This window comes from Homarus americanus, unplaced genomic scaffold (assembly GCF_018991925.1).
Source record: "Homarus americanus isolate GMGI-L3 unplaced genomic scaffold, GMGI_Hamer_2.0 scaffold52806, whole genome shotgun sequence".
NCBI lineage: Eukaryota > Metazoa > Arthropoda > Malacostraca > Decapoda > Nephropidae > Homarus > Homarus americanus.
In genome coordinates this window covers 4002367-4074455 of record NW_024720773.1, presented here as the reverse complement: position 1 = coordinate 4074455, position 72089 = coordinate 4002367, and the positions used below count along the sequence as shown (strand labels likewise).

The window sequence follows — 72089 nt, the reverse complement described above, 5'->3', positions numbered from 1 at the left end:
CCTCTTTCTGGTATTTGCTGAAAGTGTCTACGCGTCTGACCCATACATCAGTCCTTGCCATATAAAGCCTTTCAGCAGCCCTTTTCTTAAATTGATGTTAATTGTCCATTTTCATTAGGTCTTTAAGACTATTAAATGCTGTTTTGCTTGTCCTATCCTGCTTTGAGTTCTTTCGTACATTTACCATCACAACTAATGTTGCTTCCCAAATACTGTACACTAAATTTTCCACCTGTGTTATTTCCATGTTGCCGACCATAATTTTTGTTTTAGGGTTTATTTCCAATTTGGAAACAACCATTACTTTAGTGTCTTCAGCAGCAACTCTTAACCTATATTCTTCACCTTTTTCCACTTGTCTGTTTATGAGTTTTCGCAATGCTTCTTCACTCTGTGTTAAGAGCAGTATCATCTTCATAGCGTCAATTTGATATTACTTTACCATTATCTTTTTCCCTTCATTGTCACTTTAAGAATTCTGAATACATATTATACAATGTTGAAGAAAGAGATCACAGTCTTGTCTTATTTCGTCTAACTCTGAACCATGGAATTAGTAGTGCATTATTTACTAACATTTCAGCCTCCTGTTGTCAGTAAAGATGTTTTTATTTATTTTTTATTTTAAGATCTCCTTTATTAATGCCAAATTTATTGTGTTTTACCTCATCAAAAGCTTATTCAAACTCAACAAAACAAATACACAAATTTTGGGGGACCTCTAAAGCCCTTTCACTCAAAATTCACAAAACAAATATAGCTTCTCTAGTTCCTTCACCATAGTAACACACAAACCTACTCCACTTTAGTAGGAGATACAGGTGGATGTGACAACACTATATCCCCCGTCTAACCTAAAAATTGTATAAAAAATGTCTCGTCGTGAACAGCAATATTCTTGGGATAAGAATATTGACACTATCTTATTCGCAAGGAAAAATAAATATCATATTCATTATATTCTTAGATCCTTTGACAGTGGTGCAAATTCCTTCTCCTTGTCGGATTATTGGTGATGATTTGCCAGCAAGCCATTGAAAGTTCAATTAGTCAACAGAGATGAACCCTGCAGAAAAATATTTACAATTCACCAACGACGTGACCATTAGAGGAGATAGTCTACTAGCACCTTGTGTACGGGGATAGTCTTCTTAGCACCCTATGTACGGGGATAGTCTACTAGCACCTTGTGTACGGGGATAGTCTTCTTAGCACCCTATGTACGGGGATAGTCTAATAGCACCTTGTGTACGGGGATAGTCTTCTTAGCACCCTATGTACGGGGATAGTCTACTAGCACCCTATGTACGGGGATAGTCTACTAGCACCTTGTGTACGGGGATAGTCTACTAGCACCTTGTGTACGGGGATAGTCTTCTTAGCACCCTATGTACGGGGATAGTCTACTAGGTGTACGGGGATAGTCTACTAGCACCCTATGTACGGGGGATAGTCTACTAGCACCTATGTACGGGGATAGTCTACTAGCACCTTGTGTACGGGGATAGTCTACTACCTACACCCTATGTAGTCTACTAGGTGGGTCTAGCACCTTGTGTACGGGGATAGTCTACTAGCACCTTGTGTACGGGGTCTCCTTTGAGCTGAATATAATCGTCTGGCGTGAATCAAATAACATGTTAAGCGTGGTCTCGTAGTGTTGGAGTTAACTAGTGTGTTTAAATCATCTACACTGTTGATTGCTAATACAGGTTAGAGGAAGGTAGAATTGCTTAATTTGTCCTTCATTATCTTTGACACATCAAGTTGTTGTGTATTGTTAACCTTTAGAATTAGAACCCAGTACTTCTCATTTATCGTCTTAGTTGTTTAATATACCTGTCTAGATTACGACAAAAGGAATATTGTGTTCGTAAGTCATTGATAACTTGACCCATATGGACTGTTGACACCGATACGTTGATTACATATAAACAGTTAACCAACACCTTAATGTTTACCAGCGTTGACTTAAACAGAGATCTTCACAAACATATCAACAACCTCCGTGTGTTTATCTTGGCAACATGACTGTGACAAGTGCTGTGGTCATCGGCAGGTGGGAGTTGCAGCAGACGTCGCCGGAATTAGGGTGGCGAGAAAACTACCAGGCTATCCGCTGGACTCCGCTTAGGTCTGGCATGATGGCCGACCTCTACCAGAACTCTCCTCTCTCCATGCAGTGCAACAAGTAAGTCTCTTCCATCTTCTTTATTACAATTAAAGCCAGAGAGTGTGTGAGAGTAGAGGTTTGACTGAGTGTGTGAGAGTAGAGGTTTGACTGAGTGTGTGAGAGTAGAGGTTTGACTGAGTGTGTGAGAGCAGAGGTTTGACTGAGTGTGTGAGAGTAGAGGTTTGACTGTGTGTGTGAGAGTAGAGGTTTGTCTGAGTGTGTGAGAGTAGAGGTTTGACTGTGTGTGTGAGAGTAGAGGTTTGACTGAGTGTGTGTGAGTAGAGGTTTGACTGAGTGTGTGAGAGTAGAGGTTTGACTGAGTGTGTGAGAGTAGAGGTTTGACTGTGTGTGTGAGAGTAGAGGTTTGTCTGAGTGTGTGAGAGTAGAGGTTTGACTGAGTGTGTGAGAGTAGAGGTTTGACTGAGTGTGGAGAGTAGAGGTTTGACTGAGTGTGAGAGTAGAGGTTTGACTGAATGTGTGTGAGTAGAGGCTTTGACTGAGTGTGTGAGAGCTGAGGAGTAGAGGCTTTGACTGAGTGTGTGAGAGTAGAGGTGTGTGACTGTGTGTGTGAGAGCAGAGGTTTGACTGAGTGTGTGAGAGCACAGGTTTGACAGTGTGTGAGAGTAGAGGTTTGTCTGAGTGTGTGAGAGCGGAGGTTTGTCTGAGTGTGTGAGAGCAGAGGTTTGTCTGAGTGTGTGAGAGCAGAGGTTTGACTGAGTGTGTGAGAGTAGAGGTTTGTCTGAGTGTGTGAGAGCAGAGGTTTGTCTGAGTGTGTGAGAGGTAGAGGTTTGTCTGAGTGGGGTTTGGTGTGTGTGAGAGTAGAGGTTTGAGTGTGTGTGAGAGTAGAGGTTTGACTGTGTGTGGAGAGCAGAGGTTTGACTGAGTGTGTGAGAGTAGAGGTTTGACTGGTGTGCAGAAGGTAGAGGTTTGACTGAGTGTGTGTGAGAGCAGAGGTTTGACTGAGTGTGTGTGAGAGTAGAGGTTTGACTGAGTGTGTGAGAGTAGAGGTTGACTGAGTGTGTGAGGTAGGGGTTTGACTGGTGTGTTGTCTGAGTGTGTGAGAGACTGAGTGTGTGAGGCCCAGAGGTTTGACTGAGTGTGTGAGAGTAGAGGTTGACTGAGTGTGTGTGAGAGTAGAGGTTTGACTGAGTGTGTGAGTAGAGGTTTGACTGAGTGTGTGAGTAGAGGTTTGACTGAGTGTGTGAGAGCAGAGGTTTGACTGTGTGTGAGAGCAGAGGCTGAGTGTGAGAGCAGAGTGAGAGTAGAGGTTTGAGGGTGTGAGAGTAGAGGTTTGACTGTGTGTGAGAGTAGAGGTTTGACTGAGTGTGTGAGAGTGGTTTGACTGAGTGTGAGAGTAGAGGTTTGACTGAGTGTGTGAGAGTAGAGGTTTGTCTGAGTGTGTGAGCTTTGAGTGTGTGTGAGAGTTTGACTGAGTGTGTGAGAGTAGAGGTTTGACTGAGTGTGTGAGAGTAGAGGTTTGACTGAGTGTGTGAGAGTAGAGGTTTGACTGAGTGTGTGAGAGTAGAGGTTTGACTGAGTGTGTGAGAGCAGAGGTTTGACTGAGTGTGTGAGAGTAGAGGTTTGACTGTGTGTGTGAGAGTAGAGGTTTGTCTGAGTGTGTGAGAGTAGAGGTTTGACTGTGTGTGTGAGAGTAGAGGTTTGACTGAGTGTGTGTGAGTAGAGGTTTGACTGAGTGTGTGAGAGTAGAGGTTTGACTGAGTGTGTGAGAGTAGAGGTTTGACTGTGTGTGTGAGAGTAGAGGTTTGTCTGAGTGTGTGAGAGTAGAGGTTTGACTGAGTGTGTGAGAGTAGAGGTTTGTCTTGTGAGTAGAGGTTTGACTGAGTGTGTGAGAGCAGAGGTTTGAGGTGTGTGTGAGAGCAGAGGTTTGACTGAGTGTGTGAGAGTAGAGGTTTGACTGTGTGTGAGAGTAGAGGTTTGACTGAGTGTGAGTTTGGAGAGAGTAAAGGTTTGACTGTGTATGTGAGTAGAGGTTTGACTGAGTGTGTGAGAGTAGAGGTTTGACTGTGTGTGAGAGTAGAGGTTTGACTGAGTGTGTGAGAGTAGAGGTTTGACTGAGTGTGTGAGAGTAAAGGTTTGACTGTGTGTGTGAGTAGAGGTTTGACTGAGTGTGTGAGAGTAGAGGTTTGACTGTGTGTGTGAGAGCAGAGGTTTGTCTGAGTGTGTGAGAGCAGAGGTTTGTCTGAGTGTGTGAGAGGGAAATGAGAGATCTTCATAGTCATCCAGACAGCATCCCGAGCACATGGTTTCATCATAGGAGATTTTAATTACTTGAGCTCATTCCTCACGTGAGGGGAGACGACCTTCACTTTTGATGACTGAGGAGCAATGGTAGACGAGGTCAATGTTGGGGAAAAAAACGAATTCTGGCCAGCGACCGCTACGTGCTATCGTGGGATACATTCTTTGATAGTCGGGAGAGAATGGTGGAGAAGGAATACTGTGACTGCAGCCGTGGGGATTAACAGCTGATGATGGACAAACTAAAGAGAATTAACTGGGGGGATATTGTTAAAGAGGACATAGACAATCATTGCAAGACTTCATGGAGATTCATAAAATAACAGTAGTGGGATGCATACCCCTTAAAATAAATTCAAGAAAGCCTAAAAAAAAAAAAAGCACCAGCTGTGGAAGAAATGCCAGAGTACAAGACATTATGCTGACTATTTAGTACAGAATACAAAAAAAAAACCCTGAATATGGCCAATCATGAAATTAGAGATGAAATTTACCCTAAATATTAAGAAAGATCACGTGTTTATATGGCCATCTAAACGACGAAAACAACGTGGTTCTGGAAGATAACCAGACAGCAAATTCTCTAAATCAAGGGCGTGTAAACTTTTTGCGTAGAGAGCCACAATAAAAAAAAATTGGTTGATGATGGGTCATACACTCAATATACTGGTTTTCAAATTCAAAATTAATGATAAATTTTATGCGAAATAGACAAAATACTTACTGTGTTTGTTAACTAAAATGAGTTGCTAATGGGATGGGTGACTTTGTATTTGCTGAACTATGTCTACAATATCTGGCTGGATGGATGACGTAACAACACGAAGGATGTTTAGTAGGTGCACATCAGTAATATAAGAGCTTAATTCATTTTTGAATAAAGTTGTTCAAATAAGTATCTACTTCCAAACACTGACAATTTTTTGTGCGTGAGCAGAAAGTTGTGGATAATCTGCACTTGGTAAATAATTCTTATAAAATTCCTGGTAACATATCATATTTCTTATTTAGTTCATTGTTGCATTGGAGGTCGATCACTTCCATATGGTACATCTCTGGAACAGTTTCTACAGCCACAGTGAAAGGTGCGGCAAATAATTCTATTGCTAGTCTAGTGCACGGCGTCTGATATCCTGTAATCTGTGTGAGTATTCATCCTGCAAGGCTGTCAACTTATCCGCAAACTTTGAAAACTGCTCGTCCTTAACTTCATACTTGCCGAGAGTTGGGAAATGAACTGTATTATCCTTTCTGATTTACGACTCCCAGAGACGTAATTTTGTCTGAAATCCTTTGATTAACGAGAAAAGGTCACTTATGAGTTTATCTTTTCCCTGGAGTTTCACATTCAAACTGTTCAGATGTTGAGTAATGTCCACCAGAAATGCTAGATCACAGATCCATTCCTTATCAGTCAGTTCTGGGACACTGTTATCTTTATATTTAAAAAGAAAACAATTTCTCCCAAAAGATCATAAGCTCTTTTCAGCATTCCTGCTCTACTTGGCCACCGAACCTCACAAAAGTATTTCACTTCACCAAACTCTGCTTCAATGTCTACCAACAACTGTTGAAACGGACGGTGATTCAAACCTTTTGACTTGATAAAGTTGATTGCTTTTACAAGGACACTCGTCACATGGCGAAATTTCAGTGTTTTTGAACACAAAGTTTCTTGATGTATGATACAATGACATACAATTAGTGAAGAAAAATCAATATTCTAAGATTCCATTTTACCCTTAAACCTACCATTGCCGGAGCTCCATCAGCTGTAAGACTAGCCAGTTTCTTGTAATCAAGGTCGAACTTGCTCAGTACCTTGTCCAATTCGTCAAATACATCCTGACCAATAATTGTTGCCTTGATGGTGTGAAGAGAAGCCAATTTCTCTGTGATATGAAATGCGGCAGAGTTGGTCATGCTGGCCGATATATTATTAAGCCCTGGATGTGGGGGGCCGCAGGCTGGGTTCATGGTAATTTCAGAAGTGGGCTGCATGAAAGGCTTCGAAGACCGCACAGCCCTGCCTAAATGATTACTCTGCATCAATGTTGACAATAAGAGACGGAGCTAGCGAGTCAAGACGATGGCATTTTTTTTTTGCCATTTCATATAATATATGGAATTTATATTAATTCTTCTTGCCACATAAATATTTTTATTTATTTTTTGCCTTGCAGGTCATCAGGTGCACGGTTCCCCGGCTACTGGGAGAATATTGCCATCCCTCATGTCCGTCACCCTCTTCCTCTACCTCAGAGAAAATGTGACCAGAACAAAGATGTGGTTAGAGAAAACGACAGTATGGAGGGGGACACTCTTTTAAAATAGATCGGCTTCTTAGGGCTTTTGGTGCCGTCGCACAAACGGTTACTCTTAAGTTAATGGTTGTGACGGGAACTCTTTTTAAGTCCAAACTAGAAAAGCCTCGGCGCATGTTCAGGTATTTTTAAGATCTTAAATATGCCAAGTGAACGGCCGTCCGAGGGGCTACTAAGATGACACGCTCAAATTAGTGAAGAACTTCAAGGTCACATTTTATATACGATTAAATGACGTATACTTTAACAGTTGTTGTTCATGTACTTGAAGAATAAAGAATTTGAAGACTACCATAGTTAAGCTTATGTATGTTGTATGTTATTAAAAATATAAGATGGATTATAAGGAAAGGATTCCCTAAAACAGTTTATTACAACATTTAGTAGAACACGTACACTCCCAGCTTGAGTATGGGTAGAACACGTACACTCCCAGCTTGAGTATGGGTAGAACACGGACACTCCCAGCTTGAGTATGGGTAGAACACGGACACTCCCAGCTTGAGTATAGGTAGAACACTGACACTCACAGCTTGGGGTTTATTAACTGTATATCCTTGGGTGTGTCAGTAATTGGGTAATTCTATAATAAGGTGAATGGACTTTGGATGATAGAAAAAATAAAACGATAATTAAAAAAAAAGTGTTTTTTCTCCTTATGACGGTAAGATGTATGAACATTATTAGATGGATATTTATTAAAAAAAATATATATTTTACATCGGTTCAAATTGTAGCCTAAGGATCAAATTTTTTGCCTCGTATTCCAAAGCACACGCCCGTAAGGAGGACAAAGAACTGCTCTACCGATTTTCACGAAACTTGGTGGCAACACCCTGTGGGATCCCTGAATGTTTGTAACCACTTTTTTCATATCTGGTAACCCAAACTTTAAACAATAAAGGATTAACGGCAATGTGGCACTGGACACTCATAATGCCAACGAAATAACCCCACCCCTTTGGGGGGTGCAGGGTATAAAGATGCCAAATGCACAAATCACATCCTGTTATTAATGTTATTTTTGTAGACCTAAAACCAATGATTTCCATACCTCCACCCTCCACCCCAACCCAACTTTATTCAGTACCCTGGTAATATATTTCACGGGGAGCTGTCCCGGTGTGCTACAGACAGACAAGGGACAGGCATTCAGAACCTTAAAAACTGTAACCAGAAAAGAACTTACTGATGAAATTGAAGCCAGTAGACAAGTGCAAATAGGCACTAGCCAATCCATTGTTTACCATGATGAGATGTATCAAATAAAACATGTATATGGAGCAAGTAACAAGATCATTAGGTGTTGTAACCGCTAGACTAAGGTTAGGATATAAGTACATGTGGCAGTATGCCCCTCAGGCAGATGTGAACAAGACATATGGCCACACACTCCAACACTACGTCTTAGATTGTGAAAAAATAGAACCTTATAGGGACAGATCCAAGCACACTGTGTATGCAATGGCACAGTACTTTATCTCTGATGACAAGATAGCTGATATACTAAGGCTGTATCCACACTTGGCATCTAGTACCTAATCAAAATTCTATGTACCGACTTAAACAAACAATGTACTGGAAATATTCTATAACATTCATTGCCATAATATCAAAATCACTGGGCTCTGATAAACACCCTTTGTGACCTCTACTCTGTAATTCTTTTTGCGCTACCGTTCATAGGATATGTATGGGATACACAATAAACTAGCTGCTGTCCGCGGCAAAATTAAAAAAAAGAATCAATTCCTCTACTGGAATACATTCTTCCATACTATGGTGTCTTGTTTGTGATGTTCACTTTGGCATTCACCGAAACCACTAACTGAACCACAGGTGAACTTGACTTATTCGTTAACCTTAACTAAGAACTGAAGCAAATGTGTTGGGTGGGCACTCGTACAACTGTTACATGTCCTCTACTTTTTACAATCTATAGACATATGGCCACTAAGCAGACGACCAAAACATAGACCGTTCCTAATAATGAAACCTTTATATTCCTCATCTGACTTTTACACTAAGATATCACACACCTCCAAAGAAAGTGTCTTACTACAAAACATGCATTTCATTGGAGGTTTTGCAGTATCTTCTTTGGAGGTAAATAAAATACTACAATTTATTCTTGCTCTCAAGCGGTCCCTGTGGTTCTAAATAATGCACAAGACATCACACAGCTTCCTTCTCATTAAATCCCACCAAGTCAGAGAACTTTACAGGTCAATGTTCTTATCCTGTAACATTAACCACTTGTGTACAGGAACTCGTATGTGCTGAATAAAATCGTCTGTCGTTAACCAAATAAAACATTAATAATGGCGCCCTGTAGTGAAGGGATGAGAGGAGATAGTCTGCTACCTGCCAACTCCGCCATATATCTTGAATGGACAAAGGTAACTTCTCTAGAACCTATCTCACCATCTTTGGATGCTTCATTTCCCTCACTCCTATTGTGACACCCACCAGACTGTTTACAACTCACGAGCATTACAGATAATCCGTCTAATCCTCTACATCATCAACTTCTGGGCCTCGCCAGCTAAAAATCTTCTCAACATATGCCGTGACATCTGTGACATCTGTTCTTCATTACCATATCTTGTATCAAAAAAGTTTCCTCACCTCAAGGTATCCTGTACCTTGTGTCATGTGTACTGCTCTAAATAATATAGCCTTAGTTTATCATCAGCAAGCCTTTTATTTATTATGCTGTTAAAGGCTCTTATAAATAATCGATACTGTAACTTGGGTATTATACTCATGTTTCTATTAAATTAGTTTGTTGCTTTGTATTATCTTAACTGTTAACGTATGGCAGGGAGCTGAGCGAAAATGTATTTATAATCTGGTAATGAATCTTTCCCTCTCTGTGTAGATGGTTGGATGTTACGAGCGCCATCTACGTTAAAGGATTGCAATTATGTTTAGTTTCATTGGTTTTCATGACGCATTGAACATTAATGGATGACTGTGGCTGGAGAGTAACAGAGCCTGCATTAAAATTGGAATGATGAAGCACAGAACAACCTCTAGATCCCCCGCTTCACTCTTGTTCCCTATCAAAACTACCTAACGATTGTCCCCCAGCCTCAGCCTTCACAATATCAGCCTCTGAAAACCTGCGCTATTTTTATTTTATTTTTTTTATTTAATTATTATTATATTTTTTTTACAGGGACTAGCCCAGCTAGGGGCAGGTCACTGACCCACATCAGGGCCGAGGGAGGGGGGGGGAGGGGGGAGGGGCGAAGATGTAATAATAATAATAATAATAATAATAATAATAAATAAAAAAAACAATAAAAAATACTAAATTAAGAATAAAAGTAAATTAATATTGATGATAATAATAATAATAATAATAATAATAATAATAATAATAATAATAATAATAATAATAATAATAATAATAATAATAATAATAATAATAATAATAATAATAATAATAAAGAAATACAAAAATGAAAAAAATCAAGAGTGATAAACAATATATGTATATTGTGTTGTCAAAGTAAGAGAAACAATTGAGACCCTACAATTGTGTGTAAATGAGGCAGAAAGTCAGATCATGAACCTGGGACTTGGTCACATATGGCAGCAGGGTCTACCATTAGGCCACACATTATGCTTCCAATATCTTCCCAGGCGGTAGTACCTCCCTAGTCCTAATAACTGATTAAACTTCTACTCAAGTGCGAAGAAACTTTAGAAACTAGTAATTTACGTGATGGATGCACCAACTAGCTGAGATACACTATCGTTAAGATCAACAGAAGAATCAACGATCAGAGGTATTGGAGCCGACATTGACTCTTACTGTAAACAGCCTAGTAGCACAGCTTTAGCTCCACTGGTATCAATACAAGGGGTCTCTTATCAACTCAGCCTTAGGTCCAGGATAAAGTTCACTCAATATTAACCTTCAAGAAAACTAAACCTCTAGAAACTATGGAAGTGATAGAAGAAAAACAATAATATCCATCATCCTATACAAATTGATTTATACAATACCAAAACAGTTTTAAGTTTAATATCACCAACCTTGAAGTGTTTTACTTGGATGTCTTGACTCAGAGCCTTTCAAAGATGACAACTCGCATCTTGATATTTTGAGTCTTGAAAAAATGCAGTTCCGGTGTGACGTGCCGAGACTGGACAGTACCCTGCTGAAAATGTTTTGGGCCTGCGACTGCACAGTTCGATCAAACATTATTGAAAGCTTGAGGCGTGCTGAGATTACCCCTCGGAATAAAAGGTTAGATTACGTTTGATTAGGTTAAATTTGGTTTGAATTGGCTTGGCTAAGTTTGATTTGGCTTGGTTAGGTTTGGTTAGATATTGATCGAACTGCGCAAGCCCAGAACATATTCAGTATAGTACTTAATATCAGTCCTCAGACATTATGAGCACAAGCCACACTATAGGGCTTCGAGATATGATCCCATCCACAGTACAATACAGTACAGTACAGTACAATCCGTATTACGCACTACGCTCTGGTCAGGCACACACCCGTCAAGTACGAAACAAAGATGTCCAGGCCAGCATTATCGCACCGGACGAAGGGTAGGTAGTGACTAATGTCTCTAATGAGCTTTGCCACCAAGAAAGGCAGAGTAAGGAAGCTCGACTCCTCTATACAGCTGCGTGCCGCCAAAAAATAGCATCAAATCACTAACTGAGCACTTGGTAGTTGGGTCGGTCACCGATAGATAGCGCTACCGTCGCGTGAGTGACGTCTGTAACAAAGACTGTTTTGTTATATGACGTCATCTGGCTGGACATCCAAGAGTCGTTCAGTGTGACAAAACCAAAGTCACAGGAAATGGCTCCACGTGGTTGTCATGGTTGTGTTGTTTGTAAGGACAAGAAAAGCCACAGACATCTATAATTCCATCGGGGTAAGATTATAATTATGTCATGAAGATAAAGGAGTTAAGTGTAGTTACTAGTTTAAGTTACCATGGCATTGGTCACTGAATATCAGTAATTGACAGAAAATGGAGTTTAGATCTTCATTTAGCTTAATCTGAAACGTCCTGCCAAACCTATATGTTAAATCTAAGCATTTTCCGTTTGGTCAAGACAAAAAATATGTATTGAAAACGCATTTACTGGTAGTGAGTATTTATTAATTATTAGTCAACAATATCGCTCAGAGCAAGATGAGATCATGATACTGATAGTAAACTTTAATATCACTGCAGTATATTCGTTATTAACACTAATATGTAAACAATACATGACGCATTTTGAGAAAATATTGACAAGAAATAAGTTTATCATTCATCTTACGGGTGATGAAAAGGACAAACAATTTGATTTAATAAACATCTTTATACACATGTGCGATGATACTTATAATTTTTAGCTACATTAATTTGTAAAAGAACTTGTGATAGTTTTGTTATTGTTTGTTTATATAATAAAGTGCATTATGACATTCTTGTTTACCTTTATACCTCTACACTCCGACAATTGTGATCCTGTAAAAAAAATAATTTCAGTCATTTTGGAATGAATGACGTTTACAACTGATAATGTGGTTAGGTTTCCTTCATGAATGAATAGATGAACTATAAATAAATATATAAATATAAATATATCAATACCAGAATATTAATACGTCAAAGTTAGTATTGTTATTATTTTTTTTTACGGGGATTAACCCACCCAAGCACAAGTCACTGACCCTCATCGTTTTCCATGAATACTACCTCCCTCCTGTCACCTCCACCCCCTCCCTCCTTGTGGGGGACCTCAATGCCCGACACCCCAGTCTCTGCTCCCAGGGGCCCTGCCCAAACTCCTGGAGTAACTCCTAACTTTCTTACCTACAAACCAGATATCCCTCCTCCTAGAGACAGGCACTTGACATTATTAGGGACCTGCCACGCTTTGCCATAAACAGATGAATTGTACCGGAAATTTTCCCCCCACACACTCATCATTCTGTCACTTTATGTAACTTGCTGACAAAATCCATGACCTTTCAGGCATTTACGCCCTTAATGCATGAGTCATGAAAGCAAGCATGAACTAGGCATGCTTCCCAGATGGGCGCTGTAAACGCTTTTGCGCTTCACCTTGCACAGGATGACAAGGGGGTGCCCAATAAACTAGCCCCCTCAGGGGCAAATATATATACTGCCTTAGTTCTGTCGGTCATCGCTAGATGGCGTAGGGAACGGCGACACTGAAAAATATACGCAAATTAAAGTAAGTTGATCTTCCTTACTCTACCTTCCTTGATAGTCACCTTGCACCAACGGCTCACACATGACGGCAGGTCATGTGACGGCCAATATTTCCAACAAATATAAATCTGTTACATAATTATTCTAGCCAAATTATGTTTCTCTTAAAAACTATTAAATAGAAAACCAAGATAAAAATAAAGAATACATAACAGGGTCTCAATTGTTTCTCTTACTTTGACAACACAACTTACATAAATCGGTTCTCACTATTTATTTATTTATGGTTCTTCATTATTATTATTACATTGTTGTTATTAGTATTGTTATTATTATTTTATTTTAATTTTATATCTTTTATAAATTTTAATTACCTTGAATTATTATTTTATTTTTAATTTTGTATTTTTATTACAAATTTTATTTACCATGAATTATTATTATCGTTATTATTATTATTATTATTACATTTTCGCCCCCCAGGCCGCAATGTGAGTCAGTGACCTGTGCTAAACCCTGTAGAAAAAAGGGTAATCATTTACTTTCCAGCTGACGTGTTACAATTTAAGCAATAAGTCATTAGGATAAAATGACGTTGTTGCCTGGTTTGGTTTGGGTGTGAGTGATGGCCGAGTAGATGCAGTACTCACCTTCAGAAGCCGTTTCATGTCGAGGGTAACTCCTATTCACCAGGCAGTAAAGATGACGAATTGAGACTTGAGGGTAGTCAGGTACCAACCACGATGCCTCCTTGTGTACCAAAGACCTTAGTATACAGTGCTGCCTTAACGGACCACCAAGATGGTAATTAATTTTTTCACATACGAGTCTGAAGTAGAATTGTTCTATAGCTTCTGGAGTCAAGAAACAAACTAACACTTAAATGGATTGATTTACCTGAATTTCATTTTGTTTCATTGGGATTATTTTGGTGAGGTGATCTGTCGTAGCTTCTCAATGGTTGTCAAGTCCTTTCTTGTCACCGAACCCAAGATGAGTTGTGTCTATGCCTTGTTTACCGAGAAATTGGTCACTTCTGTTAAAATTTGTGTTTGTTTAAAAATAAAAACTAACAAACAAAATAACTTACAGGAAACATGTAAGAACATTTTCCTGAGTTATATTTTTGTTATTGTTCTAATTTAAAAAAAGTCTATCATTTTATTTTGTTTTATTTATGTATCACCTGGTCACTTATCAAGTTAACAACCGTTAGGCAGGTTGGTCAGTTCTAATGAATTTTCCTAATATGTCTCTGTTGTCGTGATTGATTCAGAAATATGAATAAAAGAAGAAAATGTAGGAAATAATACAGTAGTTTAAGTGAAACTTGGAAATGAATTTCCTCCTCTGTTCAAGAAGAATTTTCTTCTTTCTGACAAATTCATGAATACACACGTAGTTATTCCCGAATGATTAAGATGAGGTAACTTAATACTTCACTGAACTGTATAAAAATCCCCGTGGCAGGTTACACTTAGACATCAATGATTGGAGAGCAAGCGACTGTTGAGCGTCCCATCCATACTTACCTCCGCCGACACACACTGCTCTCGCCTCACACACTCAGTCGAACACACCCAGGCGAGCATTACTATTAGTTTGTAATTGAACGTGGCTACATACGGGAATTGTAGTGTTGAAACATGAAAGAGAAGGATAATGTATTTATGTACTTCAACAGATAAGGTCTTCAGTGCAGTTCATAATAATAATAAAAAAAATCTAAGTTAACCCCCCTCCCTCGTTAGGCTCTTAAGACCTGAGTTGTTGAAACAATGAAATAGCATCATAACGTCAATGAGCAGTTCTACATATTTTTTATTTCAAAAGCTACACACAGGTGAGTTTGATAGTTATTCTCAGGTCTTTATGACTCTTATTGCCTGTTTCATCACCCTTGGTCGGGAATAGACTCTTCCTCTCTACACTAATACTCCCGTGCACAGAAGAGATAATCTGGAAGTGAACAATTTGTAAGGATGTTGAGTTGAATTTGCATGTGCTTATTGAACCGATAAATTTGAAGTAAGTTGATTGTTCTTTTGGTACAATTAACTAAATCTGATATAGTTCTTTATCCATTTTTTATTTAGATCATCGTTAGTTCCTGAATAAACAATTTAAAAGCAGATAAGACTGAACAGTTCACTTAGGTTTTAAAGACGTTAAATCTGTTTTAAGTTGGTCTTTCTGATGTTACAGATGTTAAACTTGACTTACAAGAGAGAGAGAGAGAGAGAGAGAGAGAGAGAGAGATCTGATCTGCACTGGAGTACTTATCCAGCTTGATTGAACCTAGCTGTCGACTACTTGACCAAGTGCAGACTTATGTCACAGGTCACAGGGCTGCCCACAGCAGAAGTGGAGAGTCATACAGCAGTGAAGGGACGTGGTGGGACTCGATGTTCTGTTCACAGTGCAACAACTCAACATGACCCACCTGGCACCAGTGGAGCAGCAGCCGCGACACGGAGCATAGAACAGAAGCAACCACCGCTGCCGTCCTGGAGGCGTCCCAACTCTCAAAGATATCTCTGTATGTACCCTAAGCGGTGTACAGCGATGTGATATCACTTCTTCGACTTTGATGTTACTCCAATTAGTTTCATCATAAATACTTTTAAATGTTTTGTCAATTCCTTGATGCATTAATTTGGACTTTTAATATAATGTGACTGTTAAAACACTTCGTCCATAATGTAATCCAAGTTTAAATCTGTTATACTTACAGCTGTAAAACTAACACAAATATTATCATTTATCTTAAAATGGAGGTTATGTTTTGAAACAGGTTTCTTTACACACAGTAAACTTAAGCTGTTAAGCTGTAAAACAGAATTTTGTGTTCTTGCTACAGTGTCTTGCTATATTGTAAATTAATAATTAAACTATAAAGAATTTAAATAAATCCCATCCATCATTTTGGTTTTATTTACAAAAAATGAAATTTACAAATCCAATTAAATGGGTAACATTTTATATATATATATATATATATTCATTTATTTGCATATATTTACAGTATTCACACAATTGCACAAATATCTTACATAAGCATATATAAAAATTAATAAAAAAACAACAGTGAATGAAACAAAAATTGTATCGCTTAATGCACAGGAGTGACTAGAGGCAATTCAGTATTCTACCAACAGCATACATGGAGGAGCAATGTGCTTGACCTATATAAACCTATATATATATATATATATATATATATATATATATATATATATATATATATATATATATATATATATATATATATATATATATATATATATATATATATATATATACAGAGAGAAGGAGAGAGAGAGAGAGAGAGAGAGAGAGAGAGAGTATAAACAAGGTTTGCTCTGGTGTTCCTCCTGTAGGGTCGGTCTCTCCCAACCTCCTGTGTTGCCACACCTAATTTGGCACTTTTTTCGTTGCTCGTGAGAGACATATTGCCCAGCACGTGGCACCTGTCCTTCATTACTTTAGCACATGTCACCCTCATCAGCAGGTGTTTCTTTTCCTAAGTCAACATGTGGCAGTCCTCGTCACCAAGTATCACTTCCTTTCTACTAAGTTGTTCTCTTCTAACCAATCTGAATCATCTACCACAACACGTGCTAACACACAACATCCGTCACTTTAACGCTACACTTATATGAGTTATTTCAATACAAACATAAGAGCAGCTAGTTAATTATCAGGCTCCGGCACCCACGTCACGTCCGTCTCATACTGAGATCACACTGTACAACAATATCACAAAGTAGATGAGTCAGGTGAAACACCTTGGGACGGCAAGCAGCTGTTTTTACTTGGGTACACTTTAATATCCATATGGTAAACACTGAAACACTCTTGAGTTTATTACCAGCAAAAAACGTGAATGTTCAGATAAAAAACGTTCAAAAGCTGGCACAGTGTCTCCACACTCCCATTCTAGTACAAAAACTGCTGCCAGCACCTCCAATGTCCATACTCTTTGTAGATTTTATGGTATTAAATGTAAACTAACACTAATAATGCCAAGAATTCGTTATGGACCATATTTAAGGCCCCACATCATTCTCTACACCATGGTTACATTTCGTACACGCTTCTCAGAAGCGACAGATGGAGTAGACGAGTGGGGGTCGAGGGAGTGGGTGTCATATATGTAGGGTTCTGGTGTGTACAGCACCTTGGGTTTGGGTGGGATGGGCGGAGGAACCTTGGTGGACCTGAGAGAAGAATCATAGGAAGGGTAAGCAGCATAGGCTGGGGGTCCATTGGAAGATGGCAGGAGGTCACAGGACACTGAGAGGAATGAGTCTGATGGCTGTGAGCTGATATAAGAACGTGCTTCTAGTGGTACCGGATAACCTTCATTTGGGTAGCCTTCTGGAGGAGTTGGGTAGCCTTCAGTGGGAGTAGGATAGCCATCACTCGGGGTCGGATAGTGGTCTGGATAACCAGCATGCCGATACTGGTACTGGCTGGCTTCTCCATAGTAATCCATGGCTCCAGAGGATCCTCCATAGCTCTTCTTAGTTGAGGCACTGTGGTCGGAGGTGTTGTCAGAGCGAGCTGACACGCTACCTCTCTTGCTGTCTTGGTGGCTACTCAACAACTGAGAAGCAGACCACGATTCCACAGGACTTATGTATTCTTTCTTAATGCCATCCTTCAGTGCCTCTTTACCATCGGGAAACTCAGTGCCTTTTGAGGCGACTGTAACAGTGACACTATAGGCGTCTTGAACTTCGTGGACCTTTTTGGCAGCAGCAGATTTCCGGTGGCGGCGATGAGCGGTGGTACAATAACAGACAATGATTGCCACCACCACGATGAAGCCACCCACACATCCAAACACAACAGCCAACTGACGAGTATCAAGGGCGGCCAAGACGGGGGCACCAGTACCCTCCCTGACGGTTGAAGTGTTGGCTGGAACGACGGGTGGTGCTAAGGATGGTGGAGATGGAGTGGTCGTGGGAGGAGCTGGTACAAACACTGTCACAATGTTACTCAGAGCAGCTGTGTTTCCCTCTTCATCTACAGCATACAGAGTGAGGTAGTTGACAGTGTTGTACTCCTGCCAGGTTATGGTGTGCTGCTGTACTGCTGGAGAGGCCAGTGGAGTTGGCCATCCCTCCAGCAGAGTACCACCACCCTCAACCAGGTCGCGCTGATTCTGTGAAGTCATTACCACATAGCGGTCTGCTGTTCCATAGTCCAGGTCGCCTCCTGGGGCTGTCCAAGTGAAGCTCACCTGATTGGCAGTGTCTGGGAGGAGTGTGGCTCTCAGATCAACAACCCTAGCAGGTGGGAGAGCGTCTGGAGATGGCTTTGTACCTACCACGTCCACCATACCCAGCCTCACATGCCGTGCAAATTCGTTACCTTCAACCTCACCTTGCACTCGCACCATGATGCTGTACTTGCCCAACTCCAGCCCTGGCACATAGCGGGAGTACACACCATCACCCTGTGCCATGTCTGGACCTGAAACACACAAACACACATTAGCAATAAATCTAAATTCTGAAAATAACCCTAAATATTTCATGTGCATGTACTTGTATATATGATACTGTACTGTTTCATGGACGTTCATATAGGCATAATACACATGGTCCAAATAAAATGTTTCATGCTAATATCAGCAATGAGACTGACCTGTGAGACCATTATCATATAAATCGACATCTTGGGGTTGATGCTGAGTGCCGTTGCTAGCATAGCCCAGTTTGGTGATGGTGGCAGTGACGATGGCACTTTCAACGCCCGCCACTCCAGCTACCACCTCTGTGTAGAGAGCCAAAGGCTGTGAGATATCACTAGCATTGACTAATCCCATGGTATGGCTTGTCCAACCTCTCACGCTCACTCGTGGAGTCTCTGGACGTGGGCGTGGGCGTGAGGTGACTTGCACATATAGTGCTTGGTGGGAATCAGCGCGGTTTGCTACTTTGTAACGCCATAAGCCAGGGGTGACCTGTGCCTCCACCAACCGCACTGTGATCATGTTGATGTTGGCATCTTCCTTCTGCATATTGGCTGTGTCGATGACCTGGCCCTGGGGGTTCACTAGGTGGATCAAGTTACCAACGTGAGTGACATCATAGTAGAAAATGGCGAAGACCGTGTCAGCACCCAGAGCTGGGTCCACAAGGAAGCTGCCCTCAGAAACTGGCACTCTACCTCCAGGGTGCTCGGCAGAGTGTACCTTGACTGGCAGGGCAGAACGGCCGGCCAAAGCGCTCAAGGTGTGGTAGAGGGAATCCAGCAGGTTGTAGTACATTCCAAGTTTGGAGTCTGCCCCGATACCTTCATCAGGAACGATAAAGATGTGGCCACCGGAACGTGATGCCAGAGTTTCCAAGCCAGCATTAGGTCTTGGATACTTCTCTGTAAGTGGGTAGATGATAGCATGGAGGGACACTTTAGCGTCTGCCAGCATGTGAGTAGCTTCTGTGGCCTCAGGTTCCCCGAGGTTGCCACTCCCTCCTGTCACCATCACAACATGGCCACCGGGTCCGTCTTGACGCAGTAGATGTAGTGCCTCACGTAAGCCACAAACAATACAACGTTTGTGCTCGCCTTCTTGTGATGGGTTGCGGGGAAGTGAAGAACCAACCTTCTCCCTGGTGGCCCCATCAGTGAGGGCTGTCAGTGGGTACTTAGTGGCCGCTATTGAGTCGAATACAACCAGTCCAACGCTGTAGCCATCAGGCACGTCATACGTTACCATCTTCCTCACAGCCTTGCGCATGAAGTCCCAGCGTTTCTGTAAGAGAGAAGAACATCAGGCAAAGTTGATAGATGTCACATCTCTTACATTTGTAAATTTAAAAATGCAATGAAACTTCAGATTTTCTGAATGTCATATGAAATAGAACAAATCATCTATTATAAAACAAGATGCTTCAAGGGCCTGTATCGCTCAGATGGAACGTAACCAAAATAGGAACACTACCTACCTGTATATCATCAAAATCAAGGTGTGCCACAATATACAGGTAAACTGCCACCATTTCATAATTAGACAATTACTCGTAAATGTATCATGAAAGGTCGACCATTTAACAGTATGTCTTAAAGTATTGCAGCAAATATACATTTTAAAATGGCAGCCAGAGAGGACATGGTGAACATTAAGACATAAAAGAAGAATATAATGAGCTACACCAGAAGCAAACATTAGTGAAGTGTTGTTGTGAAAGTGAACAGCTTGATGAAACTTCAAGAGTGCTTACAGTGTTATGAGTGAACTCATTATATAAGAAGTCTTGCAGACAGTTAAGAATGAGTTTTAGTATATTTTAACTGATATCCATTGTAACTTCTAAGCTATAGCAAGAAAACGAAACTACCATCAAAATCTTAGCCTAAGAAGCTGCAGCAGCCATATTGAATATCAGATTCAAACAAACACCCACAGGGCCATTTGTGCACTATTAGACCAACCAATATGCTGTTTCATGAAAATACATCAAAGGAAATGTCATAGTTACACAGACAAGCACAGGACTACACTTGTATATCGTACGTTAGATCTCCTCCCCCCTAAAACAAAAAATCATGCATGTAGGTTTGCCAGCAGAAATTAAAGAGAACTTTGATTAAATGAAGCGAAAATATATCAGCTTTCATGTGTAAAATGGGGGCATTTTACACTACTGTGGCCAGGACAGGACGACGCAGTGTGTTCAGAGAGACCAGTGGTAAGGTACACTCTAACCTCTTGGGGGTGGAAGGAGCGTCACACACGGTTGGCTAAAACATGATCCAGATTCTCAAAGATTTGTACACAAAAACCATCTCCCATGTCTAAGGGCAAGACAAGCAAAGAGTTACAGGTAAATATCATTGCATACTCGATACCATTTTGTTCCGCCAACTTCATAAAGCTCATGTAGGGCAACAGATGTGCCTCAGTTCAGTCACTGGGAAGATTTACCGTATCAACTTTTGAGAATTGGTACAGGTGTTCTGGTCTCAGCTTTTATCCCCTGGGAGGGAGTCAGTGGTTAGCTGAGTGAGACTAATACCATGGAGGACACCACACTACACGACACTCCCTGGAGGACACCACACCACAATGCATTACATTACCTGGAGGACACTACACAAGTGCGCACACATATCCACGAGCACACATTATCCATAATTGCAGCACCTAAGTCACGCCGAGAAGGTCGAGGAAGTGACCCACAGATAGACTCACCTGTACATTCATAACGTTGGTGTCTTCCACGAGCAGGACGATCCTGGGGAGGCGAGCCCGCACATACTTCACCTTCAGGTCACTCTCTCTCAGCCCGGCCTCCACGTTCCTGTACACAAAAACAGAACAAACTTGTACAACTGTCCACTCCTGCTGGCACAGAGTATAGCATAGTATAGTAAAGAATAGTATAGTATAGTATAGCATAGTATAGTATAGTATAGTAAAGAATAGTATAGTATAGTATAGTATAGTATAGTATAGTACAGTACAGTATAGTATAGTACAATTGTTTATTTCAATATTTCGTTAAATGGAAAGTACTAAATGTTGGTATCATTATTTACAGAGATATTTTACGAAGACAAAAATAAATATTCAACACTTATGTCAGATTGTTTGAAATGTCTAAGTCTAAAAATTTAAGACTGAAATTAACTGGTCAAGAGTAAATAATCAAACATGCACACACCACCCGACACACACACACACACCACCTGACACACACCACCTGACACATACACACCACCACCCACACACACCACCACCCATCACACACACACACACCACCACCCATCACACACACACACACCACCACATCACACACACACACCACCACCCATCACACACACACACACACCACCCACACACCACCACCACGTCACACACACACACCACCACCCATCACACACACACACACCACCACCCGTCACACACACACACACCACCACCCATCACACACACACACCACCCACACACACACACACACCACCTGGACACATACACACCACCACCCATCACACACACACACACACCACCCATCACACACACATACACACCACACCATCACACACACACACACCACCACCCATCACACACACACACACACACACCATCACACACACACACCACTCATCACACACCACCCGACACACACACACACACCACCTGACACACACCACCTGACACATACACACCACCACCCACACACACCACCACCCATCACACACACACACACCACCACCCATCACACACACAACACCACCCATCACACACACACACCACCACCCATCACACACACAACACCACCCGACACACTTCTCAGGTGAGCTCGTCTAAGGTGCTGTTAGAAGAATTACACAGGTAGACTCAGGTAATGGCAGGGACTCGACCTGTGTCTGGCCCTACATTAAAACTATTTGATATCAGTATTCAGGTTTGATTCATTTCTACACTGTGTTTTTGCTAGTTATATTATTTTGCATTAGTTTATACTATTTTCCACTAGTCTTAACTATTTTTATCTATTATCCATTCGTTTTATCTATTTTCCACTAGTTCAAGCTATTTTACAAAATTTGTATCTATTTTCTACCAATTTTAGCTATTTTATAATTTTTTAATTATTTTCCACCAGTTTGAGCTATTTTACACTTGCTTTAACGATTTTATAGTTGTTTTAGCTATTTTAAACTAGATTAATTTTTTTCTACTCGCTTAAACTATTTTAAGATTATTCAAAGTATTTTCTGTTGGCTTCTAATTCTAAACCATTTTTTGCAAGCTGTAAACTCAATTATTTTAAACTGAAACTATTATGTAATACGTAGTTTAAAACTATTTGTATGTGGTTGGAAATATTTTACATTGGTTGCTCTGATACAATTCCTATCAAGAGTTTTGACTTACTTCACTCCAGAGTATAACTTTTTACAGTAGATTAGACCAATTACCGATGTTCATAAACCAACTTACACTATTCTAAAATAAATCTAAATTATTTTAAAATTTATGAAAGCTAATATTATTTTATTTTAGTTTAATAATTTTTTCTACATTATTTAACACTAGTTTTACATTAAGTTAAATAAGTTCTTGTTTTATTCACTTAACTACGAGAACGTTATCCAATTTCACTGCTAAATTATCTATCACAATTACTTTACACTATTTTACACTTGATTTACACGTTGTCAAGACGCGTCCAGCTATGTGTCGTATTTAAGGTGATACCATATGGGCGTCACACACAGAACAGCTCCATAGGCCTTTAGTAATTACGATCAATTCTGCAGATAAACACTGCTTCCTGCCGCCCATCTGAACCCCACCTCCCATGTCTCGTTCTGCTCTATGACTGTTGCATTCAGACCTTACCTCCTTCACGCATGCACACAGACTGACTGACAGACAGACAGACAGACTTTTGACAGCGTTCACTCATATTACACAGCACCATACACTCGTCTCACAATTATTATCCTCCGCAACACCTGCCACACAACACAGCCTTCCCTTCGTCAGTGTAGGTTTAAAGCAGGAAGCAGAACACACATTGTCTGGGTGTCTTGTGAAGGTGCCACTGTCAGCATAATGAACTAGAGAGCACGGCGTGAGAGCATCGTGCAGAGGCTTTAGTCAGTGATGTTATTGTTTGGTGATGCCACGCGCGTCCCCCGGTGGTCAGATGAACCGCTGAGAAGTCGCGGTCTACCTCGGTGGGTCATTACTCACCCTGGCTGTGGCAAGTGCTGGAGGAGACGCTCTTACCTCCTGCAGGCACCACACGCAATACACTTAACACTTATTCTCTCTCTCTCTCACACACACACACACACACACACACACACACACACAGGCGTCTCAAAATATCAGGCACGTTAATAACAAAATTCCTGTGAAAAAATACTAGTGTGTAATAAAGTACTCCCTCAGGAACAGCATCACTCAATCATTTAAAAAAGTTTACCTGTTGTTCTGGAAGTCTGGGCTGGCCCTCATCACCTCCCAGGCGGATTTGCCGGAGCAGAGGAGGTTGTGACGGGTCGGGGCGTCTCGGTCATGGGTGCCTTCATCACATAGATGAGTCACCTGCAACACAACACACCACAACATTGAAAACACGATGATAACGATGATAGATTAATTAAAAACAACTGAATTATGGAGAGATTTTAAGTCACCAGTAAGCAGTGAGCGATAATGACGTGTGTACTGTGGGTGTTACTGTACAGTAGATGACGTGTGTACTGTGTGTGTTACTGTACAGTAGATGACGTGTGTACTGTGTGTGTTACTGTACAGTAGATGACGTGTGTACTGTGTGTGTTACTGTACAGTATATGACGTGTGTACTGTGTGTGTTACTGTACAGTAGATGACGTGTGTACTGTGTGTGTTACTGTACAGTAGATGACGTGGGTACTGTGGGTGTTACTGTACAGTATATGACGTGTGTACTGTGGGTGTTACTGTACAGTATATGACGTGTGTACTGTGGGTGTTACTGTACAGTATATGACGTGTGTACTGTGTGTGTTACTGTACAGTATATGACGTGTGTACTGTGTGTGTTACTGTACAGTATATGACGTGTGTACTGTGGGTGTTACTGTACAGTATATGACGTTTGTACTGTACAGTATCTGCAGCCAGGTGAACGTTGCAATGTCACATAAACAAGGAGTGGTAGCAGGCGGTGGTTGTCCCCTGGTGGTAGTCAACTATGACCGGCATAGGAACAACCTCGTTACACGTCCCAGGCAGCTCTCCCCCCGAGGACCTGCCGGGGCCCCTGCTCGCCACAATTACCATAAATCATAGCGGGGTACCAAGACGACCATGACATGCGCAATTATCTTCATGATATTACATTCCCATCTTTTACTGCGTAAGACGCGGAGATGGGCCCGAGGGGCAGCGGTGATGTTGCTGTTCTGGCCAGCACTGTGTGGTACAACACAACACAGAGTTTATACAATAAGTAAAAACAAGTTTCTGTGAGTGATACAGTTCCAATATACAGTAGAGAGGTAATGGCATCATGAGGCAAGATGGGGCAACAAATACAACTGCCTCAGCTTTTTAGGTGAAGTTATCAAAGTTAATTACTTCAGCGTTTACCTGGCAACCACCATGACAGCCTCACTAATGTGTCCGCGAGAAGAATGTTCCCCGTGGCGCAGGAATTTATTTTTGATGACGATTGAAATATACGAAAAATAATTCAACGACGACACAAGATATTACAAATGTCCGAAGTACTGTTTATACCTGCAGGGAGTACTGTTTATACCTGCAGGGAGTACTGTCTATACCTGCAGGGAGTACTGTCTATACCTGCAGGGAGTACTGTCTATACCTGCAGGGAGTACTGTTGGTTCCGTCGGCCTGAGCCACACTCCAGCATCCTGACCACAATCAGCAGCGGCCGCCATCTTGTCAGACAGAGGCGGCTGAGGGTCCCACAAGGAGGTCACACTCACGCTTATTTATGAGGCCAATTATTGGTAGAGGAGGCCATCTACCCCTCACGAGTCCGCTACACCGTCACGCCTCGTCATCCAACTCTTTAAAGTACATCCACGCTTAAACTCTAGCTCGTCCACCCACACACTCTTGCTCGTCCACCCCCACACTCTAGCTCGTCCACCCTCACACTCTAGCTCGTCCACCCTCACACTCTAGCTCGTCCACCCTCACACTCTAGCTCGTCCACCCTCACACTCTAGCTCGTCCACCCTCACACTCTAGCTCGTCCACCCTCACACTCTAGCTCGTCCACCCTCACACTCTAGCTCGTCCACCCTCACACTCTAGCTCGTCCACCCTCACACTCTAGCTCGTCCACCTCTCTAGCTACCACACTCTAGCTCGTCCACCCTCACACTCTAGCTCGTCCACCCACACACTCTCGTCCACCCACACACTCTAGCTCGTCCACCCACACACTCTAGCTCGTCCACCCACACACTCTAGCTCGTCCACCCACACACTCTAGCTCGTCCACCCTCACACTCTAGCTCGTCCACCCTCACACTCTAGCTCGTCCACCACACTCTAGCTCGTCCATCCCCACACTCTAGCTCGTCCACCCACACACTCTAGCTCGTCCACCCACACACTCTAGCTCGTCCACCCACACACTCTAGCTCGTCCACCCACACACTCTAGCTCGTCCACCCTCACACTCTTCCCGCTGCTCTGACTTCAATCTCCCTCGTCTCCCATCTTCCCGTTTTCATCTTCATCTACTCTCCTATCCTTACCTCCACCTCTCCTATCTCCTTCATCCTCCTCTCCCTCTCGTCTTCCCCAATTACTACCTCCGCCTCACTCCTCCCTCAGGCAAGATGCAATTGAATTAACTGTACGTGACTTCCATTCTCGTCTTTGTTCACCTGTGTAGCGTCTGGAGCGGTCATTCAAAAACCTAACATTTACATCATATTATATACACGAACAGTCGACTTTATTTTCTCAAGATCGTCACATGTAAACATATAATTCACAGTATACACTCATGTAGGCCACACCTATGTCATTTAGGAATACAAAAATACACGGTTCCCTTCTCTTGCCATAAAAAACAAACAATATAAGATAAGTTGCCAACAATACCAGTCAATACTTGTTTTGAATGACGAATTATTCCCCAGCATAAGGCATCTTGCCTCTATAGTGCACCGTGAGGATGCTGGTAGATCTGAACGTTAAATTTTTAACAGAGGATAACATTGAGATATAGGAACATCAACCACTTAGTAATCTTCCCCCGTAACTGCGGAGGCGTGAGAACACAACTGGTGGCGGTTGTCTCACAGTGCTATTATCGCCGCCATCATGGTGCCGTAAACCAGCCGAGACAGTTACTGCAGTTCTAACTCCCTGAATTAAGAAGAAAATCTTATTGTATGAATGTCGAAGAGTCTGGCTCCATGTTATTATTCATGCCAGCTGAGCAGAGGTCGGTCAGCAGTCAATTATTATCTGCTCTGTCTGACTGAGTCCACACCACACGTCGAGAACGGCAAAACCTACAGCGTTCATAGTTGCTACAGGAACTTACATTTTCGAGAACTGTTGTCAGAAGGTCAGAGGTCAAGGTCATGAAGTTGAGAAACGCATCGCCCGGCATGAGATCAAGTTAGGTCTGGCTGGCAAGCATTTTGGTAGGATGCTTCAATCCTTTGTGTTAACCGCTGTCACAAGTGAGGTGGCTGCCGTCACAGGTGAGGTGCCGCCGTCACAGGTAAGGTGGCCGCTGTCACAAGTGAGGTGGCTGCCGTCACAGGTGAGGTGGCTGCCGTCACAGGTGAGGTGGCTGTCGTCACAGGTGAGGTGGCTGCCGTCACAGGTGAGGTGGCTGGAGATAGGTAAAATCTCTGCTCTGCAGCCACCGGCGGCAGTAACTCCGCCCACCGCCCTTAGACAACTCCTCACCACTAATGGAACAGCTCAGGTCACGAAGACTTAATAATTATAATGTGAAATGCGGTTGGCGTGTTGACGAAGCTCATCCATGCCTTATTGCACAGTTTATTTATCTCACCCGCACCTCCTGCGTGTTGACGAAGCTCATCCATGCCTTATTGCACAGTTTATTTATCTCACCCGCACCTCCTGCGTGTTGACGAAGCTCATCCATGCCTTATTGCACAGTTTATTTATCTCACCCGCACCTCCTGCGTGTTGACGAAGCTCATCCATGCCTTATTGCACAGTTTATTTATCTCACCCACCCCTGCGTGTTGACGAGCTCATCCATGCCTTATTGTGCACGCGTGCTCATCCATGCCTTATTGCACAGTTTATTTATCTCACCCCGCACCTCCTGCGTGTTGACGAAGCTCATCCATGCCTTATTGCACAGTTTATTTATCTCACCCGCACCTCCTGCGTGTTGACGAAGCTCATCCATGCCTTATTGCACAGTTTATTTATCTCACCCGCACCTCCTGCGTGTTGACGAAGCTCATCCATGCCTTATTGCACAGTTTATTTATCTCACCCGCACCCCTGCGTGTTGACGAAGCTCATCCATGCCTTATTGCATTTATTTATCTCACCCGCACCTCCTGCGTGTTGACGAAGCTCATCCATGCCTTATTGCACAGTTTATTTATCTCACCCGCACCTCCTGCGTGTTGACGAAGCTCATCCATGCCTTATTGCACAGTTTATTTATCTCACCCGCACCTCCTTCCCCAAACCCAACCTTTCCTAACGTCTCGGTAAGGTATCTGTGTCCTAGCGTTGACGAAACACTCGCCATCCTCTAGTGTAACTAAGCTGTGAGAACCTACACTAATATTAATAAGTCTCCGATGATCAGTTAAAGAAGTAAATAACGCTCTCATAGACCTAAGAAGTGGGACTGGATAGTTTGTCCAGATGTATCTGATGAAAGTTAAGAGAGGATAATGGCAACACTGATCAGTCGTTTATAGCAAAGTTCACAGTTACTTGAATGTGATCTTGACTTGACCTTGACTAGTTCCTTGCTTCCAGGGTCGTTACTTCCGGTTGTGGTGTGTGTGTGTGTGTGTGTGTGTGTGTGTGTGTGTGTGTGTGTGTTCTCTGCCGCCTCACTGCTGGCTTACATCACCTCCTAATTACTCAGGTCACTAAATACTAATGGTTGTGTTGTGAGGTGCGACTTGTGGAGGGTGATTAATGGCAACAGGACTATTGCGATATAGGATAACAAGAAAACGAAAGCTACTATAATGCCACCACGAGAGCATCAACACAAGGCCATAGTGAGGATGTGTTAACTTAAAAATAAAACCCGGGATTACTCTTCAGCTTCGCACTGCACTGCCCGAGTTACGCCCAAAACTCTCAATTCAGAAATTTTCTCCCACTAACATTTTCACTGTATTTCAATCTAACACCCAAGTCCACAAACTGTTAACCTTATTTCCAGATGGCAGAATGTAGCAACACAGTCTGGAATCTTTAATATATATCAGTTCTTCATCTGCCTGGTTATTCGCTCTATAACCTGTACTGTACATATAATAACATCAGCAATGTGTCAGGTGAACAGCGTACAGCCACACAGCCATAAGCCATCACATTCACTGAGTTATTGCCTTGAACTACCTCACTGTCTTGGCCACACCCTGTGAATCACAAGTCCCTGATGCCAACACCAGATAACGACAAGTAAATGAATGTAATTATTAAGTAGAACAGTAAAGTATATTTAAGGGCGGTAAGGCCAAGGTACTCACCGACGACACCTCGGGGAAGGCCATGAAGGAGCTGGTGAGATCTGGGTTGTCCTCCTGCGTGAGTATGATGGGGCAGGAGAGGTTCTCTGGGTCACAGCTGGGGTTGGCCACGACGGGCACGTTGGCACAGGTGTTAGGCTTCCAAGACGCGTCCGGGGCCCGGTAATGAGGAGGGTGGACAGGGGTGCCTATCTCCCCGCGCTCCTTGAACACTCCATACCGGTACTGCAGCCACTCGTGGGCTACCAGTCGACCTGTCAACAGAAACATTATGAACTTAACAAACATACGAGTATATTGTTCACCACATTACTAACAACAAATAACTACATTAGTATTCCATGAAGTGAGACAAGTCTGCCAATTCACACCTTAAAGGACTTTACCAAAAGCTGTGATCTTGATCTTTTGCCCACATCTAAAACAGCTCCTGAAGTTGACAAGTTGTATATTACGGTAGAGTGACCAAGAAGTGAATTATTAACCTTTTCCGTCCACAAGTTATGTCGGGGACACTGGAGCAACAGGTGATGATGACCCACCTACACAACACAAGGAAGACCCCAGAGTAATAAAAACTGCATTTGATTGTCCATAAAGTTATAACTACATTTAATTTGGTAATAAAATAATAACTGAGTAGACCAACAAGACACACCATCACCACAACAATCAACTGTGACCAATTTACCTACTACCTACAACTGACTCCAGTCACTCCTTTACCACGTTTAGTATACAGAGTTTTGATAGTTATGATCTTATTTAACCTGAGAGGAGTTGTAGACACACACACACACAGTGGCGGTAACAGAACTAGAAAACAAAAAACTTCATGGGTGTTGTCTTGGCCCAGTCGTACACCTGGCAGCTTCAATCAGTCAAGAGGAGCTGACGAAACGCAGCTAAAAATAACCCAACCCAACCCAACCTCACCTCACCCAACCTAACCCGCAGTTATTAAGAGTCCTCGGCATGTATTTCTTGCTACCAGTATGGGAAGTCAAACACTGTGGCGTGTATCGGTTCACCATGATAATTCACCACAGGATCGATTTCATTGACGAAGGGAAAACAGTAGCTAATTTTCTCGCCTTTGTCCATCTTCCATGTGTCGCAGTGAGTCGCTTATGATGCTTCGGTGTGTAACAAATGCCCAACAACACACAAGACACTGGAACACTAAACATAATCTAACTAACCTAAATAAGGGAGGTTTTCTCTCAGTAACGGCCAGAGTTGACCATTTATCACCTGGCTTTTAGATGGCACCTTCCCTTGCCCAAATATCTACTAATAACCAATTAATGACCTCTAACAACCAGGCATGTGCCACCCGGGGACACTGGCGACGAAAATTATAGGGTTGGTGGTAGTGAGTTAGACGGCTTCAGGGCCTCCCGGGGGCTGAGAGCGGCCCGTTACTTACCATCCACCCATCCTTCTATCCTCTCACCCAAGTCACTCTCTACCCATTCACCCAACTACTTAAATGTCGGTGATTGGCGTCTCTCACAAGTGTGGGCGTGGGGCGGCTGGTGACACAACACTGCATGACAAGGAAAGAATCGCCGTCAACTATAGCAACAAAATGTCTACCTTCATTCAATTCCCAGAGTTAAACCTATGTAAGCTTCTCTTAATAAGTTGCAGATAATCTTCACAAAAGCGTACAGTATATAAAGCGCAAGAAGAAACAAACCAGCTGTTATTGTCTACAACAACATTACCTCACAAATAATAAGGTCATTTAACGTGCTCTACGAATCGTTTTTGGACTCCATAATTTTGCTGTCACGTCGTCAAAGTTTTGGCTACGAGGACATTGTGGGCTCGTCAGGGGCCGGCCCACCGCTCTTCCTTTCAATACCCGAGGCGGAGTGTTTGGACGGCCGGGGCAGTGGTGTGAGGAGAGCACCCAGGCCTCCACCCCATAATACTGGGGGGGGGGGGAGTATCGGCAGTCCTCACACTCTTGTCCACACACTAACTCACGCCTCCTAAGCAAGTCAACAACGCCAGCATTCTACTCACGTCCACACCCAAACCAAAGCCTGCATCTTAATCGTGGCCACACCCAACCACACCAATGGCACTCCAATCCTTGCCTATACCCAAACCCATGTCTTAACCCAACCCACGCCCACACTCCAACTTACGTCTACCGCAACCCAACCCACAGTATGTTCCCTACAAAGCATAGGTCCTGCAGCAGCTGGAGCACCACACAGGAGGTGGCTGCTGGCTGTGGTTAACAAATGGGTCATCAAGTTCTGGGGAGAGCAAAACACGCCTGTAATAACCCACCCAATAACGTCTACTCAAGCTGACATGACAATTAATGTTCTCTTATCGTCACACTCGGCTGCAGTCATCCAGTCTTCTGATGTTAATATGTCTTGTTAATCAGTGAACGACAGTTATCTGACATGAACAAGAAAATTACAATCTTTATCTTGACACGCCAAGATTCTGGGTCATCTTCTACACAATGACCGGAACAAATTTGCTCGATTGTGTTGGTGGAGTGTTTCAAGCCCGCCAGGAGTCGGGAACCATGCTGTTTATCCCTCTAAAATTTTGCCTCTGTAAAATCATTGCAGTGGTCAGAAAGAGTGTAACAGTGTCCAAGGTCCCCACAAGCAATTATTGAAGTCATACGGAGAGTTTGAGACGCGTTAAATATCATCATTTTGCAGGAGTTTAGTGCACCTGTAAAAGTCTGTTGGTCACATGCTCTTTTAGCTTGAGAAGCCTCTAAACCCCGTCATTAATGCCCCCTCTGATCACGGCCCAGCCTGGGGGCCAGCAGGAGCACATCCCACACCCTCATCTATTGTGCAGCCAGATAATGAAACACACAGTTGGGTGACGTGGTAATGGCCGTGAAGCATCTCTCTCTCTCTCTCTCTCTCTCTCTCTCTCCAAGGTGATATAAAAGGATGCTAAATCATTCCAATAACCTCACAAAGAACCTCTTGTTATAAAAAATAAACCACAAAGAAAAACGTGGAGGGAGATGGCCACAATAAAATGTTTATTGTCACCGAGTGGTTGGGATGAAGCAAACATAATTGACGCCAGTTTCCGCCACAACAACGCCTGAATATCGCCTAAGTGGCGCTATCCAGGGGACATGCCACTATAAAAATCCCTGTAAGAAGGAATACCCCATTGTGCGTCTGATTACAAAATATGGCGTTCCTCCTCGAGCTTTGTATAAACGGCGTTAACCAGCCAGTTTGGTATTTTGGCCTCTAGAAAGATGTATACATAAGGGTGAAAAATGGTTGGGCCGCTTCCCTTCCACCCCCCCCCCCCAAGCCGTTCTCTAATAAGAATAGCCTTGAGTTTTCTATGACTTGTAAAAGGGGACGTTCAGATCCGCGGTGAGGAGTCTAGGAGATCCTTCACATCCACCAACAGACAACGTTGTTGTCGTTCTGTTTTAATCGTGGTAAGTTTACATATCCGCCACAGTCCTCAGGTGTCTCTGTCTGTCACGATCCGGTAAATCTCGTTCATGACAGCTTCACATACATAATACCAGGTGCTCGTACTATTTCTTCGACCAGATAATGATTTATAGGCGACTCATAAGTAAAGAAACTACATGTAGTTTAAATAGGTATCTGCTCAGTAGAGAATAAGACGCAAGCATGATCTGCTTGGAGTTACCTACATCGGCATATTCTGTACAGTGATGATGAGGATGATGGTGGTGATGATGAGGATGATGGTGGTGATGATGAGGATGATGGTGGTGATGATGCGTATTAAAATTGTCATGTTTGGTTCCACTAAAAAAATGAGGAACTGTCCACTGCCTTCAATCATGTTTTCGAGACATCGGTAATGCTAAAAACAGCCATAATCCCACAACCAATGTGAAGGTTGACGGTCTCTCTCACTACAATAGATGCTGAGTCTATCCTGTGTGACCAGAACACTGAAGTCCTCCCTAACATGGAAACGTATACATAGTCTAAAATAGTCATAAATAAAGTGGGTATGAAAGGAAGGGGGGAGTGTAGATCAATGGATGGTGAGGCTGGGGTACTGATAAAGGAGAAGAGTACCTGTGTGGCCTATCTACAAATGTCATCCATATCGTTCTTCTTTTAATATGTAAAGCAGCTTCAAACTAGTCCCCGGGAGGAGTTACTCTGGGAGATAGGGTGTGGGGCTCAATATTTGTGGTTCCCTAAGAGTCTCGTGTCTCTGGTGTAAGGGGAGATGCGTGACAGAGGCATCTAGGTTCATTGGGACCATCCATCCCCCTCTGGCGGCTTATGGTACACCTTAACTTCAACGCTCCTTACCTTACTCTTGATGCAACACCCTGAGCCTTATACAATCAACTTCAACGTTCTTTACCCTGCCCTCGACGCTACACTCTGACCCTTATACCTTTCACCCTCTAAGTCGAGTAGCAACATATAGTATAAGGTGTGAGTAACACTTCATTACCTCACAGGCAAGATTTTACACGTTGTGGAAAACAAGATATGTCGAGAAATAATGGACGGCAAATTACACTGACATTTATTCAGGGTGTTAGAAAGGTCACTGTGTATCTGGAGACATTAAACATATAGTTATTTACCTTTTCCTAGTGACAATAACATTCTGAATATTTACTGTAAGTGTTAATTATTACAGGTGAACAGTCTTTTTTACCACCAAGTTGACCGGTCGCCTCTGAACTAATTTATGATATGTAATCTGTGTTTTTCCTTTACAGTATTATAACTTCACAGGACTAAACTACGCGTCCGTGTTTCGTCATGTTCTCCTCAGTCACTCAGAGATACTCAACACTGGCCTTGAGTGTACGCGTTTGATTTATTCTTCATCTGAGTAATATTAAGACAATCCTACTAATTAACTAATAACGTTGTAAGAATTGACAGGGGTTTCATATTTCGATTTATGTGACGTCATCCTTGTACTTTATTGAATCAGAGTTTGGGGTCTTTTAGTTTGTTTTTGTTTTTTGTTAATCTCTGGGTTTGGTGAGGCTGGAATTGTGCAGATTTGATGCGATAAGTTGCCCCGATGATCGAACTTTACGTTGTACGGAGAATGGAGGTGTGTTTGGTGTCCGTGAGGGGGGGGGAGGGACGAGTGGACCCAACACTGAACCACAATATTACCCCATGACGCCACCCAACCATTAGCATATATTCACTCCTCCTGATGTACTGCACAACACTGACGCGACCAAAGGGATTTATCTTCTTATTCATTATTTACAGAGGTTTCAGACGTCCAGGGTGCAGTGTGGCCGATGGTCTATGGTCACTAAGTGTTATGTTGAATTCTTACAGGACTCTTCTGAATGACTTTGATCAAACGTGTTGGGTCTGTCATGACCAGAAGGCCTCCGTTATTAAGACATGTTAACCCAATAAAAGTGATGAACATGAAGGTCAAACTCTGCCATCCATCAATGAGAAAGGTCAGTTAAATGTAAGGTCAGTTAACTGTAAGGTCAGTTAACCGTAAGGTCACTTAATATTGATTACACTGATATAAGTATGATGAAAGTTCTAATATTTGTTTTGTTTTTAAAGCTGGGACAGACTGACATCAGTCGGAACTGTTGGTAGACTCAAAACACGTGATACAGAAGGGGGGACTCACCGTTGGCCAGTGTATTGTTCTGCAGGAGAAGTTCGTGTCCGAGGGAGACGTAGTCGCCGCTCTGGCCGCAGCCCCGCGTGTGGAGTGTCCAGGGCCGGGGTCCGTGTTGCGGGTGTCTCTCCTGCGTCACTCGCACATCAGCGTTGTCCCAGGTTTCCCCCGTGGCGTTGTGGACTGTTTCCAGGAGTGGACATGACGCCGTGGTCCAAGTAGGTGGCACCAGCACTGTTACGCTGCGAAAGTTGGCACGACCTCTTGTGGCAGTGAACACCACTGTGGACGCCGCTGCCAGCACCTCCTGCAACACAACAAGTCTCATATAAATATAACTATAATGTTCGTCTAAAACGTAAATAACACAAGACTCGCACTTTACCTGTAGAAAGTTGTCGGGGTGTTCTCTGACCCCAAGTTGAGACCCAATAATACTCGACAACTAGACCAGTACCCGGGTGATGGTGACCATAACATAACATACAGTATAAATGAAGAAAACTGCAGCACGTCTATTGGTCCATACTCAGATGTGAAGTTTCTCAGCGAGTTCAAGTTAATGGTGGTGTTTGGTAACTTGCTCTACTCCACAACTTTCAAACCAATGTTTACCTAAATATAACTTTGTCTAATTCAAGACTCTCTATCTAACCCCGTCTCCCACCTCCACATATCGTCCCTCACTCTACGTCTCTCAAGATAATATCAATTAACTTTTCTCAATCTGTCTCTATGCTCAAGGTTACTAATGCCCGAAATGAGCTTTGCCATCCTCTTCTGAATGCTTACCAGGGAATCAAAACTGAACTGTTACTCGAACTGCAAGATATGAACCCAAGTGCTGTACTTAACCTTCTTCCGTACATTACTGTTCCTCACTGTTAACTTTATAATTCGTTTCTAATGAGACCATATGTACTTTAGTTCTATACGTTTACTATACAGCATGACGGGCGGGAAAACCACAGTACTGGTATAGTAACAAAGTATCGTTTGATCTCTTGTTAATGAAGCTGCAGCCTTCCTACATTAACGTCTTACGCTCATTTGTGTTTTATATGTATTCACAGGGACGATTAAAACTTTCATGAACACACACACACACACACGTAGCTACCGTCCGAGGGATCAGTTTAGTGTGGGCGTACCAAGTCGTGTTGGGAGAAGGAGTGGGGTCCAACGAGCTGGGCGCACCACGGGAGCTGCCACACATCCATCAGGTGGCTCATCAAGGGACCCTGCAGCTCGGAGTGTGGCTGCCCGTAAACCATCCCCACCACGCTGACCCCTGGGCCTTGGGCCACACCCCACCTATTATGGATGCACATGCCACACTCAGGTGCCCACCAACATTCCTCTCACACAGTGCTTCTCCGCTACTCCCAAGCTCCTGACTGTTCACTTGTAAGTTTTTACTTTTAATTGACTTCTGAAACTCATTGCTAATAGGATCGTAAATAACCTAACCTAACCAAACCTAAACTAACTGTTCATTTAGAAGTTGAACTCTGACTGCCCACTATCTTACCATCTTAATAATCTGTAAACTATTACTACCGCACGCACTCATTCACTCACTCACTCACTCACTCACACACACACACACACACACACACACACACACACACACACACCTCTCCACCCATTATGTATTCATTGGTCTTTCCTCCCATACGGTCAAGGCTTTATTCATCTTTCTACGCGACAAATGATTATTATCAAATCAATCAGTAGCAGAGGAACAAACACTCACTATGGAGGTCATGATGAGTGTGACGTTGGAAGATAATAAGTGACAGGTTGCGTCTTTTACTCGACAAATTCTCAGAGATTCGTACCTTTTTTATGTCAAATTATCGACCTAAACTGGGTGGGAAAAATGTATCTAACTTGATAAATAAAATTGCTTTCAGACTCACGTGGAACTACGGTAAATGTTAAGAGTAAAACTTAACGCAGAAATCTTCCTCTACTAATTGTTAGCAACATACATACATACAGCGTCTCGTATAATTCACCCTCTATCATATGTGTCTATAACTTAACGAGAACACAACATGCATGATAGTTTGTGTTGGGATAAAATTGTATACGAATGGTAAACCCAAGTGACGTCCTCGACCACAACACGAGCCTCGCCTGGGCTGCCCCCTGAAGGCGACCCAGCTGGACGCCATATAACCGGACCCTCGTTAGCAGTGACATGAAAATCCCTCGAGTTAAAAAGTTAATTGATTCTCGAAGGCGTAGCGAGCTTTCATCATGACTGGCCGCCGATGGACGAAGAGCCTGGAGACGTACAGCATGGCCGCCCCCATCACCAGAGCTCGTGCGGAACAGTGAAGAAAGGCGCCCATTGGCTCCCACAACCAAAACTCATCCACCACTACATTACTCTTGCTACATTCAACCCAAAAAATGAACGATAAAAATACAACAAACATAAAAAAATGAGACGCGGGTCAATGGAGGAAAGACGGCGAGGAGACAATAGATAATAAATTTAGTCAAGAGGTGGCCCGAGAAAGGCTTGGGTATGGAAAGGAACTGATAAATTACAGAGGAAATTACACTCATTTGTGGGATGAAAAATTGGTTCTGGAGAAGAGGAACGGCGTGAGGTGTACTGCCTGAGATGTAAACAATAAAGGTGTAGAGGAGGAGTGTAAATGATACGAGTAAGTGTGGCTAGATTAGGTTAGGTTAGGTTAGGGTGTTTAATCATTCGGTAAAATAAGTTGGGGTGCCTAATCTTCACGTGATCCCTCAAGAGGAGAGTATTCTATGTGTAGAAGAGGTGTAGCGTATAACACGTAGCTAGGTGTTGTAGGTGTAACAAGGGTGTAGATGCAGTTGTGGTGAGAATACTTTACATGTATAGTCGGGGTTCAAAAGTTCACTCCTTCCCAAACTGAACTAGTATCGACCCCAAATGAGTTAAAACAGTATACCCGCACCAGGTGACAGTTAGGCTAAGTAAGTTCGGAGATTCATTCCCGCGACTGTACAAGAGGTGTAATATTTTAGGTATTTAATGAAGTTCAGAGTATAAGTTGATATAGAGGAGGAACTGGTAGAGAAATGCGGATCCCAAACCAGTGAGTGAAGCATCGAGTCAGTGTCTTGTGGTGAGAATAAGCTCCGGGTGAGTTATAATGGACCAGGACGGGGATTCGAGAGACTTTTAAAAACAAATATTGCGAGATAAATACAGGAGATAATATGTTAAGGCGCGGGGCTGTGTTGATGGCGGAGATAACAGCTAACGAGGGTTCTGGCGCCCACTGAATAAATTTCTTAAACTTAGTGCTCAAACACAGCCCACGGGGAGCTGGTTATACTGACTGCTGTACAGAGTGTACACTACACTGACAGCATGACCACTATGATGTCAGTATAGCCACCATGCTGTCAGTATGGCCGCTACACTGACAGTATGGCCACTGCATTGTCAGTATGGACACTGCACTGCCATTATGATAACTACGCTATCAGTATGGCCACTATGCTCTCAATATTGCCACTATGCTATCAATATGGCCACTATTATGTCAGTATGGCCACTATTATGTCAGTATGGCCACTTGGAGGTCAGTTATACTGTTATAGCAACCGGGAGTTACAATAATGAGGAGTTACAAGACTGAGGGAGGGGGGAGTGATGGAGGAGTGGGGCAACCTGCATACTATTATGACCTGTGACCCCTCCTGACCCCGCCCTGTACACCTTCCACCTCATTATCTCATTAGAGAGAGAGAGAGAGAGAGAGAGAGAGAGAGAGAGAGAGAGTGTCTCGGGTCATGCTTGAGAGGTGTGGTTATAGATAGTGATAGGACGTGAGGGAGCAGGAACGCTGGTCTGGTCTGCGACTTACTGCAGGAGTGCGGCCAGGGAACACTCCACCATCTATACCTGGCCGGCAGCCGATCCGTCATTCTGTCCGACCGCCCTATTGAATATTAGCAATTCAGTAATGAGATAGTGGTAAACAAACCTGATACGTATTGCCCTCCCCCACAAGGTCGAGTTTGCCGCGTCTACCTGCCCCTGTGATGGGTGATGTCAAACATCTTTGCATTCTTTCGATATGCAGTTAGGAATATTAAGCTGATGACTTGCTTGTGGCCAGCGCTATTTGGGGACGAGACAAGGCATCTGTCTAGCCTATTAAACCCAGACTCCCCAAGATGTAGATGTTGGGACTAAGTTAAGATGGTTAGTGAAATTAACAAGACTAAGGTTGTCATCTAGGAACATCAGACAAACATTACAAGAAACAAACTTAATATTATAGCATTAAAATTATTACTATGTTTACTGACAAGAGTCTTCTACAAGAGGCTTCTACCGACAACTGTCTTAAGGTAGGTTTTAACAGTATTTGTCAAACCTTTAATGCATGATATAACTTTTAATAGAAGGATTTAATATCATTCAGACAAACATGGGACGCTTACAGTCTCTTGTTTACACTTCCTTAACACCAATGTTTGCAAACACTTACACGGCGTGTAAGTTTTGATGTGCACACCCAGGGCCTCCTCCTACCTCCCCTGCTCAGTGACAACTTTATCATCCAAGCTGATGCTGTGTACTTACTGCTTGTCAACCACTGCTGGGTAACACAACTACAGCTTGGTCGATCAGGTGGCGTCCCGCAACTTTAATATTTTATTTGGCCAACGCCAGACTGTTTTATTCATCACACAGGTAGTTAATTATTTCTACTGGAATTTGTTGGTGGGCGCACAGGAAGAGGTGGGTAGTGAGGGGTAAGTGATGGGTGACAAGGAAGTGACAGACAAGAGGACAGGTAGAGAGATACGTGCAGGTTGAGATAACATATAGGAGGAGGTGCGGGCGGTGAGGACACGTTATCAAGGCGGGCGGCATTCCCACGGTCATTACGCCTCCCAGCTCCGCCACCATCCACTGCCCTTTACCTGGAGAGGGAGAGAGCCCTGAGTACCGTGGTCTTTGATCAACCAGCGGAAGGCGGAACTCCCCTCACTAAGCCAAGGTGGAGCTTCCCTCACTAAGCCACAGGTGGAGCTTCCCTCACTAAGCCACAGGTGGAGCTTCCCTCACTAAGCCACAGGTGAAGCTTCCCTCACTAAGCCACAGGTGAAGCTTCCCTCACTAAGCCACAGGTGAAGCTTCCCTCACTAAGCCACAGGTGGAGCTTCCCTCACTAAGCCACAGGTGGAGCTTCCCTCACTAAGCCACAGGTGGAGCTTCCCTCACTAAGCCACAGGTGGAGCTTCCCTCACTAAGCCACAGGTGGAGCTTCCCTCACTAAGCCACAGACTCACGATGATTAACCAGGGGCTTCCTGCCCTGACCTGAGAAATGAATTGGCATTGACCAGCCAAATTCAAGACCCACAGTTTGTGTCGTCAGGTAAGGCTTCTTTGTCAAAGAATAGGAACCTTCGTGGCGCCAAGAATGGGATCTGAGAGGTAGGATAATTCCTGAGTAAGGTCAGGTGACCCAGGATGACCCCGAGCTAGGGATGGGAAGGACGCAGAGGTCAGGGACACGGAGGAAACTCGAACATAAGAATGGAGGAAACTGCGGCGGGCCTATTAGCCCGGGCAGTTTACTTGGGGTTGTTAGTGACACCCTACGGACCAAGCTGAGCTATTCGTGAGCCAGGAGACATTTTGCTACTCTAACTCTACTATTAATTAATCCTGGTAATAAACCTCAGAGCAGAGTTCCGCCGAGGTTCAGCAACAAAGAAGCTGTCTCCGACGCCCACGACAATGTGTTACCTTTGTTAGGATCCGCTAATGACATCCGTAATTTACATTTTCCCCCATTATATATTCACGGTCCCGGAGGTAATTACAGGCAGGACGGTGCTGGCTAATGAAGTGACGGAAGAAGGTAACGTGAAGTAGGTGTAGGAGGCACTGAGTATGAGGAAGGTAACGTGAAGTAGGTGTAGGAGGCACTGAGTATGAGGAAGGTAACGTGAAGTAGGTGTAGGAGGCACTGAGTATGAGGAAGGTAACGTGAAGTAGGTGTAGGAGGCACTGAGTATGAGGAAGGTAACGTGAAGTGGGTGTAGGAGGCACTGAGTATGAGGAAGGTAACGTGAAGTAGGTGTAGGAGGCACTGAGTATGAGGAAGGTAACGTGAAGTAGGTGTAGGAGGCACTGAGTATGAGGAAGGTAACGTGAAGTAGGTGTAGGAGGCACTGAGTATGAGGAAGGTAACGTGAAGTAGGTGTAGGAGGCACTGAGTATGAGGAAGGTAACGTGAAGTAGGTGTAGGAGGCACTGAGTATGAGGCAAACTCCCCTTTCATTTCTAGTCTGTAATTGAAATAATAAACCTCATTTGAAGAATATTATATCTTATGCTTTCACCCACACAGAACATATTCCACCAGGGAAGGGTCTATGCTTAAAGGCCAAACTAAACTAATAAAAAAACACAGAAGAAAGATCATGGTTGTGTTGTGTTCAGACAGTGGAGTCAGGAGTGAAATTCCATGTCAGGAAGGGAGGGACGCCAGGATGCTAATTTTTTATGTGGTGAAGATGGGTCCCACTCCTTTTCCCAGCTCACTATAATGCCCCCTCCACCGCCTAATCTTTGCCTTTCCGAAGTCCCCCCCCCCCACACACTGTAGCCATGACAACAGGTTTAAGTCAATTTACGTGACACATAATGACACAAAGTACAAAGTTCGTTCGTGTTACTGAAAAATAAAAACAACAGCGCATCAATATTGCGGACATCACCCGCCGTTTACCTGTTGTGAATTATGGTTCTCCTGTGATCTATGTACTCTCCACTTTCTCCTGTGATGACTAAATCATATTATCCTCTATAAATCTACTCACTTCCTCTGTGCTGTAATGCATTTAGGGAAAGTTTCTAAATGTTTCTAAATGAATAAAAGATCGGTGTAAGACTGAGAGAGGAAGTGCAGCTGGTGGAGGGGCGTGATACTCCCCACGGTTGTGTCGTAAAATAACAAAGGAGATGTTTTAGTGAGCCGCTGCTAAATCTACGACAGATAGTAGACCATGACATGTCCCACCAAACCTACCCTAACCCTCTCCCTGCCTGGCCGAGGATACAGTCCCTCTTCCTCTTAACAGAACCACAAACAGAGAATACTCACCACCACAAACAACAGCAGAGAGAGAGAGGGAGAGAGTGAGGACGTTGCCTATACTATACTTGATGACTCGGGGTGTAGGGGGCAGATGGGGGTGTAAGGGACAAGTGAGGATGTGGGACAAAGGTGAGGGTGTAAGGGACAGGTGAGGGTGTAGGGCCTGGGTGTACAGTATACTGCTATGGTACACGTAAGGTTGGAACACCGCCCCTGGCCAATACCTTACCGTGAGAAACCACCTCCTGCCCACCATCTTACTTTCAGTCCTCAACCAACACAAGACACCTCAAGGTTTTTGTCCAGGTTATTTTGAAGATAAATATTAGTAGCAGCCTTATAACCCACTGGCGCAGAGGATAGAAATAAAATGGATGAAGCACTTTATGAGATTACAGCGTCCAACTGTGAGATGCTGTAATTATGTAGTTAGCTCAGGTCAGAGACTTTTCATCTGGTTATCAACAAACACAAGAAACATCGCTGGGGTCATCAAGGTATCAATGTGTTTAGCTTGACGTGTTTCTTCAATATGTTTTGATGAACCACGCTGCGGGGTTTATCTGGCTATTAACAGGGAACAGCAAGTAAGAAATCAACCTGTCACCCGGGAAGATTGGTCTTGGTCGAATACTGAACTGCAGGTATAAGAGGAACCCAGACAAGAGCGACACCAGGTACTGTATGACCCACTAACTCGAGGCAGACCCAGCGATGAAACAAAACACAATTAGCAAAAGATCTTTACCTTTTTATAGTTAATTATTGACGTTTCGGTTAAAATGGTCGCCTTAAGACACAGCTTACATTAAAATGTATTGGGGATTTGTTTTATGAAGACCGTCATTAGCTATGTAATGTACACTACTGTGTAAAGTAAGTCGCTGTGATGTTTATGAAGCTGTCTTAATGTGAGGTGATGGTTGTGTTGTACCGTCCATCACCTGAGGTACAGTACAGTGGTGTTGTACCGCCCATCACCTGAGGTACAGATACAGTGGTGTTGTACCGTCCATCACCTGAGGTACAGATACAGTGGTGTTGTACCGTCCATCACCTGAGGTACAGATACAGTGGTGTTGTACCGTCCTTCACCTGAGGTACAGATACAGTGGTGTTGTACCGTCCATCACCTGAGGTACAGATACAGTGGTGTTGTACCGTCCATCACCTGAGGTACAGCTACAGTGGTGTTGTACCGTCCATCACCTGAGGTACAGATATAGTGGTGTTGTACCGTCCATCACCTGAGGTACAGATACAGTGGTGTTGTACCGTCCATCACCTGAGGTACAGATATAGTGGTGTTGTACCGTCCATCACCTGAGGTACAGATACAGTGGTGTTGTACCGTCCATCACCTGAGGTACAGATACAGTGGTGTTGTACCGTCCATCACCTGAGGTACAGATACAGTGGTGTTGTACCGTCCATCACCTGAGGTAATAGGATACAGTGGTGTTGTACCGTCCATCACCTGGTAAGCACAGATACGAAACAATTGTGGTGTTGTACTGCCCATCACCCTGAGGTACAGATGCAGTGGTGTTGTACCGCCCATCACCTGAGTGTGCTGGATAACCAGATACAGTGGTGTTGTACCGTCCATACCTGTGTCAGATACAGTGGTGTTGTACCGCTCCATCACCTGAGGTACAGATACAGTGGTGTTGTACCGTCCATCACCCTGGTACAGATACAGTGGTGTTGTACCGTCCTTCACCTGAGTACAGATACAGTGGTGTTGTACCGCCCATCACCTGAGGTACAGATACAGTGGTGTTGTACCGTCCATCACCTGAGGTACAGATACAGGTGGTGTTGTACCGCCCATCACCTGAGGTACAGATACAGTGGTGTTGTACCGTCCATCACCTGAGGTACAGATACAGTGGTGTTGTACCGCCCATCACCTGAGGTACAGATACAGTGGTGTTGTACCGTCCATCACCTGAGGTACAGATACAGTGGTGTTGTACCGTCCTTCACCTGAGGTACAGATACAGTGGTGTTGTACCGTCCATGAGGTACCGTGGTGTTGTACCGTCCATCACCTGAGGTACAGATACAGTGGTGTTGTACCGTCCATCACCTGAGGTACAGATACAGTGGTGTTGTACCGTCCATCACCTGAGGTAGTCCATCACCTATACAGTACTGTGTGTTGTACCGTCCATCACCTGAGGATATAGTACCCATCACCCGATACAGATACGTGGTGTTGTACCGCCCATCACCCGAGGTACAGATACAGTGGTGTTGTACCGTCCCATCACCTGGGTAGATACAGTGGTGTTGTACCGCCATCACCTGAGGTACAGATACAGTGTGTTGTACCGTCCATCACCTCGAGGTACAGATGCAGTGGTGTTGTACCGTCCATCACCTGGGGCAGATACAGTGGTGTTGTACCGTCCATCACCTGAGGTACAGATACAGTGGTGTTGTACCGCCCATCACCTGAGGTACAGCTACAGTGGTGTTGTACCGTCCATCACCTGAGGTACAGATAGGGTGTCCGTCCATCACCTGAGGTACAGCTACAGTGGTGTTGTACCGTCCATCACCTGAGGTACAGATACAGTGGTGTTGTACCGCCCATCACCTGAGGTACAGACAGTGGTGTTGTACGTCCATCACCTGAGGTACAAATATAGTGGTGTTGTACCGTCCATCACCTGGAGTACAGATATAGTGGTGTTGTACCGTCCATCACCTGAGGTACAGTATAGTGGTGTTGTATCCATCACCTGAGGTGATATAGTGGTGTTGTACCGTCCATCACCTGAGGTACAGATATAGTGGTGTTGTACTGCCCATCACCTGGGGTCCAGATACAGTGGTGTTGTACCGTCCCCTGCCCCTGATACCTGACCTCATTTTCAGGGATGATTTCTCACGCGTGTTTTAGGGTCGGTCAAGCGAGTAATATATGTATATCAGAAACGATCAGCGCCTTGTCTGGTCGTCACGGAGTCAGTGAAGTAATGGCGGGCGCTGTAAAATTACCTCAGCGGTGTTATACTTTAAAAACAACCTCACATAATCAGCTCAATTTGTTGTCGGATGTAGTACAGTGTGTGCGGTCCTTACCTCACTCAAGCAACCCCTCCCCTCACTCAAGCAACCCCCTCCCCTCACTCAAGCCCCTCCCGAGATACAAGAGACATGCCAGAGTCCAGATACACACTGAAACTCTGGCTTAACTAGATAAGTTTACTCCACACAATTAATGTTCACAATCATTCCAACAGATCATTAACGTTACAAGTTAAATTAAAAAATAAAATAGAGTAACGTTGAAGCTGGTTCTCTAAGTTACTTTAATGCGTTACCTTAAATCAGCCAGTTAGGTAGGTTCTTGCCTCTTCAGTCTGGACAGTTATTCATCGATCGATCCTTTGTGAATCTGAACTCAGGTGAGCTGTTTACCTGAGCGATCCACAACGAACTTTATTATCCTTATTGACCGCACCTGTCATAAAGGTAGACGCTATACAGTACAGGTGTCAGACACTGGTCGTCACTATACAGGTGTCAGACACTGGTCGTCACTATACAGATGCCAGACACTGGTCGTCACTATACAGGTGTCAGACACTGGTCGTCACTATACAGATGCCAGACACTGGTCGTCACTATACAGATGCCAGACACTGGTCGTCACTATACAGATGTCAGACACTGGTCGTCACTATACAGGTGTGGGCGCTGGTCAATTACTGCACGGTGCTAGACACTGGTCGTCACTATACAGGTAGCAGACACTGGTGGAAATCCCGCCTGAATGTCAGACACTGGTCGTCACTATACAGAGTGTCAGACACTGGTCGTCACTATACAGGTGTCAGACACTGGTCGTCTCTGCAGGTGTCAGATTGCTGGTCGTCACTATACAGGTGTCAGACACTGGTCGTCACTATACAGGTGCCAGACACTGGTCGTCACTATGAATGTCAGACACTGGGTCGTCACTATACAGATGTGAACACTGGTGTCTATACAGGTGTCAGACACTGGTCGTCACTATACAGGTGTCAGACACTGGTCGTCACTATACAGGTGTCAGACACTGGTGGTGCTACAGGGGTGTCAGACACTTGTCGTCACTATACAGGTGCCAGACACTGGTCGTCACTATGAGTGTCAGACACTGGTCGTCACTACTCTGAATGTCAGACACTGGTAGTCACTATACAGAGTGTCAGACACTGGTCGTCACTATAGATGTCAGACACTGGTCGTCACCTATACAGGTGTCAGACACTGGTCGTCACTATACAGGTGTCAGACAATAGTGCGTCACTATACAGGTGTCAGACACTTGGTCGTCACTATACAGGTGTCAGACACTGGTCGTCACTATGCGGTGCCAGACACTGGTCGTCACTATACAGGTGTCGAACGCAAGGTCGTCACTATACGGGTGTCAGACACTGGTCGTCACTATACAGGTGTCAGACACTGGTGTCACTATATACAGGTGTCAGACACTGGTCGTCACTACTCTAGATGCCAGACACTGGTCGTCACTATACAGGTGCCAGACACTGGTCGTCACTATACAGAGTGCCGGGTACTGGTCGTCACTATACGTGTCAGACACTGGTCGTCACTATACAGGTGTCAGACACTGGTCGTCACTATACAGGTGTCAGACACTGGTCGTCACTATACAGATGTCAGACACTGGTCGTCACTATACAGATGTCAGACACTGGTCGTCACTATACAGATGTCAGACACTGGTCGTCACTATACAGGTGTCAGACACTGGTCGTCACTATACAGGTGTCAGACACTGGTCGTCACTATACAGGTGTCAGACACTGGTCGTCACTATACAGGTGTCAGACGCACAGTCGTCACTATACGGAGTGTCCAGACACTGGTCGTCACTATACAGAGTGTCAGACACTGGTCGTCCTGCTCTGGAGTGTCAGACACTGGTCGTCACTATACAGGTGTCAGACACTGGTCGTCACTATACAGGTGCCAGACACTGGTCGTCACTATACAGGTGCCAGACACTGGTCGTCACTATACAGGTGCCAGACACTGGTCGTCACTATACAGGTGCCAGACACTGGTCGTCACTATACAGGTGTCAGACACTGGTCGCAACAATGTGATGTTCTAAATATCTTCACACAATAATGTAAGATAATAATGTCTTAATTATATATGAAAATCACCATGTATACCTGTAGTATACATGAGAATCACCATGTATACCAGTGTTATACATGAGAATCACCATGTATACCAGTATTATACATGAGAATCACCATGTATACCAGTGTTATACATGAGAATCACCATGTATACCAGTGTTATACATGAGAATCACCATGAATACCAATATTATACATGAGAATCACCATGTATACCAGTATTATACATGGGAATCACCATGTATACCAGTGTTATACATGAGAATCACCGTGTATACCAGTGTTATACATGAGAATCACCATGTATACCAGTATTATACATGAGAATCACCATGAATACCAATATTATACATGAGAATCACCATGTATACCAGTATTATACATGAGAATCATCATGTATACCAGTATTATACATGAGAATCACCATGTATACCAGTGTTATACATGAGAATCACCATGTATACCAGTATTATACATGAGAATCACCATGTACAGTATACCAGTATTCACGGGGTTGAGTGTTATATTGTTACTAAATACACCGAAAAAGTTACAACACAATAAGAGGTCTTCATTATAATTAATACTTGTAGGTACACATATTCAGGTCCTCGTAGATACAACATCCCCGGGGTTCATATCTAAGCAGATGGACCACCTACAGACCGTGATCGGGAGTAGTTAAGGAATAAATCACTATATATCTGTACTGTTGTTTCTGTAAATTTGCAATATTTCGTGTTATATATCACCACCTATACTGACATAATATAAAATAGGTCAATAACTACTCGACGATGACACGACTATATTTTCTCAACAGACTGAAGCGCCTTGAGTGAACACCAAAGACCAGTTGTACATGTTCATCTTATCTGCAGATCTTAGCCCTTACATATTCACAGACTGTTTCAATTTCCTTTCAGTCACATAACTTTAAGTCTTAAGTAGTCAACCCAGTAATGACTCAATTCGTATTTATCTGAAAAGAAATCAGTGATCTTGAATTCGAGGGTTTGGGGTACAGGACTGTAGCGCATACCAGGTGCTCAGGATCTTGTAAACAGTAGCGTGGTGTAGCCCTCGCTAGTTCCTATTGCTGCCCCAGGACGCACCTCCTCTTACCTCCTCCTCTGCTTTCCCCCGTTACCAGTCAGAAGGCGAGAAGTTGACAGATGGACGAATTGTTATGGGATTCCCTGGCAGCTTTCGGGAAAATGCTAAGATACGGCTCGTATCTCAAGTCAAAATCTGCCGCCGTCACAAACACCGGCTGCTGACAATCGGGTCTCTGGCATTCGTTCTTACTGAGCCAAGTGGACAGTCCCACAAAGCGCCGCTCGCCTTTGCATCCCTTCCTAAACTTTCTGGGAAGCTTCACTCTTCTCTGGGGACACCATTAGTCGGCTAGATTTGGGATCCTTGGGGTGATTCGCGGTTGGGAGTCGTGTGATGGTGGGGCCCCGTGTGTCGTGTGATGGTGGGACCCCGGTGTCGTGTGATGGTGGGACCCCGGTGTCGTGTGGTAGCGGATCCCCGTGTGTCATGTGATGGTGGGACCCCGGTGTCGTGTGATGGTGAGGAGCGGGAGGCAGGATCACTCACGTATAATTCTATGATGAACAGATCTTAACTAAACTTGGTCGAGATTCTTAAAAAAGATCCAGATTTAAATACTTTTCGTAGAGGGAAAACAACAACACGTGTGGTTAAGGTCATCCCAGAACCAGACCAATGACATCTTGGTCGTCATCTGTGTGTCGTGGTTTAAGGGAGATCTCTATGTGTTCCCTTACAGTACATCACAAGTTACAGTGGAAAATAAAATTAAATAAATCCGAGACCACGAAGACTTGACCACCTTGACCGCTTAAAGAGGTCATCCACGGTATTAAAGCCTCACCAATGTCTACTACGTGGAATAATAATTAATAATATAACACACTTCACGAGGCTGGTGCTGTAGTTCTCCCCTTGAGCCTAATGACAACCATACCCTGCTGTAATTACCGACCAGTCAGCTACGATTTGTGTCCATTTTCTGTGTTGTGATCAAGTTTTCTGGGATAATTTCCGCCCTGCGTGTGACCAACTAACAATATAAGTGGACAAAATTAGACCTTGAAATGAATCACAGGGCTATTTACACACCTATTTATCCCTTGTTTACCTCCAGTACCCACCTGGTGTCCCGCTCTCGACCACCGCCACCACCGCCCACCACCACTGCCCTCCATATGTTTTTCACACTTATTCCTAACTCTAATTACAGTTGGTTGTGGTGGTCGTCCTGGGCCTCTCACTACCACAGGGAAACATCACCTTCCTTTCCTCGGTGGCGGTAAACATCTTCGGTATTATTATAGTAGTCTAGTACCTTCAAAAACTAGAAACATGCCCAGAATACTTAGATAATTATATACAAGTAGTCTGAGCAATGGCAGAAATAGTTATATTGTTCAATTTACTAATATAAATTTTGGGGAGGAAGAATAAACATCCCAAAATATTTATAAAATATAAAGATAAATTTTAGAAATGAGGTGAATTTCTATATGGTAAAGTAATTATTAGTTATATTATAATTCTTGACTATTGGTTTAATGATCAGTTCATTTTATTTATTTTTTATTTTATTTTTATGAGTAAAAGATTCAAGAGGCGCAAGCCAGTAGTGAGGGAGCGAGGCGGTGTGTAATGTTGTACCTCTAAGGTGAGCTGCAACACTGACTGCAGGGAGACGTCAGCTGTAACAACATGCGGAGAACAACACAACAAAAATAAGACGAATAAACTGAGAGCAAGGGTCAACTCAAAGGTCTTTCATCGCCCGAGACAAAAGATGGGCCTTAACTCAAGGTCAATAGAACAAAATATATTTGCTGAAGTTATAAAATAGTCAAGATGCCTAGAGAGGATTACACAGGCCTGCACACCTGTAGTACACCCGCACGGACACCGTTTTCATCATCCTCCCATTCCCTTCGGCACGACAAAAAGGAATAAACAGGAATATAAGTTATGCTGTAATAACAGAGGTGGAGCTTGCAACGTTGGCGGACAATCTAGTGCAGTCTTGGTGCTGAGATCTATGCTAATTTCCCCCCTCAGGGACTCTGCTTGGTACGAGCTGACTCCCGAGGCCCCGCAGTGGCCTTTATTTAACAACAGATAAGCCCGGCGACCCACGAGCAGGGGGGGACGCTGGACCTGTGAGGGAGAGATTCACTAGTACCATGCTTTAATAATGGCAGATGGTGTGTGTGTGTGTGAGAGAGAGAGAGACAGGGAGGTTGAGGGGTGCTGAGAGAGAGGGAGGCTGCGCAGCGGACGTAGCGTGCTGGTACTAGCGGTGAGCTGCTATGTTAATTGCGCTACAGTTGCTAGCGGCGCTACACCGGCGGCCTCGCCCACAAAAACGCCATCAATTTCTCGGGCCAGTTTCTGCCACTTAGTTACGCGCAAGTTCCATTATTGTGCGTAATGAAGGTTGTAAGATGGGTAACTTACAGTGCCTGCCTCTTATTCCCGCCCAGTTTACAGGAAAAATAATTGGTTAATTTAAGGTTGTTGGTATAAAAATTACTAGTTATTTTTTATATGTTTTATACTCTATATAAATATGTACAAGCGGGAGAAGAGGAATGTAAAATATCTACTCGGCGCTGATGAAAGTGACAAACTGAAACATTTGGAAGAGTGAGAATAAAAAGTACAGCTGCTATAAGTGTGACCCGCTCTGCCCTGTTAGGCCTCCACAGCGGGCTAAGGGGCCACCACGTGGAACATATATCATTATTTTAATTCGATCCTGAAGCTCTGGCTGGTATACCTGGCATATACCTGAAGTGAGTGTATCAATAATAATAATAATAATAATAATAATAATAAAAATAATAATAATAATGATTAATATTATTATTATTATTAACAGTTCATTGAAAGAGCATAGCAGTCGGAAGGCTGAAAATATACAGTTACATAATTGGGAATGGGTGTCTTGACTGAAAAATAATATACAAGTAACATAAGTGATACAAATATGATATATAATAACAAAGTGGGGAGAAGGTCTTACTACAGGGCATTTCAACATAGTGACAGTGCAAATAGGTAGGACTAGCTGGGGGTGAACACACTGATTGTACAGTACACCCTGGAGTAACCCGGCTCTTGGTGGCAGCGACACTACCACTGGTCGAGTGAGCCATGACGCTATATTTTACTCTATACTTCCAAGTGTTCCTAATATGAGGCGAAGACTAACTGGATGTTGACACGTGTTCATAATTACTGTCTAATTGTCTACTGCAATAAAATATCACCTTATAGAATATCGTGTATGAGCGTCAGGCTGTCAGCATTTGAGTGTCAGGCTGTCAGCAGTTGAGTATCAGACTGTCAGCAGATCACGGAAGAAGATATTAAGGTTTTTTACGAGCATTAGCTCACCCGGGCACAGGTCATTTTATAATGACCCACATCAAGGCCGGGGGGGGGGGGAATATAATAAAATGATAATAAATAATTACTACTAATACTAATACAGGTGTACTAATAATAACATAATTAATAATAATAATATTAGTAAAATAAATTGCAATAAAATAAAATAAATAACAATTATAATAGAAAATATAAAAACTAATAAATAATAATAATAACAATAATAATAATAAAGAACCATAAAAGAATCAATATTAAGAAATGATATATGTACAGTATGTTGTGTTGTCAAAGTAAGAGAAACAATTGAGACCCTGCAATTGTGTGTAAATGAGACAGAAAGTCAGATCAGCAACCAGAGACTTGGTCACAATTTTCGTGATGTCATATAGCAGTATTATCCAAGAAGTGTCATCATTCGCGCCCAGCTTGATACAAGGAAATGTGATAGTTGTTTGTTCAGTTGGTTGTCCCGAACACAAGACATGAGTTATGTATTGTCACTTTAAAGCTAACATTTGTATATAATGACGTCAGGGATGAATGTATAGTAATGATTTCTTAACATGTTGAGAATGGTTACTGAAACAGCCACAACAGGTGAGGTAAACTAATGAAAACGACTACGGGAATACTTAACACTTCACTCGGGGCCACAAACCATCGAGGGAACTTTCGCTTTGATCTACATACCTGGCAGGGAGCTCCTACTGCTACAGGTGTTCAATGAAAGTCAACTTAGACCCTTGTATTATCCCTCAGTGTGGTAGTGGTGGTGAGGGGGAGACAGGGTGGTGGTGGTGAGGTAGAGAGGGAGAGAGGGTGGTGGTGAGGGAGAAAGGGAGACACCGGAGATGCACCTTCAGAACATACCTGAGGTTTACTCTAGCCTGGAGGAGGACAAGGTCCAAGCAGCCTCTGCCTCACCTCCCTCCACCACCACCCTGTCTCCCACACCATCACCCTGTCTCCTTCACCACCACCACCTTGTCTCCCTCACCACCACCACCACCACTGCCACACATTCACATTAAAGGTTGAACAACATATAACCACAACGACAAGAAATTAAGCAAAACTGTAAATACGAAGCTACATGAAATAATTTAACCTCACCTCACATATTAGCATCATCATGTAGTTGAAAGTTATACCAAAACCGTCAAGACACGAGACTGCACTGTAGGTAACACCACATAAACTCTTCGTCGGGTAAATCAGGGTTATAGTACAACGGGTGGTGGAGGCACAGCACCAATAAGCCTAGCTAGTGGGGCGGGTTGCTGCATTATATCAAGTTGCACTCTGCCACTACCTGGGTACCGCTACAGCCGGCACCCTTCACCTCCCTCTCACTAACGGACTCGCATCACAAAGGTCGACCGTCGTATAGTGCGTTTGTAATAAGAGCAGCATGGGGTTAAGGTTTCCACCAAGACATCAGTAACCCCCACCAACGGTAAGCTGAGAGGCCGTGATGCTTTACGGAGATTTCAAGCACGAAATAAATATCACTGAGTCTCATTTGCAATATTCATGGGTCGACCAAACCTCCGTAAGAGCCGTAATAATGGAAATGTTCCAACCGTACGTCACCCAGGTTAGTTCGCCCTCTGCCTGCCACGCTCCACCATGTTCCACTACTGTTGGGGACTGATGCACTACTGCTGGGGACTGAGACACTTTTGCTGAGGACTGAGACACTACTGCTGAGGACTGAGACACTACTGCTGAGGACTGAGACACTACTGCTGAGGACTGAGACATTAACAATACCCTGACGACTAATAACCTGCTCAACAGACACTATGCAGTATACTGCTGATATCCACCGACCCCAAAAGTATCTTTACGGAGATGTACGATGAATTTCATAGTAAACACTGCGACTCATGTTGTCTCGGTAGGGTTGTCAAAATCCTTTGTCTCACACAAAATTATAAAGATTTTTGGGGGAGTGTGTGTGTGTGTGTGTGCGCATTCCCGAACACTAGAAGTTATAACTCAAGCAAACTAGCGGATGGCAGCGAACAGCCAAGGTTACGAGACGCCAACTCTCGTCCCTTTCATGCAGTTTTGGAAAATTGAATAAACTATTAAGCGGTGTTCTTTCTGAGTGCTCGGGGCTCATTCTGAGTTAATAAATAACATGTTTATAATATTTCTCTACCGTGTTTATTAGTGATCCTTGTCTTACCACAGCCATACATCGCCTCTTCACCACGTAACCGAGGGTAGTGCCACAGATCACGGGCCCTTAGCCTAGTTGTGATGAGCAAACCGTGACTTTATCCCGCGGAAGATGTGCTTAGAGATCTCCATTAGCTGCGCGTCGCTTTGATGAAATGATCTGCCCAACACACACAAGTAATCTGACGCCAGCAGTGTTGCCTCCTCGTCCACGTCGCCAACACCATAAATATATTTAAATAACTATAATATACAACCAAGGAACGTGGCCAATCATCCCAAATATAGAGAGTAAAAATTATGGTCATAATCATCTCATTTGACGAAAAGATATTAAGAAGACAAGTTTAAGCTTCCACCAGATGAGATAGAGAAGTGAGGCTGTACTGCGTGTTACCCGGAAACAGTGTTGATGGCTGACTAACACGGAGTTTACCTGGAGACAATTCTGGGATTTTCCCCCTACGCCTGCACCTACGCATCATCCAGACTCTTACTACATCACCCTTTCTACCAGGTGGTGTTCCCAGAGACACACACTGAGGGTGTGGATGGTCAGGTACTTCCCCCCCTCCCCTCTTCCCTTACCTCACCCCCCCCCCTTCCCCGCCAAGTAACTTGAGGCTGGGCTGCGGTGGCTCCGGAAACCAACAGAGAGCCGCAGCCACCACTAGCCGCACCGCTGCCGCTCCCCTTACACGCCCGCACAGCCGCCCCTCTAGAATTTTGCGGCGGCGAGGTTAGAGGCTCTCATGGGAATCTGGCTCTCCTGCGGGTGTTCAGGATGTGTGTAGAGGATTATAAAGAATTTTCACACAGAAACGAAACACTTGAGACTAACCTTGGCAGGATACACTCTCGATGGCCAGGATGTGTCACTGCTCTCAGTACTGGGGGCTCTACCACACCTCACTACCTCTCTCATCTACTACTACTACTACTACTACGAGAGAGAGAGAGAGAGAGAGAGAGAGTGACGCAGCAGAGAGCCAGCCAGGGTTGGGTGGTACCTGCACCAATAACGCAGTTGTCATGACTGACTGGTATCAAGGCAACCATCTCTGATACCATCAATTAAAGAATGACCTGCAAAATGATTCCTTTATGCGACTTGGCTCCGTGTCGGGTCTCCGTGTCATGTGTGGAGGGGGGAGACCTCGTGGAGGCCAGCTAGGGTGGTGGAGGACGACACTATGCCCAGCAGAGGCGTCTTGACATGCACCCTAGGAATGATGGTGATGTTGTGTGAGAACAGTGGAGGTGAAGGTCCACGCTGATGGTGACGAGTGGTGATGGTGGTGATGGTGATGAGTCACGATGACGAGTGACGGTGGTGAGTAACAGTGGTGAAGGTAGTGCTGATAATGGGGGAGGGTGGTGATTGTGGTGAGTGATGGTGGAGGGCACAAGTGATGGTAGTGGCGCTACAAACTGGTCGTAGTCACTCTGCTACTCAGTGATTCCTCTGTTCCTCAGTGGCCGACTGTGTTGTCCTGGACAAGATAGAGTCAAAGGGAGCGAGTGAGAGGGAAGTTAGCCCCCAGCACTATCTTGTCTCTCAAGATTCTTCGTCTGATAATGTTGGACACTGCCTGAAATATTCCTGTTGTCCTGATAATACTTGGCTTGGCTGTTGGGTCAGGGTTGGGGCTGACGACTGTTGGGTCAGGGATGGGGCCCCACGACGACTGTTGGGTCAGGGGATGGGGCTGACATTTATTGGGTCAGGGATGGAGCTGACGGCTGTTAGATTGGGTTGGGGCTGACGGCTGTTGGGCCAGGGATGGGAGCTGATGACTGTTGGGTAGGAGTTAAGACTGACGGCTGTTGGGCCAGGAAAGGGATGGGGCTGTGGCGCTGTTGGGCCAGGGTTGGGGCAGCAGCTGTTGGGCCAGAATTTGGAACTGACGGCTCTTTGGGCCAGGGATTGGGAACTGACGGCTGTTGGGCCGGGGTTGGGCTAAGCTGGCTGGCTGTTGGGCCAGGGTTGGGGCCTTTGACGGCTGTTGGAGCCCAGGGATGGGGCTGACAGCTGTTGGGCCAGGATAGAGGTGACAGCTGTTGGGTGGGGTTGGGGCTGACGGCTGTTGGGCCAGGAGTTGGGGCTGACGGCTGTTGGGCCAGGGTTTGGGGCTGACTGTTGGGCCAGGGGTTAGAACTGACAGCTGTTGGGTCCGCGGGAGGTTACAGGGCTGACAGCTGTTGGGCCAGGATAGGGGTTGACGGCTGTTGGGCCAGGGGATGGGATTGACGGCTGTTGGGCCAGGGAGTTGGGGCTGACAGCTGTTGGGCCAGGGGATAAAGGCTGTGGCGCTGTTAGGCCAGGGTTACTGGGGAGTTCGCCATGGGGAGGTCGCTCATCAACACGGAAACATAGCTTCCTGGACCACCAAGAGGAGGCACTGAGACTGAGGTAGAAAAGACCTTTACAGTTGATCTCGTGATTGGCCTTCCTTCCCTTAACCAGACTGGGGACCACAGCAGCCATAAGGACAAAGCCTCTTAATGTCACCGAGGTTGTCCTTGGCTCCGCTCTTAAGTTAGCGCTAAACTCGGGATTGAGAACAATGGTACTCAGAGCGCCCCACGTGATACTGATTGTGGCGGCTGAGAAAGGCTTGTGTCGGCCACAATGACGGCGTGTCCACCACCTCTTTTCAGCCACCACCTTTCTCTCCGCCTGCACGGTTGCCATTGTCTGTTGTCTTCAAGTTCTTTTCGAGACCATCCAGCCTCCGGGAATCGTAAACACCTAGTGATAACTGCACAGGTGAAGTACCTGTCCACTTTCCGGAACACCTTCACGAGGACCACCATCACCATCGTCCTTGTCTGTGACTTTCAGAGCTGAAGAATCTTGGGAGTACCTGTCAGGTATCTGCTCAATGATCGCAGCGTAGATTACGTAGGGCGGGTTTGGAGGACCCTATCGCAGACCCACGGCCTAACACGGTCATTACTTCCTGGGCTCTGACCATCCAGCCCTTTGTTTTATATTATCCTCATGGTTGCCTGTCGAGTCTCACGTGACCACCGTAATGATAAGTTGACAATATCACTCGGGGAGGGTGTTGGGCCACAGCATGGCCGGGTTCGTGTGCTGCTCTCATCCGAATGGTAAGATCGGCAATGCCTCCTATTATTTATAGAACACACTTCACCCTGTACCAGGCCAGCGTCACACCGCCCCCTCACTGCTACTATGTTCTCGTGGTGTAGTTGAGTGCCTTCTATTGACCTTGGATGTGAGGGACTTGGTCAACACTCCTGCCAGTCTCCTTTATTCTAATCCCTCCATCTTGTCGCAAATAAAATAATCATACAAAAATATTTCGGTAACCAATAAATTCGCGTATAAATAAAGTGTTTCTGGGTAATATATCATCACCTGAGTTAGAGAAGGAGCGAGAATGAATATCAGTTTCGGTGTTGTATAAAATTGTATCCTTCCTGCCACCAAACCTACGCCACCACCCATACCAGTGGTGCTGTACCGTTCTTAAGTGATGGGGTACTTAATTTCACAGTGTAGATGGTACTAATGCAGTACTGACCACACTGCCACCTTGAGTAATGTAAGAGAGGTTCAGCCTTCAGTGTGCTATATCCGCACTGCTCCTACAGGGAACACTTTCACAGACGTATACCGGACGCAACAGGGATCAAGCAGCCAAGACAAAGCTTTGGTGATTTCATACGTAATAAGCAGTTGTTAATATAGAACTGGATATACAGGCAGTAAAGCGAGGAAAACAACAGCTTGGTGTAACACTCTACGCGATGTTTAGTACAGCTTCACCCTGGGTTGTGTTGTCTACTGGAGGCAAGACGCTCGCCCCAGCAAACCCTTCAGGGACAACACATTTATCTTCTATACAGTTATTAATTATCTCAGACGCCGGGGACAGATCAAAGACAAGATACACACACACAAAAAAAAAACACACACACACACACACAAACAAACACACGAGAGTGTTGGTGAAGTGGAGTGTTGGTATAACAGCGTTGTGTGGTGGAGCATCGGTAAGGGTGATGGTGGTAGGGTTTAATTACAACAAGAGAGTCGTCCACGGTGAGAGGTGACACACAGTGACTCCCATGTCTGTCGTGTGAGCTCACACACATGCATGCACATCCAGGCATAACTACATCCAGTCACATGTACACAGTCATGTAGCCGTCTCTCTCTTTTAAACACACACACACACACGCGCGTGCGTAGAATAGCGGGTCATCAACCACTTTTTCTCCACCATCTACCACCCCTACACTCCCCCACCACCACCACAGTACCTCCGGTATCTCAGTCTCAACACGCAGGCCCTATACAGCCGGGCCGGATTCTTCAATATTAGTAATTTAATGTTTCTCAGTGAGAATCACCCTTTCGTGCAGCGACTCAATATCGGCGTGCTAAATGGCGTCAACATTGCAGGAAGATTGAAGCCACTGTGTAGATGAAATTAGCTCACGATGCTGTATATATACCCGAAGTTGAGGCCAGAGTGTGCTGATAGTCTCCCAGCTGAGGAGAGAAACGTGTTTGTGCGTTAACTTGAGAGACGAGAAGGGAAGGAGTGCAGGTGGTACTGGGGGCAGGACTACTACCTGTGCCGGGATGATGGATGCTGCCTCCACCCCCAGGCACCGGGAGATGCTCAACATTTCGTCCCTCATCTCCTAGCCTTATTGCCTCACCGGAAGTGACGTAGTCGTCAAGATGGCGCACGGTAACAACATATATAAATACTGACACCAGTCGAGTGTTTGATGCTGTGATAACTTCCACACTATATTACACTGTACAGTATATTTCAGGTGATAATGGAGGAGGTGGCATGAGTGTCTGGTCCTCCTGGAGGTGCAGTGAGGACCATCCACCTTCAGACCTGAGATGACCGGTGGGGTGACACTGAACAACGCCCTTCTTATATCTGACTCAAGCTGTACCATCGACATCCCTACAGTTCAGATAGTAGACTGTGGTGGCGTGGAAGGTGTAACGTCAGTACCATCATACGTCCTACATCGTGCTGACCAATCCCATCTCACCCGGAAGATCCATTGTTCTTCTGGGGATGAGTCTGTGGCCTCCTCCCGGGCTATGCAGCTCTACGTGTAAAAACTCGGCTCAATCTAAAGTTTTATGGTGGAACCTAAACGACGCCCTCAAGGAAGACAAAAGACAATCATTTCCTTCGTTTTCTTACTCCGGGTGCATTTGGCGGAGAGAGAGAGAGAGAGAGAGAGAGAGAGAGAGAGAGAGAGAGAGAGAGAGAGAGAGAGAGAGAGAGAGAGAGAGAGAGAGAGAGAGAGAGAGAGAGAGAGAGAGAGAGAGAGAGAGAGAGAGAGAGAGAGAGAGAGAGAGAGAGCCAGAGAGAGAGAGAGAGAGAGAGAGAGCCAGAGAGAGAGAGAGAGAGAGAGAGAGAGAGAGAGAGAGAGAGAGACCAGATGAGGTAAACGAGATAAAGAGGGAAGGGTGAAAGGGAAATGACAGTAAGAGAGAGAGGATGTGCAGAAGAGAAAGATAGGCAGCAGGGAGATAGACAGAGTGAGGGAACCGCTACAGCAGCAGACGCCATAAAAGGAAAATAGATAATTAGAGCCAAGTAGTTTACGATAGGAATCACGAGACTCGTAATTACAGGAAGGCGACAGAGGAGGAGGAGGAGGAGGAGGAGGAGACTATAGTTCAGATTCTCCACAGCGCACCCTCACAGCCGCTGGGTCTCCTCGGCCACACCCTCACAGCCGCTGGGTCCCCTCGGCCACACCCTCACAGCCACTGGTTCCCCGCCCACACCCTCACCGCTGGTCCCCCGCCCACACCCTCCCACAGCCGCTGGGTCTCCTCGGCCACCTCACAGCCGCTGGGTCCCCTCGGCCACACCCTCACAGCCCGCTGGGTCTCTCGGCCACACCCTCTCACGGCCGCTGGGTCACGGCCACACCACTCCTACAGGCGCTGGTACCCCCCGGCCCACACCCTCACAGCCGCTGGGTCCCTCGGCCACACCCTCACAGCCGCTGGTCCCCCCCCCCCACAGCTGCTCTACACCAAAGCTCCTCCATTCATAACTTGACTCGCCTAGAGATGGATGGCGGAGGTCAGGTCGTCCAGGTTCTTTTCACTGCCCCGGAACCTCCCTGGGGGGATCATAGACTCAAAGAGACTATAGAGTCTCTGCACAAAGCTTCAAATTCCCGAATCATTACCCGCTAGTCCCCAGAGTCATCAGTCATATGCAGATGACTGGCGACGACCTGGCGCTTGTGTCGGGAGTCTCTGGTACTCAACAAGAAGAAGCAGGAGACCCCCAGAGTAATTTAACCCTGGACATAATGAACACCAGGACCGCGTTATCCAGTACCTTCCTGAAGTGAAGAAGTATTGGCCTAGGTCGGCGAGCTGACGCGGACACAAACTTTACACAGTCCGTTACCTGAAAAGTCGAGAAGCAGGACTGACCATAAGACTTTGTATCAGCACCAACAACCAGTCATTTCGGTCAATAACGCCAAATGATAAACATGGGTTTACACCACAATTACGACCCTAAATCAACTTTCCTAACCTGCCTTGCGGGTGTCACCAGAAATGCAGTTAAAAAGTAGCTCTGGTAATCTTGGTCGAGACTCGCCTAAAGGGTTACCTGTCGTACCTCCGCGGGCTCAAGTCATTCGGAATCAAGGCTGTAATTGCTCTGTTTTGACCCGAGCAAATAGCAACCGAGCTGAATTTTCGTTCTAGAAGCAAAACATTTCGCTCACGACGCAGCCTTGCAAGAATGGTCCCTTGGACGCTACAGTTTGAAACTCTGGCGAAGACTTCTAGGCGATGCTAAAACACTGAGATGGGCTGAGGTAAAGGATGCCGGGTTCTTTATTTTTAGAAATTGCGGATATAAACATAGATTGTTTGACACTCAACAACTGTAGGAGCTTCAGCTTTATACCAAGTTACTCCGTGATTTTCCCCCTAGTGGTTCATCAGAGTTAACAGCACCAGCGAGGCTCTAACCAACAAAACCAAGAAAATAAACCAAAACAGCACCAAGATGTTGCCCGAAACCCAAGGTTGAGAAATTGGTGTTACAACGATAATAATGATTCCCGCGCATCCCTTCCTCTGCTGGTTGTTCTCGGGGCCCCAGCTACCGGGCTCTTGTGGTCGCCGAGGTCAACAACTTGCCCGCAAAATTACCCCACTCCTGCTGCTGCTGACGGAGACGCTCGCTCGACCTACGCGGGTTCCTATTCACGACGATGTAGTTGTGATAGGACTAGCCGCAGTGTTACAGCGATGGCATTCTAGCTTGACTGATGCGAGGGGGAAGCTTTCGGACTAACACCAACTAGCAGCAGCTAGCACACTCCTAACATATTACATAAGTACATAAGAATGGAGGAAACTGCCCCGGGCCTATTGGCCCATACTGGGCAGACCCATTTACACCCAACCCCTATTGCTCACATATCCATCCAATCTGTGTTTGAAGCTATCCTGCGTATTCGAGTTAATGATGATATACAGGTACGGTAAGGAAGCCTTTGCCTGAGGAGGTTCGGAGGCATTTCCCATCCCCGCATCTGCACTTAAAGTCGAGCTTCTCGTGGGGCGACTCAATGATCAATCAGGCTGTGAGGACCCTCGTGCGGGTTACAACACTTTAAGAATATCAAGATCACTGCGGAGTCGAGACGAGGAAGTCAGCCATTGGAATTATTTTGTTTTAGAATAACAGATTAAAATAATATACTGAGATAAGTTGTACTGCCCTGTGTTAACGTTGTAGATGGTGTCATGACAGACTGACCTGACCTTCCCAGCACACCCTAGTGACCTCCATCAGGGGTCTTCTTAGGATACCGCATGGCCACACAAGTACCTATGGTACTTAAAGTAGTGTATTACTAGTACGGGCCGGGAAGGGCGTGTAGATAACGAACAAGGGTGTGGATGGAGGGATGTGGCCTAGGGGGATGGTTGGAGGAGGTGTGGTTAGAATAGGTGTTTCCTGGAGGGCATGGTTGGAGGTGTGGCTTGAGAGATTTAGTTAGAAGTATGACAGACGGGGCCATGGCTGGGCTTGTGGGACAGATTAGACACTCAAACGTATTTCAACCGACGATTAACACCCTAACGGTACTACCTGGGGGATGATTAGGCTAGGTTGAAGTGTTTAATCATTAGACGCTATAAACTGTGTAGGTGATCCACTAAATTTAGCCAAAGTCCATTTCTTAAAACGAATTATCATCAGTAGAAAAAATAAGTAAACAACAGTAAGAAAGATGTTGCTTCTGTACGTCTCGGCATCAACCAAGACGAAAAATAGAGGCCATGATTTTCTTGAGAGGGACCGGATGTGACTCGTGAACCGATGAATGAGACAAACTACGGTTAGAGGTGGAGGGGCTACCCGGGTGAGAGGTGGAGGGACTACCCGGGGTGAGGTGGGGAGGGCTACCCGGGTGAGGTGGGGAGGGCTACACGGGGTGAGGTGGTGAGGGCTACACGGGGTGAGAGGTGGTGAGGGCTACACGGGGTGAGAGGTGGAGAGGGCTACACGGGGTGAGAGGTGGAGAGGGCTAAACGGGGTGAGAGGTGGAGGGGACGGATGTAAACTAGGGTAAATATATCAGAATTTGTGTTACTGAGGACTGTGGTGAGTGTTGTGTTGCAGGCTGTGTCTAGTGCTTCACCTCACCAAACCTACGTAAGCTCCCTCGCCTGCATATGGTATACAGTAAATACCCACTTTTACCGTTGAGGAAGTGAGGGTGGTAGAGTGCAGTGCCTTGTGTACCTACCGCTACGTATTAGCTGAAATACATCCGCACTGCCACTCGCGAGCCATTAGGCCTATGGGAGCCACTCAATAAGGACGCCTCAGAGGCTACTGAATAATAAGTAATGGATAGGTGAGGGAAGGAGTAAACCTTTAAATTGTATTTATAATAAGCCTAATAATTTAAGGGCATATTTTAGCTTAAACTATAATTGACAATGAACAACACAGTGGGCACATCATCTTCACTAAACATCTCTTGAAACACTTGACGGCGGGTACAGGGACTCGGACTAGGCAGGGAGACACAAGCTGTCTGACACGTCCTATGAAAGTAAATAAAGGCAGCGGGAGGAGTCTAGACCGGAGCCCCGACTGTAACTCCGGGCTCTGTGGTGTGAGAGTTACCAGTGATACATACAGTGCCGCTGTAACTGTCTACTGCGTCACTACACACCCAAGATAACATTATATTATTATATCTTCGACCATTAAAACAAACATAATTAACATGTATATATATATATATATATATATGGAATTATGTATCTCAACATCAAGAGTACCCTGTAGTGTACGAGACACACAGCATCACAGCATTTGTCTGTGCGTCAACATTAAGCGGGTCACTTGCTAAATGCCGCATAGCGTCAATGATTATAAGAGATCCCGCTCCGGGAGAAGTGTTGGAGTAGAGGGACGGCCGAGCGATGACAGAACAACCAGAATGAACTTATCAACAGGAGAACCCGTCTGTAAGGCAGTGAGGAGAGAGGAGGACCAAGCTGGAGAAGCAGTGGTGGGAGGTGGAGCGCCGCGGGCTCCTTAGCAGGCAGGTCGTTCCGCCTAGAGCCAGGATACTGCTGCAAAAACTTGCGTTACGTGCTCAGAAATATTCTAGTTAAGTCAAAACTCAGCTAGAGCAAACAACTCGCTCACTGGGTACACCGCCACTGCCAAGTCTAAGACATTTAATAGAATCTAAGAGCGCGACCAACGTCAGTGTTCAGGATGATGCCGGACTACACGACTGGACGTGGAAGTAATTTTTTTGTATAATTTATGTCGTTACGATCCCAGGCAGCATTTACTGTAGTGCTCGGTGCCCGCTGAGAGATTATAACAAGCTTTTATTTGTCCCCGGGTATGTGTTGTGTTGAGGCTGAACCATTCATCCAACTACTCCCAAACATCCGGCAGCGAGTACAAGCTCCACTCTTTATCTCCTCACACATAACTGCTCTCTTAAGGGCAAACAACCCAATACTATGCAGATGAACCAATCCTCTATATATACCTGTCCTTGTGACGGTTTCTGTCATTAGAAGTGTAATTTACAATGTCAGACAACTATTTCCTAGTCACAATACGAAGATCATATATACAGTACACCTAAACGAGTGGGATGTGTGCAGCACTAAGTCAAAGTGCACAATATCCAGTAGCAGGGATGACGCTGCACAAATTAACATAAGCTTGACAGCATCATCATCCCATCAGTAAGATTTCTGGTAAAACTGAATCAATTAAACTCGGGCTCATATACAGAGGCAAACCCTTAATTACGATGAGCAGCTAGCAACCTTTTACGTAAGTCTTGTGTGGGTGCGCAGGGTGTGGTGCGGGTATACTGTGGTGAGCACATGCTGTTTCAGCAGGAGTAAAAATGAAAATTCATTTATTTCAGTTCTTAGTTTATACTATATGAATGCATGTATGTAATATATACAGTGCATTAAAAAAAATAGAAAAATGACCACAAAATAGCATTCATCACATTATAGTGATATTTGACAAATCAACAATTCTTCTAAGTATATTTTATATAACTTTTTATATATTTTCAACTCATCATTAAACATTTTTCTTGGTTAAAAAATAGTGTCGCAAAAATATAGAATAAATGTCCCCCTTTTTGGAAATGTCCCCCTTATCATAGCCGAACTTAGAAAACCAGTGGATTGTTGTGACTCAGTGATGCTAAATTGCTAATGGTAGTTTTATGACAAGTATTCGATCAATTATTGAGAAAAAACCATTAACTTATGATATATTTGTGTTATGCATAATGTACACAACGAGTCGCCTTGAGGATACAACTGTGATCACCACCACACAAACACAGCCTCGCAATTTTCTGTAAACATTCACGAGAGCTCCACCGAAGGTCATACATAAATACTGCAGGGATCATAGAGCAGCCTGAAGGAGCGTCAGTAGAACAGTATACAGCAGGACCCTAGATGGCAGAAGAACCCAAGTTTAAATACAGAAGAAAACAATTTGCTGGGGATGTAGTTTCTGGGTAAGGACTTTGTTTCTTTTAAGTAACGAAATGTTTATAGGTTATTTGAGGTTAAGGTAGCAAAGGTTCGTTCCGTTTGACTGGGTTAGGTAAGGGAGGCCGGTAGTTGTGTCTGACCTCTAACACTACATCCCGCCAAGACTCGACCAGCCGTATTACATTAACATGCTACCAGTATATTCTCCCTGTTACAAGACGTTCATTCATGTGAGAGCATTACAACACGCGTAATAGTAATATCAATATGCAGATGGTCGCCTAGACACTCCTGGTCGAGCCCTGCCTGCCGTGTAGTGACAGTATAAGACAGTTTAACCCATTCACTACGAGGGTGACACTTTTAATATTTTATTTGGCTAACGCCAGACGACTTTAATCAGCTCGGAGGCGGCCCCGTATACAAGGGGTTAAAGTCTACTACAATGATTGAATTCCTCAGAAAATGTTCACTGAAACTTTGACCTAACAAACTTATGGGATTTTGTCAAATTGGAAATTATTAGGAGGGATTTTCTCTGGCGGAACTTGTTCCGAGGGGAATTGTTTAGATGGAATTTCTACATTATAAAACCTGTAGAGGGATTTTGTGTATTTACATTGGTAGTAGACGAGTGTTGTTTTATGAGAAAGTAACGTACAAACACACACGTCTTTCTCGATTATGAAACTGACCATTTTGAGAATATTCAAAATGGTCGAAGTTTAGATTTATCATCTTCTAATTACCGGGTTTTGTACAACACCAATTAGTGAGAGTGAAGTTAACAAACATAAAAATCAAGCGTCGATACGTTAGGCCGCAGACGATTCACGCCGTAACCTCCCCATGAAGGCAAGATCTCGTGGAACACACAGGTAAAGCGTGGCGGAGGACGAGTGTGGCTGGTACACTGTATGGAGGAAAGAGGATGTGGTAAAGAGACCTGTGAGTTGGTCTGGCCAGCTGCGAGAACAATGAACAAAACACTAACAAGAAACAACGAAAAACGAATTCTGTCAGAAAAAAAATAATGAACTTTGAAAGAGACACAGCGATGATAATAATACATTTGTTAGTTGTTCTTTTTTAACATTTACTTCGGTCTGGGGCGCTGGAGTGGAAGGTCCAGGAAGGTGGTGCCGATCCCTTGTTCCGGGGCCTCCACGCCTCGTTGACCGACAATGATTTCTTTTTTTACACCAAATGACGAGTATTCTCCGAGAGGACTGCACGACCACCGAGTCACTCAGCCACTTAAGAAAACGAGGATGTACTCGGACACAAGCCAACCACCACGATCACACGTCGGTCACTATCCTATCATAGAATTTTCCCATGGACAAAATTCTACCCGCAAAATAATGGCGGAGAACTGATTTACACATATAATTAATATTTTTTTTTACATATCCCTGTAGGCGTGTTTACTCGTGAGCAAAGATCCCAAACTGCTGAACATAAGAACATAATAATGGAGGAAACTGCAGCTAGCCCTTTGGCCCATACTGGGCAGTCCCGTTTACATCCAACCCCTATTGCTCATGGTATCGAGGGGAAAGTTTTAAATTGGATAAAATCATGGCTCACCGATAGAAAACAAAGGGTCAGCGTAGATGGTATTAAATCTAATTGGGGCTGTGTAACCAGTGGGGTTCCCCAGGGGTCAGTACTGGGCCCATTCTTGTTCATAATCTACATAAACGATCTAGATACTGGGATCAGCAGTGGCATAAGCAAGTTTGCGGATGACACCAAAATAGGGCAACAGATTAATTCAGGGCAGGATGCAAATGCCCTACAGAAGGACTTAAATAAACTGCAGGAGTGGTTAGGAAAATGGCAAATGAAATTCAAAACCAGTAAGTGCAGCGTACTGAATATTGGAAGAACAAATACTGTGAACGTATACAGCCTTAACAACATCGAACTAGAGAAGTCGACTTGTGAAAGAGACCTAGGGGTACTTGTAAGCCCGGGCCTACGGCCTAGAAAACAGTGCGTTAATGTTCGAAATAGGCAAAAAGGGTATTAAGTTTTATATCTAAAAGTGTAAGCAATAAGAATGCGGGGGTCATATTGCAATTATACCTTGCGCTAGTCAGGCCGCACCTCGATTATGCCGTTCAGTTCTGGTGCCCTTTTTATAGAATGGATATCAATTCACTGGTGTCGGTGCAGCGAAGAATGACGAAAATGATTCCGGGACTTAGACACCTTCCATATCAAGATAGGTTAAAGAAACTAAACTTGCATTCCCTAGAAAGACGAAGAGCGCGGGGAGATTTGAAAGAAGTATTTAAGTGGGTGAAAGGAATCAATAAAGGGGATATAGATAAAGTTCTTATAATATCCGAGCAGGATAGGACTGGTAGCAACGGATTTAAATTGGATAAGTTTAGGTTTACATAAGAACATAAGAATGGAGGAAACTGCAGCGGGCCTATTGGCCCATACTGGGCAGTCCCATTTACACCCAGCCCCTATTGCTCATATATCCATCCAACCTAAGTTGAAACTATCCAGGGAGATAGGAAGGAACTGGTTCACAAATAGGGTGGTGGACGATTGGAACAAGCTTAGCAACTTTGTAATAAGTGCTGGGACGCTGGAAAGTTTTAAAAGGAGGCTAGATAGATTCATGGACGATAGAGAGTGGTTGTAACTCCCAACAGGAGCTGCCATGCACAGGCCAACAGGTCTATTGCAGACTCCTTATTTTCTTATGTTCTTATATCCGTCCAACCTATGTTTAAAGCTATCCAGCGTATTCGAGTTAATGATGATGTTTGGTAACTTGTTCCACTCAACCACTACTCTATTTCCAAACCAATGTGGTGGAAAACTGAAGACGAATCTGAACTAGATCTATCGCATCACACTTGTGTTTTGGTGTTCATGTTGGCAATAATCACGTCATTGGGTCATTTAATCAACCAAACTTAGGATAGTTAAGTTTAACTAGCCTATTTGTTGCTGCAACAAGCGTCTGTCAACAACAACAAAGCGTAAATACCGCCCTTCATAATAGAGATTTATCGTGATAATATTAAACTTGATTATTGTTCTGTTCTCTCAATAACTTTGACTGCAGTGTATTCAAATAAACAGATGATTGAACGTAGTGTACTCTTAAATGGTTAATGTGACAGACGACACTTAGTATGAGGTGTGGTGGTCACGGATATGTTTGTTGTGATTTTTAGAATGCAAATCCGGCGGTAAAAACCCGGATGTAATCTGATGCGAAAGAGTAGATATTATTCTAACGAATAAGCGCCACTGTCACTTCAATAATGATTCCTCCTAGAGCCTGAGGGGACAGATAAAACAAACTAACTATCCCTAACTTAAGTTATCTTTGAGATTATTTTGGGGGAAGTTAACTTTGATTTACTGTATATTATCTGCCGTAATTAATGGTTTAACGTCACAGTTTTTATGGATATCGCTGTTGACAAGAACGTGACGCATAGTAGACACACTGTTATTTTCACAAGTTTCTTCTCGTCTTTTATAAAATATTTACCAAGTCTTAGTAGCCTGTTAAGGTTGGGTCTAGATGTATTTTATTTAACAGCCCGAGGAGTCAATTGAGGGCGGGGAGTTGTGTGGGCGGTCAAGCACCAATAACACACCCGTAATTTTAAACAGCAACAATCATACTAGACAAGTTTATGGTATAATGCATCTTGCTTCACTACAGCGTGACTTCAGTTTTTACTTTTAAAACGAAGGCAACAATGAAGAAAGCCTGAGTGGTCTAAAAGTTGTTTATAAACTCTTGAGATCCTCCGTCGTCAGTGAGTGAACTAGTTAGGTTTACAACACTTGTCATTCTCCTCTGAATTCTTTCCAAAGATTCTATATCCATTCTGTAATACGGTGATCTGAATTGAACCGAGTAATCAAAGTGGTCTCACAAGCTCAAAACATAGTTTTAGGATGACCTCGCTAGTAATGTAACTAACACTCCAACTTATCATTACTCCTAAATCTTTCTCGCAGTCGGATTTCTCAATAACATCGTTGTTCATCTGGTTTCCCTGTTTACATCTCCTATACTGAGTACTTCACGTAAGGTCATGCACCCACTGCCTGTTATTAAGGAAAATAAACTTAATTATTATCACAATACTCACTTCAAGGCCCTGGACGACTTCCTGGCAGACTGAGGCTGGGAGACTCTCCTCGAGCGCCACCACCACACCCTCGTAGCCGTTGTCTTGGAGGACCACTGTAGAGGAGGAGGCGAGGCCCAGCAGCACCACACACCACGCTACACTCCACCTACAACTTGTGTTCGCCATTGTGAGTGTATTTGTCATAAGTCACTGTACATATATCTAGACTGTCATTTCTCAGACACTTAAACACGTAATCGATAATTGTTGATTGTTTCAGCTCATGTGAGTAAATTCTGGAGGATCTTAAAATAGTCCTTCAATGTATAGCGGGCTGGCCCCGTTAACCAGTGGTGGTCGACGGTGCGGTTCACTCTACACACTTCCTACAGTCACTAACCGCACAACCACCGCTAACTAGGCGGACACACACTAGCTGCTTCGTCTTACTATAATCTACTCTAAGAAAGTTTGTTGATCCTTCGTTTTGTCTAAGTATAAGACGGGGATTGTCGAGCGGTTCTCTCAATCCTTCACTGCCGATGTTTCTTAAATCAGAAATACTGAGCGAGTCTTGTCCTTCTCTCAGTGTACTTCACACACACACACACACAGTTCACCCAGTCACTCGGGCAGCCGACACGGGTGAGACACCCACTCGCTCTGCAGGCACCAGCCAAACTGAGATCTTGAGAGAAGAAGTTAGAGAACCCGTAAGGGGGATGCCGGGGGTTGGTCACTCGTCTGGAACACCCAACCACCGCGTAGAAAACGGAGGCTGGTTGAGGCTGAGTGCAGTCCCCCGGAGCCAGACGTACGACCATTTACAGGTATATATTACTGAGTAAATAACTACCAGTTGTTGAAGGTAAGTTTAAAAGTTCATCAACTATTGGAAGTAGTTATTTTATTAATAGTGAAAACAACAACAAGTTGATACTTAATACAACATACAGTTACCCTTAGGTACAACATATATTGTGACTTACAACTTAATATGGGAACAACAGAACTCCTTCGTGTAGAACTCAATATAATCTTATTGTATCACTATACATATATTCGTTCAATAAAACTTGCGTCGTCAAAAGTTCGTGTAGGGTTGGAGAAGTTCGACTTAGCGAGGTTAACTAGCGACGTAAACACGTTACCCCCACCAAAACCCCCCCACAACAACCCCGTCACTTCTCCGTCACCCACACCCATCACCCCTACCCTCACCCTCTCTCGGTCACCCCCTCCCCCATCATAACCTCGTCCCTATCACCCCCTTCCCGTAACCTCCCCTCACTCACCCCCACCATTATCCCGTCCCTGTCACTCTACCATTACCCCCTCCTCGTCACCCCACCCTTATTCTTTTCCCCATCACCCCACCATTACCCCGTCCCAATCATCCCACACCATTACCCTCTTCCCATCACACCACACCATCTCCCTTTCCCCTCCTCCTCCTCCCCCATCAACACTTCCCTTGGGCGATGAAAGAGAGAGGGGGGGGGGGAGGAAGGGATGTTGTATTACCTGCTATAAGGGCATATGTCAGTTGGCTTTAAGATATATGAAGGGAGTTACTTACGGCCCTGATTAAGTGGAGGGTATAATAATGACGGTCGTAAGGGCGTTTATACACCTCACTTTAACAGCGTTACTTTGAGCCTTGGGTTATAATTACATAGACGTTATACAGCGGGGTAGAACTTGGGGAGGTTTGTGACGATTTGGGGTCTAGTATGGTCTTTGGAAGGGTAGGGGAGGGGGGGATTTAAAACACTGGGGGGCAGAGTTGAGATGTGGGTGATTTAGAGGAGAGGACCTATGGCCGCTCTGCTCTGGTCTACTTACTTCTAGTGTTACCTGGTTCACGTCTCCAAGTATACCTTCACCTAATCATTAACCACCCTGACGCTAACCTAATCATTAACCACCTAAATGCTAACTTGACCTAACTTAAAAATTAACCATGCTAACACTAACCTGACCTACCACCATCCTTCAAATGTCTCTCGTACTGGCTGTCTCATCCCCCAGATCTCTCAACGCCCTCAAACGTGATTACAGTCAACTGGTGTCTGAAGGCAGATATAAATATTTCTGTATACTGAGGAAGTGGTTGGGCTGAGGCTACTATGAACGTATGAATGGAGGAACCAGCCAAACTCTGCCTCTCAGGAGGGAATTGAGCTCTGACACGAGTGGTTCATCTTTATGAACAAAATAAGTTAAGATAGAGATTCCTCGGGTAATCGGAAATTAATTTAATTGTAATTATTTCATCAAGTTTTCCTTTAAGCTGGATCTATCTAGCACCCCTTGGGAACCTTAGTTATTTAATCATGAAACTTGCCCATATATCCAAACTCATTTTCTGGTCATTACTTGGACTCAGATCACAAACTAGGTGTGAGAAGTCAATGGTCCGCTAAGTCCCGCTGTATGCTAGGCTAATACAACCTTTGTTCCTCGGACTACAAGGGTGAGAACCAGAGAAGAGACCAATAGTGTTTCTGGTGTCAGTCTCCCCGGCAAGTTCAGGTATAGATATCCGAGGAATTACTGACGAAATGGTAAGTAATCCACAGTGACGTAATGACTCGTCCGGGCTAGACTTGTTCGCCTGCAACCTCGACTTAGTATAACGACAACGGTTAATTCTATTGGTTATTTCATGAATTAATTTATGTATAGTTAAATTTAGTTTTGTTTATGTTTTACTTACTAATATTCTAACATATAAACATTAACATAAAAATATTCCATGATGTAGAGAAGAAAAATTTAACGAAGGTGAGGGCGAAGTCCATAGATAGCAGAGTTAAGGCAGTGCTGGCGGGCTTCTCTTGACACATCCGTAATGACGACCACGGAAGACAAACGGACCTGTGAGACAATTAGTCCGAGTAGTGAACGCTATGTAATGTTTGTTTACCTGGTGTGAGGACGAGGCTCAGTCACACCCACCATGTAATCTTCTAATGTCCCTGACCTAGTGTACCCAAGACAGGTGTCCAGCCAGAACCTCGTCGGCCAAATTATTACCAGAAAAATTGAAAGGACTTAAAATTGGCTTAAATATTGACGAATTTAGGGGGAAATATTTTGGATCACCTGAAGAATCGT

The 72089-nt window shown here is 44.2% G+C and overlaps 2 protein-coding genes across 2 annotated transcripts in view; one reads left to right on the top strand and one right to left on the bottom strand.

The window, feature by feature from the left end:
• Positions 1-7399, top strand: part of LOC121860904 (dopamine beta-hydroxylase-like) — a 45599-nt gene extending 38200 nt beyond the window's left edge. Inside the window, exons 11-12 of the mRNA XM_042358272.1 lie at positions 2060-2191; positions 6616-7399. Of these exons, the coding sequence (XP_042214206.1) occupies positions 2060-2191; positions 6616-6766 (283 nt within the window). The 3' untranslated portion in view covers positions 6767-7399. The remainder of the gene's footprint in view (positions 1-2059; positions 2192-6615) is intronic.
• An 8478-nt stretch (positions 7400-15877) lies between these two features.
• On the bottom strand, positions 15878-69687 carry LOC121860903 (calcium-activated chloride channel regulator 1-like). The gene is made up of 7 exons (XM_042358271.1): positions 68988-69687; positions 34833-35130; positions 29187-29440; positions 23918-24039; positions 21169-21277; positions 18618-19728; positions 15878-18443 (listed from the first exon to the last, which is right to left on the bottom strand). The coding sequence occupies exons 1-7, from the start codon at positions 69171-69173 to the stop codon at positions 17029-17031; spliced, it is 3495 nt and encodes a 1164-aa protein (XP_042214205.1). The 5' UTR covers positions 69174-69687; the 3' UTR covers positions 15878-17028.
• Positions 69688-72089: the final 2402 nt, after the last annotated feature.

Coding starts and splice junctions, on each gene's coding strand:
- LOC121860903 (XM_042358271.1), bottom strand. CDS start 69,173: ATGACAAATACACTCACAATGGCGAACACAAGTTGTAGGTGGAGTGTA. Junction 24,040..29,186: donor CCTTCCCCGAGGTGTCGTCG/GTGAGTACCTTG, acceptor GTTGTGTTGCAG/GTGACTCATCTATGTGATGA. Junction 19,729..21,168: donor CCAACGTTATGAATGTACAG/GTGAGTCTATCT, acceptor TCTCTCTTACAG/AAACGCTGGGACTTCATGCG.